We start from the raw sequence: 72,089 nt of genomic DNA on the forward strand, positions 1-72,089 counted from the left end.
AATAAACATTCCAAAATAAACTCAATTTAATCCTTTAAGGATCCCTACACATGTTCATTCTAATTCCAATTACGATAAACTCATCTCTTACCTCTAAGCGGGCTCACATGTGTAGTCTGACAGTGATAGCGACTTCTCTAGCGGTTTCCTAAGATTCTCCAAGTTTTTCCTATGATTGTTCTGCTAGGGTTTCCAAGCGTTAGAGAGAAAGAAAAGAAATTAGAGCCTTCATTGTACTGTCTACATGAGATGAACCTTTCTCCCTCCACAACCATTACTTTTCAAATTCCAACAGTGGAGATGTGCATAAATGAGTTCTAACATAGTGTCCAAATTTCACGAAGATCCAACAGTTAACGACTCCACAATATTAGTTTTAATGAGCAGGTTTGGGTGCATGCGGGAAAAAAAGAAAGCTCAATGCAAGGGACATTTCTCACATCATAGACATTATTTTACAAATTCCAACGATGAGAGAGTGTGAAAATGAGTTGTAAACCTGGTGATCAAATTTCACAATGATCCAATGGTTAACGAGTCTATGATTGTAGTTTTACTGAGATATGTTTGAGTGTATGCGAGAAAAAGAAAGGGTTTTAAGAGAGGGAGAAGAGAAAATGAATTTGAGAGAAAGAGAGAGTAGAGACATGGTGTAATATGTCTATTTATAGTCAGGGTGCTCTCAGTCTATTATTTACTCTATTATTTTTACTTATTTATTTTATAAAAAGAATTTCTATTTTATTCCCTATCAAATAAATAAATAAAACATTTTTTTTATTTTGCTTCAAACCATTATTTTAATTAATAAAATTATTTTTTCTTATTTATTAAATTATAAAAACCTCATTATTTTTCTAAAACTATATTTATTTTTAAATAAAATATCTTTTAATTTATTTTAAAAAAAGCGGGGTGTTACAAGAACGGTGCAACATACTTTAGGTTAGGGTTTTCATTTTGAAAGTTTAAGAAATGAAATGTAAGTGTTTTAGGTTACTTAGTCTCATATCATTGTTGGGGTTTGAATATGGGCCGTATTGTAGACTTGTAGTTACTAGGAGGAAGCATGCAGTGATCTTGGCCTTGGGCCTTTGTGACTAACTACAACTAATAATTATCTTTATATATGGCTAGGCTATGTCAGACAGGTTGGACTTCTATAGTTCCACATTTTCATATTTGAACCCTCCCAAACTAACATCTTCCAATCCAAATGTTGGACTCGAATGAACCCACTTACCCATCCGAAACCACCCAAATGCAGTTTTTTTTTCCAGTGCAACAAGTTCAGGTCAGCTCGGAAAATCTGCACATCCCTACCATTTATAACAAAAATGAATTAAAAAATTGTATAAAGTTAATATCAAATGTAAAAAATTTAGATTCAGAAATACAAGTGGCAATAATATTTTATTGATCAAGAGTATATGGACCAATTTCATATTTGAAAGTATACAAAAGTGGTACATTGAACACATTGCTAGGCAGTACATCATTTGTCACATGTTTGAAACTTAAATTAAAAACTACAAAATCAATTTATAACCAATTAAACAATCTGCTGATGATATGCCAGTAATCACACCAAGTCAAAATTTAGTTGACCTTGTAATTGAATGTTTTAATTGTCTCGAACTCTTCAAGCTTTCAACTCTCATTTTTCCAGTTTTAGATTCGAGCTCAATTAACTTGAGATTTTGCTCCTGCTAAATGAAAACATATTAGAGCATGTACAATCATATGGAAATATGTACATGGCTTTCCCTACATGCAAATATAAAATATATAAGTATCCATGCTAGTTTCATATGAACATACCATACATTAACATTTAGTAATTGCTTTTAAAGCAGAAAAACAAACTTTGTAACTCCAATGATCCATAATTTCTGAATTGTTATACAAATTAAGCTTAAGATATGTGAGTATGCATGTTACAATTTATTGAAAATGAACATACAAAGTAGAAAGTTTGCATGTGAAAAACATATAGGAATTTCTTCTCTTATTGCTTTTGGAGCCTTGAAAATTGTCAACAATCAACTGGAAAAAAAGAAAGATAAAAGAGTATGCTATGACTAGTTGTCACTTTATAAAGTAAAATTGACTAAAGTTCTATATTTCTACAAAATCTTCATCTGTGAACCAAGGCACCAAAAAGGAACCCACTTTATTGCTATAAATCAACATCATAATGTCCCATTAGAGTTTTCATTGAACCAATACTCAACTTTAGTAGTTCAAGAGCATAAAAGTAGAGAGAAAGAAAGAGTGGAACAAAAACTAGAAACATGAAAGTATATTCATTTAACAACTTAATCTCTCAACTTAAGTAAATGGACCAATAAGTACAAATACCATACAAAAAGGAACTAAATTACAAGTGACATATCATTGAAATACTCTCTAAATAGTAAAGCTAAACTGTGGTAACTGAGAGCATGTAGCCTCAACTGCATTGGCTGACCATGACTTCCAAAGGGGTTTTATGACAATAAACCTCAAAGCTTGGACAAGTAAATTTCCTAATGATGCTGCCAAATAACTAAGTGTAGTAGCTAGAACTTCTATCTAAAATCCTATGTGCTTGTAGAATAAAATAACACCTAAAAGTACCAAAAATACCAAAAGCCACAACTAAATAAATATAACATGGAAACATAATCATGCAAATACACAATCAAGGCCACACTTGGATTTCTAGGAACAAACTGAACATGCAGAGTAGGAGTATCACTTTTATGTGTTATTCTTACCAACAATCTAGTGCTTTCTTACTCTACAAAGACTTGAAACTTTTTCCCTAGAGATTCGGTAGTCTTTTTGCGCTTCCCAATGAAATTTAACCTTTGTTGAATCAAGTACACTACAATTTGTGCTTTGAGAAACCAATTTGGTCATTAAGTCTCCCACCCCTACTAAAACACAAGTGATTTTTTTAGTATTGCTAGTGAAGTAAGTATCGTATTTCATGATAAAAATATATATGGTAGGTGAAAGTGAATGTGACCAAACCTTTACAAAGTGATCTATCTTGTAAAGATTCAAAAGTCAGGTAGTGGAAAAAACACTAAAATCTAAGTAGACATAAAACACATTAATCACTTAATTTGCTATAGTGATTTTCAAGAACCAATCAAAGAGAAAAGTCTAAAATAGTGGTTAGAATGAAAATATTTTCCAAAGGTTGAGTACAACTAAATTGTGTTTTGAAAAATTATTGGTTCTGTTTTTTTGTCATAAAAAGGTAATAGTTCAATAACCCAAACTTGAAAAGATAAACATAAAGCTAGGAAAAGCTTCATATCTACTAACCTGAGTTAGCCTCAGTCTTATGTTAAAGATATTATCTTCCTTTGTAACTTTGGCAACCATCTCACACTTGTTTCCTTATAAATCATAAACTAACCAACTTTTTCATAATAACTAGTCCACTTCTAAAGTCATGTACTGATGTTATGTTACTATGCCTAGTTGTCAAGAGCAAATTTAAATTGAAACAAGTTTAAACCACCATATACCATCTTATACTACTTATAGTATTGCGTTAGCAAAGCAATAATCATCTATAAAAGTAAATGAAACTTTAGACATAGACAATTATCTAAGCAATAGCATGCAATGAAATTGTTTTCCCCCAAACTAGCAATACAAGAAAGATGAAAAAAATGCATCATGATTTGTGTTATAGTAAGAGGATACATGGAAGTCCTAGGGATTGGTTCATCGTAGCAAGGATTTTTTAAGTTGGAACAAAGAACAAATAATTGGAGAAGGAGCTTAACAAGCCATACTATTTATTCTTATGCGTTGAAACCAAAATACATAATATTAAAGAGCAAACAAAGAAAAGTCATTTTTTTGTTTGAAAAGCAGAACAAGATGATTAAACTGGCCATAAATTATCACATCTTCCATATCTAGAGATTTACAATTCATATGTTGCACAAATAGATAAGATCCTTAGTCATCGTCTCTGCAAACAAATAGTTTGTTTCAATTTTACTATTTTAAGTGGACATTTGAATTGATGATATGAGCCTAAATAGATTTATCATGACGATAAATATATACATATGCACTTAATATTTTTATTTGTCTATAAAATGGAATCATAAAGGATATATGCGCCATCGTATTGATATAATCGTATGGGACATTATGTCATACATGTTTCAATCATACTAATTCTAATATACAACATTTTCATTTGTTGTAAGATTAAGTTAATCCTAATCGCATGTGGATGAAAAGATAAAATTCATGAGAAAAGAAGAATTGAACTGACGGAAGCTTGCTTGAGAAGCTTCTATGGAGGCTGGATCTTTGAGCTTCAATGAGGTCCTTCAATGGTGATTTTCTACCATGGAGTTACAGCGGAAGATAAAGGAGACGAGGTGTCATCCACTAGGGAATAAGCCATGGAAGGAGGAGCTTCACCACCAAGAGAGTGCCTTGGATAAAAAGCTTAGAGAGGAAACTTTAATGGAGGAAAATAATGAGAGAGAGGGGAGGAGGAGGGGCACGAAATTGAAGGAGAAAAAGAGGGAGAGAAGTTGAACTTTGAAGTATGTCTCACAAGTTTCACATTTATCAAAATTACAACAAGTGTTGCACATGCTTCTATTTATAGCCTAGGTAGCTTCCTTGAGAAGCTTCTTTAGCTACATACACCCTCTAATAGCTAAGCTCACCTCCTTGAGAAGCCTCCTTGAGAAGCTAGAGCTTAGCTATACACACCCTTCTAATAGCTAAGCTCACCTCCTTGAGATGAGAAGCTAGAGTTTAGCTACACACACCCCTCTAATAGCTAAGCTCACCCCATGCCAAAATACAAGAAAATACAAAAACCCTGAAATACAAGGCTAAAACCCTATACTACTAGAATGGCCAAAATACAAGGCCCATAAGAAGGAAAACCTATTCTAATATTTACAAAGACAAGTGGGCCCAACCTTGGTCCATGGGCTCAAAAATCTACCCTAAGGTTCATGAGAACCCTAGGGCTTTCTTCAGTAGCTCTAGTCCAATCCTCTTAGAGCCTTCTGCTCATGGCTCTGGGGACTTGTCCCTTCCTAGGAAGGATTGCATCATCCCCTCCCCCTTGAAGAGGATTTGACCTCAAATCTGTTGGTTCCTCCTCCTCGACATCAGCTCCACTTATAAAAGAAATTAAGTCAGAAAAATTAAAAGTGGTGTTGACTCCATACTCTTCTGGGAGGTCCAACCTATAGGCATTGTTATTGATCCTCTCCTAGACCTGAAAAGGTCCATCACCTCTAGGACTAAGCTTCAATTTCCTCTTAGTAAGGAATCTATCCTTCCTAAGATGGAGCCAAACCCAATCTCTCTCATTAAGAACTAGCTCATTTCTTCCTCTATTGCCTTTAGTTGCATACACCTTTCTTTGGTTCTCTATTTGGTTCCTAACCCTCTCATGCAAGTTTTTTACAAACCCTGACCTAGATTCCCCTTCTTTATTTATAAAAGAAGTGTCAAGTGGAAGGGTAATTAGGTCTAAGGGTGTTAAAGGATTGAACCCATAGACAACCTTAAAAGGGGATTGCTTGGTGGTTCTATGAAACCCCCTGTTGTAGGAAAATTATACATGAGAAAGATACTCATCCCAAGACTTATGGTTGCCTTTTAGAAGAGCCCTTAAAAGGATGGATAGAGACCTATTCACTACCTTTATTTGCCCATCAGTTCGTGGATGGCAAGTGGTATAGAAAAGAAGCTTAGTTCCTAGCTTAGCCTATAAGGTTTTCCAGAAGTGGCTAAGGAACTTAGCATCTCTATCGGACACAATGGTCCTAGGCAAACCATGGAGTCTCACAAGTTCCCTGAAGAAGAGTTTTGACATGTGAGAAGCATCATCTACCTTGTGGCATGATATAAAGTGTGTCATCTTGCTAAACCTATCCACCACCACAAAGATAGAGTCTACACCTTTTTGGGTTCTAGGAAGCCCAAGGACAAAGTTCATACTAATGTCTATCCAGGGTGTAGATGGGATGGGTAAGGGTGTGTATAACCCATGAGGCATCACCCTAGACTTAGCTTGTAAACAAGCCACCCACCTAGTGCAATGCTTATGGACATCTTTCTTCACATGGGGCCAATAAAACTTTTCTTTGAGTAAGACAAGGGTCTTGTCTATCCCAAAGTGGCCCATGAGCCCACCCTCATGGCTCTCTTTCACAAGTAATCTCCTTATGGATCCTTGGGGTATGCAAAACTTTTCCTCTTTGAACAAATACCCCTCAGCCAAATAGAATCCATCTTAGGCCTTTTGCCTATAACTCTCATAAATGGGAGAAAAATGTTCATCTGAAGCATACAATTCCCTAATGTTATCAAATCCTAAAATTTGAGCTCTTAGGGAGCAAAACAATGTGTGCCTCCTAGATAAGGCATCAGCTACCACATTTGTTTTTCCCTTTTGTATTTGATAACATATGGAAATTGCTCTAGGTAGTCTACCCATTTTGCATGCCTTTTGTTTAACTTTCTTTACCCTCTAATGTATTTAAGTGATTCATGATCACTATGAAAGACAAATTCCTTGGAAACAAGATAATGTTCCCAAGTTTGGAGGGCTCTTATTAAGGCATAAAGCTCTTTATCATAGGTGGGGTAGTTGAGGGTGACACCATGGAGTTTTTAACTAAAATAAGCAATAGGGTTCCCACCTTGCAACAATACAGCTCCCACACCCACTCCAGAGGCATCACATTCTTGCTCATAAGTTTTAGAAAAGTCAGGAAGAGCTAGAACAGGTGCCTTGGTGAGCTTTTCTTTAAGAAAAGCAAAGGCTTGCTCTTCTCTTTCATCCGAAGTAAATGTCACATTCTTCTTCACGAAGTCATTGAGAAGTGAGACAAGTGTAGAGAAATTAGGAACAAACTTTATGTAGAAGCTTGCTAACCCAAGGAAGCTCCTAATATCTCCTACACTTTTTGGGGTGGGCCATTCTTGGATGGCCTTGATTTTTCCCAGGGTCCACTTGGACCCCATTTCTACCAACTACAAATCCTAAGAAAACTATATTATCTACACAAAAAGTACACTTTTCTATATTGGCATAGAGAGTGTTTTTCCGAAGAACAGAAAGAACTTGCCTTAGATGTCCTAAGTGATCATCTAGGCTCCTACTGTACATTAAAATATCATCAAAATAAACAACTACAAATTTACCTATGAAATCCCTTAAGACATGATGCATAAGCCTCATAAAGGTGCTTGGTGCATTAATGAGCCCAAAAGGCATCACTAGCCATTCATACAAACCAAACTTGGTCTTGAAAGCGGTTTTCCACTCATCACCCTCTTTCATCCTGATTTGGTGATAACTACTTTTAAGATCAATTTTTGAAAAGATGTTGGCACCATGCAACTCATCAAGAAAATCATCAAGTCTAGGAATGAGGTGCCTATACTTTACAGTAATGTTGCTGACGACCTTGCAATTTGTACATATTCTCCACTTACCATCCTTTTTGGGCACCAACAACACTGGCACAACACAAGGGCTTAGGCTCTCTTGGACCCATCCCTTCTCCAACAATTCCTTAACCTGAGACTCTATCTCCTTAGTCTCTTAAAGGTTAGTCCTATAGGTTGGCCTATTAAGAAGGCTTGCTCCTGGGACTAAGTCTATTTGGTGTTCTATTCCCCTGAGAGGAGGTAGCCCAGGGGGTATCTCTTTGGGAAATATATCACCAAATTCATGTAAGAGTTCTTGGACCTTTGGGGGTAAGGTCTCAAATGTAGGAATTGTGCCAGTGCTAAGGTGTTTGAGGATGCATCACAAACTTTGTTCCAAGGTGGGTGAGGGTTATCTCATTAGTTAGGCCATTATAGATGATCTTCCTATCATATTGTCATGGCCTACCTAAGAGAAGGTGTCCTGCCTCCATAGGAACTATATCATAAGTCATTTCATCCTTATATGTTCGAATGGAGAAGGGCACTTTCACTTGTTGATTGACTATCATCTCCCCTTGCTCATTAAGCCATTAAAGTTTGTATGGCTTTGGATGGGGGGTGATAGTAAGGCTCAACTTAGAGACTAATCTTGTGCTACAACAATTGCAACATGAACCACTACCTACAATGAGAGAGCATGTGTTATCAAAATTTTTACACCTTGTGTGAAAAATATTCTCTCTTTGAGATTGGGTTAAGTCACAAGATTGGCCTCCTAGAAGCCTTCTGACCATTAAAAGTTCCCCTTCTTCTTGGGGGTAGATTTCTTCACTAGATTCTTCCCCTTTTGCTTCTTCACTTTCACTAGAGGAAGGTGAAGTAATAGCCTCATCTTGCCTACTATAAATGTCTTGGCCCCTCATAATCATGGCTTTCTTGGTGGGGCATTGAGAAGCAATGTGTTCTCTTCCAAGACATTTAAAGCACTTAATAGAGCTAGTCTTCTCTTGCATACTAGCCTTAAGGGGTTGCTTTTTCTATTATCTTCTTGATGAGAATCCTAAAATTGCCCAGGATCACATCACTTCCCCTTATCATCTTTGGGCTTAGAAGGTGCAGCCCCTAAGATGCCTTGACCTTGGTCTTTCTTTGGCTAAGAGTAAGAGCCATATGATTTTGAAATAGGCTTCCTTTTAAGTTGTTGCTCTACCTTTATGCAAAGTTGGACTAGGTCATCTAGTTCCCTATATGGAAGGAGTTCAACCTTGCCCCTCACTTCCATATTAAGTCCACTGAGGAACCTGGCAATACTTGTTCTTTCCTCCTCCCTAAGCCCAACTCTCAAAAGGAGTAGTTCCATTTTTGCCGATAGTCTTCAACACTCATACTTCCTTGTCTAAGCCTTTGGAACTTGTCCATAAGCTCCCTTTCATAGTAGGAGGGGATGTGCCTCTTCCTAAGGACACTTTTCAAGTCATTCCAATACTCTACTAGAGGATCCCCATGAATCCTTCTTTCCCTAACAAGGAAAGTCCACCAATAGAGGGCATACCCTTGGAAGCTAAAGGTAGCCAAAGGAACCTTCCTTTCTTCACTTGTATGATGGCAAGCAAAGAGTTGCTCCACCTTAATTTTCCAATCTAAATAAGCCTCCACATTTTTCTTTCCATGGAAGTACGAGAGGTTAATGTTAGCCTTTTGAGGCTTTCTTTCCTTTTTCTCTCCTATGGGAGTGAGGTCTAGGATGTGACCTATGTCTTCCTATATAATAGTCACTAAGTTCTTCAGTAAGGCTCTTGCAAGAGTCATGACTACTAAAGGAGACATGTTTTTATTTTTTTTTAACTATTTTAGTATTTTTCTTCTTTCTTCTTCCCTTATTTGTTCCCTCTCATCTTAACTTATTTCTACCCTCTCTTTTCCTTTTTCCTTTCTTTCTAGTGTTTCTTTCCATAACTTGAGGGAACTCAACTCATCTAATATTTTAGATTAATGGTCCTTATGACTAGTACCCTCACCATTAACACTAGATGAATGATGACTCATGTTGGTTCCTAAGTTATGGTTCTTTCTTGTTGGGGGTTTACAAAAGGTAAAATCTAGGGTTCAAAAGAACTCAAGATAAGTGTGATAAGCAAGAAGAAAATATTATTCAATAACAAGATAAACTAGGCATGACTAGTAAAGAAGATAAGCTATGAAAGTAAGCAAGAAATTAAAGTGCAAAAACTGTAAACTAGGCGAATCCTAAGAGTGTTTGAATGACCTCATTTAAGGTTCTCAACAAAACACTTACTATCCTAAGGTAAAATTGCCTAAAATTATTGCACACAAATGGAAGTAAGGTGACTTATTGGAGGCTCCCGACTTTCTTCCAATTAAAGGCCTTTTTGTTACAAAAGATCAAAGCAAAGCAAATTGCCAATTACAAAATTACAAAAAAAAAGTCCTCAATTTTAGTGGCTATTATGTCTTTTTCACTCAATTTGGAGTGCTTCTTAGTTCAATAGCTCTTAAGGTGGTTGGCCCCTTGCTTCTTGACTCAAATTCTCCAATTGATGACACCAATCCTCCTTTCCAATTCCCTATATGGCAACTCACAAATATGGAAAAAAAGAGACAAGCAATAACCAAAGACCAAAAATGAAATGAAATTTAAACCAATAGAGTTTTAACAAGACAAATTTTCAAGGATTATTCAACAATTAAAGCAATGAAAATCACATAAAAGCAAGCTAGGACTCAAAGAGAAACCTACAATAGCTCTAGAGTAGAGTAAAAAAACTATAAAAAAAAAACACTCGAGAAACCTCTAGTTTTGGAACTTGTTTTCACACTAATTTTAAATTGAAATTTCAGAACTAATATTGGTATAAAATAGGCACCAATTATAGAACAAATTTTGAGCCAAAACAACAAGCACACTTCCCTTTCACTTTTTTTTCCTAGACACTAATTTTCCTGCCAACTTGTGTGATTTTTCTAATTTTTTCCTTTTATCCAAGTCACTTAGTTCTTTTTTTCTAATTTTTTTCCAAATGTCTAGAAAATTAAGTAAAAGTTTCATCTCAAAAACCGCAGTTACCAATTCCCAGTAATTTTTACAAGTTCATATGTTCAAGCTGCCAGCACTAGCAATTTCAGACTTCGAATTTTTAAGCATGGTATATTTATTGCCTTAGGCTTACTTTCAACCTTCCTATTTATGTTGAACTCACTAGTCTTGATTACCTCAGTTTTAGGATTTCAATATTTACTTAGGATCAAAATTTCAGCCAGCAATTCAATCACCAAAACTCAAATTCACAATAGACACAATCATAAGGAAACCTAAAAGTTCAAGAAAATGTTCACAATCAAAGACTCTCTAAGAATTTTGCATGAACATGTTAAGGACTAATTAACATGCAAGATTTGACTCAAATCAACTAATAGGCTAAAAGAATTTCATACACTCATGAACAAATGAGTTAGACAAAGAAACAAGAAAAATAAAATTCACCACAACATAAGGAATCTTATGTGACAAGTTTCATGACTAGAAATGACTTCTATGACAAAACTACAATAGGCGAAAAAGTCACTCTAGATTTTTCAGGTTTTCTTCTACTTTAATGTTTTTGTAATAATTTTATGGTTTAGGGTTCAGCCATTAAAAATAGCAAATCAAAACTGAAAGGAACTTAAACTCAACACAATTCATGGTTCAAGAACAAGAAATTTGAACCATAGAACATCAAATCTAGTTTCTATAGCAAGTTTAATCGGTGGAAATTCTAAAGAATCATGTTAACAACATTTAGCACAAGACATGTGAGGATATACATGGAGGAAAATGAAGAAACAACAATGGAGGAGAAGGTAAAGCTAAAAATTAATAGAGGTTTAAGGAGCACCTACTGGAAGCTCTTGTGCTCTGATACCACTTGATGGAAGCTTGCTTGATAAGCTTCTATGGAGGCTGGATCTTTGAGCTTCAATGAGTTCCTTCAATGGTGATTTTCCACCATGGAGTTGCAACGGAAGATAAAGGAGATGAGGCACCATCTAATAGGGAATAAGCCATGGAAGGAGGAGCTTCACCACTAGGAGAGTGCCTTGGATAAGAAGCTTAGAGAGGAAGCTTCAATGGAGGAAAAGAATGAGAGAGAGAGGGGGGCACGGAATTGAAGGAGAAAAAAAGGGAGAGAAGTTGAACTTTGAAGTGTGTCTCACAAGTTTCATATTCATCAAAGTTACAACAAGTGCTACACATGCTTCTATTTATAGCCTAGGTAGCTTCCTTGAGAAACTTTCTTGAGAAGCTTCTTTGAGAAGCTAGAGCTTAGCCACACCCCTCTAATAGCTAAGCACACCTCCTTGAGAAGCTTCCTTGAGAAACTTCCTTGAGAGGCTAGAGCTTAGCTATACACACCTTCTAATAGCTAAGCTCACCTCCTTGAGATAAGAAGTCAGAGCTTAGCTACACACACCCCTCTAATAGTTAAGCTCACCCCCATGCCAAAATACATGAAAATAGAAAAAAGTCCCTACTACAAAGACTACTCAAAATGCCCTGATATACAAGGCTAAAACCCTATACAACTAGAATGGCCAAAATATAAGGCCCAAAAGAAGAAAAACCTATTCTAATATTTACAAAGACAAGTGGACCCAACCTTGGCCCATGGGCTTAGAGATCTACCTTGAGGTTCATGAGAATCCTAGGGCCTTCTTCAGCAACTCTAGCCCAATCCTCTTGGAGCCTCCTGCTCATGGCTCTGGTGACTCGTCCCTTCCCAGGGAGGATTGCATCAAAGACTCAAATCATGGAAGCTTTCTTGAGAAGCTTCTATGGAGGCTTGATCTTTGAGCTTTAATGAGGTCCTTTAATGGTGATTTTCAACCTTGGAGATGTAGCGAAAGATAAAGGAAAAGAGGGGAAAAGAGGCGCCATGCACTAGGAAATAAGCCATGGAAGGAGGAGCTTCACCACCAAGAGAGTGCCTTGGATAAAAAGCTTAGAGAGGAAGCTTCAATGGAGGAAAATAATGAGAGAGAGAAGGGGGCACAAAATTGAAGGAGAAAAAAAGGGAGAGAAGTTGAACTTTGAAGTGTGTCTCACAAGTTTCACATTCATCAAAGTTATGACAAGTGTTATACATGTTTCTATTTATAGCCTAGGTCACTAACTAAATGAAAGCTTCCTTGAGAAGTTTCCTTGAGAAGCTAGAGTTTAGCTACACATCCCTCTAATAGCTAAGCTCACCTCCTTGAGAAGCTAGAGCTTAGCTGCACATATCCCTCTAATAGCTAAGCTCACCCCATGCCAAAATACATGAAAATACAAAAAAGTCCCTACTATAAAGACTACTCATAATGTTCTGAAATATAAGGCTATAACCTTATACTACTAGAATGGCCAAAATACAAGGCCAAAAAGAAGGAAAACCTATTCTATTATTAACAAAGAAGAGTGGACCCAACCTTGGCCCATGAGCTCAGAAATCTACCCTGAGGTTCATGAGAACCCTAAGGCCTTCTTTAGTCGCTCTAGCCCAATCCTCTTAGAGTCTTCTATTCAATATCCTTGGGGGGTAGGATTGCATCATCCCTTCCCCCTTGGGAAGGATTTGACCTCAAATCCAGAGGTTCTTGATACTCTAGGCTTATTCCCTTGACACCTGTAAAAAGAATAAAAGCATATATATTAGTGGTGTTAGGTATGTTAGAGAAGGGTAAGGTTTAAAAACCCCTTTCCTGGGCATTTTCCCATAAGGGAACATTGTTCCTCACCAACTCAATAAGTGGTGCTACAAGTATAGAAAAATATGGGACAAACCTTTTGTAAAAGTTTGTTAAGTCATGAAAGCCCCAAATTTTCCTTATACTTGGTGGAATGGGCCACACGGAAATGACCTTTATTCTCCTAGGGTCCATGGAAACCCCTTGATCACTATTTAAAAAATTAAGGAAATTAATGCAATAAAACATACATTTTTTTTGTATTTTCATGTTCATTATTCCTACAAAAAAAGTATGACAAACCTAAGGTGTCCCATATGAGCACCTAGGTTTGTATTGAAACCAAAAATAAGAACAAACCTACCTAATGAGTCCCTATGTACACAAATCATGAAGATGTTGGGTGCATGAGTGATTTTATAAAAGAGGGTTGCACCACTCAACGCATTCATCATATCACTTATTTTAGGGATTTGGTGCCAAATAATACCTATTTTGGACACCAATAAAGCACAAGGATTTAAGCTCTTACGAACTAAACCCTCATCCAACAACTCTTTTACTTGAGGAATAACCTCAATCCCAAGAGGTGTGGCAGTGCTACCAAGTGTCTTTTTACAAAGGAGAAGATGTGGAGATTGTTTAAGAGGGGAAAGTTTCTTAATGTTTGTCTTTATTGCAAAATGACTTTTCTTCTTAGCTTACCTCTTGGAGGAGACACTTACCTCCTTACACTCATCCTTAACCATTAAAGGTTGTTCTTCTTCTTGGGGGTAGATTTCTTCACTAGATACTTCCCCTTTTGCTTCTTCACTTTAACTAGAGGAAGATGAAGTAGTAGCCTCATCTTGGCTACTATAAATGTCTTGGCCCCTCATAATCATAGTTTTCTTAGTAAGGCATTGAGAAGTAATGTGTCTTCTTCTAAGACATTTAACGCACTTTATAGAGCTAGTCTTCTCTTGCATACTAGCCTTAGGGGGTTGCTTTTCTATTATCTTCCCCTTATCATCTTTGGGCTTAGAAGGTGCCACCCTTAAGATGCCTTGACCTTGGTCTTTATTTGGATAAGAGTGAGAGCCATAATATTTTGAAGTATCTCCTTTTAAGTTGTTCTACCCTTATTTTCCAATCTAAGTAAGCCCCTGCATTGTCCTTCCCATGAAAGTATAGGAGGTTAATGTTAGCCTCTTGAGGCTTTCTTTCATTTTCTCTCCTATGGGAGTGAGGTCTAAGATGTGACCTATTTCTTCCTTCATTATAGTCACGAAGTTCTTCACTTAGGCTCTTGTAAGAGTCATGACTACTATAGGAGACATGTTTTTCTTTTCTTAACTCTTTTAGTATTTTCCTTCTTTCTTCTTCTCTTATTTTTTCCCTCTCATCTTGATTTATTTCTACCCTCTCTTTTCCTTTTTGTTTTCTTTCTAGTTTTTCTTTCCATAACTTGAGGGAACTCAAATCATCTAAGATTCTAGATAGAGGGTCCTTATGACTAGTACCCTCACCATTAACACTAGATGAATGATGACTTATGTTAGTTCCTAAGTTATGGTTCTTTCTTGTTGGGGGTTTGCAAAAGGTCAAATCTAGGGTTCCAAAAGAACTCAAGATAAGCGTGATAAGCAAGAAGAAAGTATTATGCAATAACAAGATAAACTAGGCGTGACTAATAAAGAAAATAAGCTATGAAAGTAAGCAAGAAATTAAAGTGCAAGAAATGTAAACTAGGCGGATCCTAAGAGTGTTTGGATGACCACATTTAAGGTTCCCAACAAAACACTCACTATCCTAAGGGAAAATTGCATAAAATTATTACACACAAATGGAAGTTTGGTAACCTATTGGAGGCTCCCAAAATACTTCCAATGAAAGGCCTTTTTGTTACAAAATTTGAAAGCAATGAAGGTAAGTAAATTGTCAATTACAAAAAAGTCCTCGATTTTTGTGATTGTTCTCTCTTTGGTGTTTCACTCAATTTGGAGTGCTTCTTAGTTCAATAGCTCTTAAGGTGGTTGACCCTTTGCTTCTTGACCCAAATTCTTCAAGGGATGACACCAATCCTCTTTTCCAATTTCCTATATGGCAACTCACAAATAAGGAAACAAAGAGACATGCAATAACCAAAGACCAAAAAATGACATGAAAGCTAAACCAATAGAGTTTTAATATTTCAAAATTTCAAGGATTATTCAACAATTAAAGCAATGAAAAATACATAAAAGCAAGCTAGGACTCAAAGAGAAACCTAGAATGGCTCTAGAATAGAGTAAAAAAAGACTAAAAAAGAACTTAAGAAACCTCTAGTTTAGGCACTTGCTTTCACACTACTTTTCAATTGAAATTTTCGAACTAATATGGGTATAAAATAGGCACCAATTATAGAATAAATTTTGAGCCAAAACAACAAGCACACTTCCCTTTCACCTTTTTTTCTAAGACACTGATTTTCCTGCTAACTTGTGTGATTTTTCTTATTTTTTTCCTTTTATTCAAATCACTTGGCCCTTTTTTCTAATTTTTTTCCAGATGTCTAGAAAATTCAGTAAAAATTGCAGCACAAAATTTGCAGTGACCAATTCCCAGTAATTTTACAAGTTCGTATGTTCAAGCTGCTAGCACCAGCAATTTTAGACTTTAATTTTTTTAAGCATGGTATATTGATTGCTTTAGGCTTACTTTCAACCTTCTTATGTATGTTGAACTCGCTAGGCTTGATTACCATAGTTTTAGGAGTTCAATATTCACTTAGGATCAAAATTTCAGCCAACAATTCAATCACCAAAACTCAAATTCACAATAGACACGATCATAAGGAAACCTAAAAGTTCAAAAAAGGTTCGCAATCAAAGACTCTTTAAGAATTTTGCATGAACATGTTAAGGACTAATTAACATGCAAGATTTGACTCAAATCAACTAATAGGCTAAAAGAATTTCATACACTCATGAACAAATTAGTTAGACAAAGAAACAAGAAAAATAAAATTCAGCACAACATAAGGAATCTTATGTGACAAGTTTCATGACTAGACATGACTTCTATGACAAAACTACAATAGGTGAACAAGTCACTCTAGATTTTTCAGGTTTTCTTCTACTTTAATGTTTTTCTAAGAATTTTATGGTTTAGGTTTCACCACAAAAAATAGCAAAACAAAACTCAAAGGAACCTAAACTTAACGCAATTCATGGTTCAAGAACAAGAACAAGAAATTTCAACCATAGAAAATCAAATCTAACTTCTATAGCAAGTTCAATTGGTGGATATTCTAAAGAATCATGTTAACAACATTTAGAACAAGATATGCGAGGAGATACATGAAGAAAAATGAAGAAACAACAATGGAGGAGAAGGTAAAGCTGAAAATTAATGGAGGTTTAAGGAGCACCTACTTGAAGCTCTTGTGCTCTAATACCACTTGATGGATGCTTTGTTGAGAAGCTTCCTTAAGAAGCTAGAGCTTAGCTACACGCACCCCTCTAATAGCTAAGCTCACCTCCATGCCAAAATACAAGAAAAATACAAAAAAGTCCCTACTACAAAGACTACTTATAATGCCCTGAAATACAAGGCTAAAACCCTATACTACTAGAATGGCCAAAACACAAGGTCAAAAAGAAGAAAAACCTATTCTAATATTTACAAAGAAGAGTGGATCCAACCTTGGCCCATGAGTTCAAAAATCTACCCTGAGGTTCATGAGAATCCTAGGGCCTTATTTAGCCGTTCTAGCCCAATCCTCTTAGAATCTTCTATCCAATTCATGATTCAAGAACAAGAAAAGAAATTTGAACTTAGGGCTTTATCTTCTAGGAGAAAAGAAGAATTGAACCTTAAGATTTAGTGACAAATATTGCGAAGAGCCGTAATCTATCTCTATGAATATTGCAATGAATGGCTGATGATGGCTTCAATTGTCCATATGTGAGTATCGCAATGAGCCATGAGTTAATGTAAGTGATGGATGAAATCCAATTATATTTTAACAGAATAACTAAATATAGAATTAACTAGCAGTTTAAACACAATCCAAAGGTGAAAAGTAAAAACACAAAGACCAATCTACAACTTCAGCATTAGACATTGTACCTTGATTAACATAGAAGACCTCACCTTATGATCTTTCTCCATAGCTTCTAGAATAGGCATTTTCCCTTAGTAAACCAATCAAAATGGTTTGTTTTTAAAATTCTTGAAGGCTAAAGAATATGATATTATGAGAATATGACAATTCTTGGATCACTTTGACACATTTTAAGACTCTTAGCAAAACATTAAATAAAATAAGATAATGTAATTACCAATTAAGTCATGAAAAAACTAATTGCATTTTATAAATCAACTTATAATTATTAGGCTCAAGAAGAAAAGACTAAAATATGGTTTTGATCCCTAATAAATATTCAAATTTTATATTTATTTCCTATTAAATTTTTTCTTTGCATTGAGTCCCTAATTAAACAACAATTTTATTTTTGGTCCATGACATTTTTTTTAGTCCTTGATAAAGTAGAGAATTTTATGTTTACTTCCTAATAATTTTTTCATTTGTTATAGACTTTTGAAAAAGATAATAAAAAATGACAAAAAATTATCAGGGAGCAAACAAAAATTTTCTAATTTATTAGGGACTAAAACAAGTACGAAGGACCAAATGGGTAATTAAGTTATAAGAGTTTAAAGTAAAGGGCATTTTCGTAAATGACTATATAACTTGTTTATAAATAGAATTTTAGTTTAATTATTTGGTGACTAATTGAAGTGTCTAATTATATGATGTAGAATAATTAAAATAAGTTAGAGTTGTATCACCCTGAAAAATTACAGCTCAAACTGACAGAGGAAACTTTGTGTTGTGTCATTTGTGCATGTATGAATTTAATTTTAGTAGTTATACATTTTAACAATAGAATTTCGTGCTATGCATACATATATGTATGTAATTGATTTAGTAAAACTTGAGAGAGAAATAGAAACTGTCTAAGCTAGATTTCTATTTGTACAAGAATTGCATTGTGCATTGCGTCGTAATGTAATTTGTCTATGTGTGAGTGGACTTTGTGCAAGATTCACTCTGAGTACACATATTCCAATGGAGGTTAGCACACTAATCTAGGAAGTTAACACACTAATCTAAAAGATTAGGATAAGATTTACCAATTTTAGTAAAAGTAATTTTTACCATTTTTGGCAAAACTCTACTTTATCCTTTTATAGTTAGTTTTGGAAAAGTGCAAGAAACCATATAAGGCATGGCTGAGCTCATGGAAAGCACCTCAAGGGCTGTCCAAGCTGCCTTAAGAAGATAAGGATTAGGCCTTGTAATTCCATTGGTCCAAGCATTTCACCTACAATAAGTGTTGTCTTTTAAAAGCCAAAGCCTAGGTCAGTTCTCCCATTTTGCTGAAGCTTTTGGAGAGACAGGAGACCATATTTTTCTTCTTCTTCCAAGTTTTACCAAGTGTTCTTGAGCCCTTCTTCCATCAAACTTAGGTAAGTGACCTCCGTTTTCAACTCTAAGCTTGACTTTTCACTTCATTTTCTTCCTTCTAAATTTTGTGGAGCCTACAAGAGGTAAAGGGGTCTCTCCAACGCTTGAACCATATGCTTGTTGTTGAACTTCCTTGAACATGTTGCTTTGAAATTTTCAAGCTTGTTGTCATGTCCTAAATCTATGTGCTGAGTTGTTTTCCTTGAGTTTTTTATGCCAAAAATGAGTTCTTTGCATGTTAAAATATAAAGTTAGCCTAAAATTTCATCCAAATCAAAGTTTCTTAACAAAAGTTACAAATAAAACAAGTTTAAGGACCTTTAGTAAAATGGAAATTTTGTCATAAATTTGGACTGAGAGTTACAATAGTATGTACTATTTTTATTAAAGTTTTGAACTCAAAAATGATTTTTTTAAGGTTTGAAAATGTAAAGTAGCATATAAAATTTGTGAAAATCTGACTCCTAGAGCACCAAGAGCACTAAAATAAGTCAGGAGCAAAACTTTGAAAAACCGAACGACAGAGTGATTTTAGACAATAGATAGCTTAACTTTGGAATTCATGCCTATGTATAAATCAACTTAGAATTATTTATTTTTAGGAACTGCTGATTTATTTTCTATTATAAGTGTGATAGTTACACGCTTAGGATGCGAGAGTGTTGTTTATTTAGATAACCACATGCAATTGTTACGTAGATTGTATGTTTTAATTTTGTTTTACTATTTCTTGTTGTTTGTGATGTTCGAGGAGCTGAGAACTCACCCCTACAACCAACAATTTCCAGGTACTAATGATCCCTATTACGCTGAGGTTTCTGCGGACTCAATGTAGCTCGCAAGGAGAGCGGATATGGCCTTGCACGAAGGTTATAGAGGACCAAGGTGACCATTGGGACATGTCACCTAAGGAGATGGAGGAGTGATGGGAACTACTGAGATAGTTGGAACCAACGTCTGAGGAGGAGAGTGATGATTCTCCCAATGAAACATCTTAGTTTTGTACTTCTAGTGTAATAAGTGGTTTGCTTTGGTCCTAGTTTCTTTACTATTTCGATATATTTTGAGATATTTTCTCCACAGACATGCATTTTATTATAACAAGGATGAAAAATATATTTTGTTTATCATCACACTATTATGGATTGTATTTGTATATTTTTTTGTAACACTAAAGTTTTATTTTATTCATGTATGAAAACTTAATTACTCTATATTTGCATTTATTTTAATTTGATGTAACTATTTAGCTTCTAACTATCACATTTTGTTTTTAAAAAATTATAGTAAGATGTTTTTATTATTTATAAGTAGCGGTAAAAAAAAAGTGACATGTATTTCTAAAATAACTTAAATCAAAGCATTTTCAAACAATATTTTCAGTTTAAAATTTGAGGTGTTACACCAAAAATAAAATTTTTTGCTTTATTAGGCAGCAAAAATGAATAAAAATTTTATTATGGAGTAAATACAAAATTTAAATATTTATTAGAGATCACAAATATACTTCAGCCAAAAGGAAATAAAAATCATCATTTGTATTGACTTTATTTTAACTATCACCGGACCACCACATTATATTTTCTACATGTTGAATCAGACCAACAATTGTTTTCTCAATGTGAGCTATTTGGGCTTTCCTCATCATAGATATTGCCACTATCCACTAGTTCACTACCGCTACAATGTTCAGAAAAATAGTTCATGAATAATATTAAATCATATATTGACTTACTTACTACCTATGTAATAGAGCCAAAGAGAAAAGCTAATCAGAGCCAAAGAGAAAAGTAGAAAACTAGCACTTCCAAATGTTGAAATTAATATAAACATGAAATGACTCTATAACAACTAATGATATTGTTTTCTGACTTTGCTAATTAACTGAGTTCTTGTTGTTTGTTTGAAGATATGTTCTAGTTGGCATATAAAAGCATAAAAGGACTTTAGAAACAAAATATGTTCTAGGCAACAATAATACAAATCCGCAAGCTCAACTATGAGATGAGCATCAACAAACAAAGAAAAGATAACCATACTTTATCTACAAGTGTAGAAGGGAAAGAGAATATCACTTCTTCAAGCTTTCTGGCATACTCTTGTCTAATCTATAAAATCAAATCTATTGTACTAGTGTTTAATATCAGACACATTGGTAACAACAATGGCAGTAGCATTACTCCTTTGGATAGCCTAAAATTCCAAAGTCAGAAACAAGTTAGAAAATAGCACAAAACTTCCTTTTCCAATTATATTACAATAAAAATTAAGAATACATGCATAAAAAAATAAATAGTACTCAACTATTCAGACTTTGTGAGTTGTGATGAGCAACCAAAAAATTTTATTAGCTACAAGTTTATGATTCATTCACAGAGAATGAACTTCCATGCCCTGCTTCTTGGCTGATTTTGAAATCCCCTTCCACATTTATGGTCTCATGATTTCCATTTACTTATATCAAGCATATTAAGTTATGTAAAATTACTTCAACAGAAAGTTAATAGCTGAAAAATAATGAACTAGTTTGTTCACATTTTATAGATAAACACTAAACAGTAAAGCTAATTTAACCAGATTTATCCATATACAATGACTATTTAACCCTATCTAGCCATGCAATGGGCTAGAAATCTAACATTAAATTTCTAATCCAAATCAAAATTTTCAACTAAGTATTGACTATTTTCCATTTATTCAATCCTTTTCTATTTCTAAATCATAAATCCTCATTCAAGTAACAAACGACACATCATATGGCTATTATATTAGTGTCAACTAGCCTTTCTTTATACGACAACAAGATTCAACAATAACAAACATAATAGCTTTTAACATCATATGCATATTATATTAGTGATTCCCGAATGAAAAAAAAATAAAATGCATGCATAATTGCAAGAAATGATTCATTCATGATCCCGTACCCAAACAACATTACACAAATAAGTCACTTCACATTCAATGAAACATGAAATCTAAAATAACTAGAATCATAGAAGTCTAATGTAATGCACAAGCATAAGCATAAACTTGAGAGCTACCAATTACCAATAACAATTCATTAATCAATCAATTAATTAATTAAGCAGCCAATTGAATTATTGAAGAAGCAGAGAAAAGAGAAAACATCTCAAATTGGATTATTTAATCTTTGAAATCAATTTGTTCACCTTCGAATAAGTGAAGTTAAAGAGCAAATTGATACCTAATATGAAATTCAAAGTAATAGCTAATAAGTCTTGACAACAAGCGTCAAATTCACACAAGCTTTTCTGCATAAAAAAGTAAAAGGAATGAAGATCAACAAGTAAATTGCAACAAGTAATCTCCAAAATCAAATGAAACAGTTAATTTGTGAAATCAATTCATTCCACTTCGATTAGCAAAAGAGAAAGACCAAATCGAGTGGCTGAAAGGTTAACAAGTAAAATGCAAAATGTAATCTCTGAAACCTAATGAAATTATTAATCTATCTCCGAAATCAGTTCCCTCTCCTTAGAGTAGAAGAAGATCAAACGCGCGAGAGTGGAACGAAGAAAGGTGGAGCAACGAAACAGAGGATCCAAACATGGAGAACATTGGGGGAGAAAACTAGCGCAGAGTCGCCTTTGGAGTTGTTTGAGAACGGAGGTGAGGTTGGAGGATAGGGTTTTGGTGTGGTAGTGATGTCGATGAGAGTGGTGATGGAGTCCTGCCTGGCAAGTTGCGGTGGAGGGAGATGGCGTAAGTTGCAGTGGAAGCGGTGGTGTTTGGCGGAGGGAGGAGGAGTAGTGGCTTAGGTTGTGGAAGGTTCTGAAAAAGAAAGACAAGCATGAGTGAGAGAGATTGAGAGAGTGTGTGCAATATGGAGGATTTAAATTAGAATAAAAGGTTTTACCTACATATACTGTTTGTAGGTAGAAGTTTCGCCTACACTAAATTGTATATGTCACTCTAAGTGTGTGTGGGTATAGGTAAATTTTTTTGTAGTGATGGTATAATCAATTTTTCACACATAGGAATATTGGATAATAGGTTTCTTAAAAGACGTTGCTTCTTCACAAGCAATTGCCAGTGCCATCATTTTTTACTTATAATCAAAGTAACTATATTTTCTTTGAGATTTTCTCAATATAATGAGACCAATCCAAAGAAATTCCCTTTTCAACTCTAGTAATTTTAATTTCAAGAATTAAATTTACTTCACTAAGGTCTTTCATGTCAAAATTTTCAAAAGCATAGTTTTAACATTTTTCATAACATAAATTATAGATAAAAAAAATTCATCCAAGTATAGACAAATAATAGAGAAAACATTACTATCTAATTTATAATATATATATATATATATATATATATATATATATATATATATATATATATATATATATATATATATATATACTTATCATGTCAAAATTCTCAAAAGCTTATTTTTGACATTTTTTCACAACATAAATTTAGAATTAAAAACAAGTCATCCACATATAAACAAATAATAGTGCAAACATTATTATCTAATTTATAATATATATGCAATTATCACTTTCATTAATTTTAAAATCATGCGAGGTAACTAAATTATCAAATTTCTCATGTCATTGTTGAGGTGCTTGTTTCAAGCCTTACAAGGATTTATTTAATTTGCATACTTTATTTCAATGATCAGAAACAACAAACCATTATGTTGATCCATATATAAATTTATTCTTTTGATTCACCATTTAAAAAAGTAATTTTTACATGCATTTGATGTATAACCATATCATGCACAAAAGTAATAGAGAACAACACGTGAATAGATGTAAGTCTAGATATAAGTGGATACATATATCTATGTATTTTCTTTGCCTATATCCTTTAGCTATTAATCTTCCTTAAACTTGTCGTTTGTTCTATTTGGTTTTAGTTTATTTTAAGAATCCATTTACATCCTATTATTTTGTATCCCGAAGGTAACGCTACTAATTCCCATGTTTTATTAGTCCATTTTGACACCAATAGATGTCAAAGCCTCCTAAATAAAGGAGGATCCTCCTCAACGTTATAAGTATAAAATTAGGACTAAAATCCTTAGGTACATGTACTTTTTTACTTCTTTAAGGTTCATTAAAAAAAACATTACTTTTTTACTTCTTTAAGGTTCATTAAAAAAAAAAACATTAGTAGAATCATGTGTATAAACAGGTGTATTATAAGTAGAACCCCCACTATTTTTCAATTTAAACGGAAAACATTCTTCATTAAAAACAAGGTCATTCAATTCAATAACAATTTTCTAATTTAAATAAAAAAAAATCTATAAGCTTTACTATTAACTGCATAGCCAATGAAAACAAATTCATACGCTGTACTTATTAATTTTTTTCATTTAGGATCTGGAATCCTAATACAAGCAAAATTAACTCGAGTTTGAAGATAGAATAAATTTGGTTTCTTGTTTTTTAACAATTCATAAGGAGAAATTTTACTATTTTATTTAGGCACTCTATTGATCATGTAACATACATTTAGCAAAATTTCACTCCAAAAAAATGATATAGCACCAGAATGAAGAAAAGAAACGACAGATTTAACAAAAGTATTGTTTTTTCTTCAACTTTACCATTCATTTCAGGAGAATGTGATTGATTTTCACATGAGTTGTTACTTGATAATTGTAAAAACTCATTAAAAAATTCAGAATCATATTTTGTTCCTCTATCAATTGAAAATCTCTTTAATTATTTTCTTATTTACTCGATTTTCTACTTTAAAAACAAATAATTTAAACATATCAAAAGCACCACTCTTATTTTTCATAAAATATACAAATGTAAAATTAGATCAATCATCAATAAAAGTGATAAAGAATCACTTTCCATTTGTAATTAACACTCCATCAAATTCACACATATCATTATATATATTGAATCAAGAGTTTTAGTTTCTCTACTTACGGACTTAGTAGGAGCTATAGTAATTTTAGCTTAACAAGAAAATTCACATATTTCTAATCCATTTGTAGATAATTTTGGAATTAGTTCTAAATTACTCATATTTTTAGTTGTTAAAAAGTGGGTTATAGATCTACCTACAAAATTGATCGATTTGTAAGATTAGAGTTGTTCGTTATTTATATAGTTTATTTCGATATTATCTTTAATCAAGTTGAGGCTTTAACATATGTCTTATCTTTTTCATGATTATTCGTCTTGTGAGACTTTTAACATATCTCCTTATCTGGGAATAACCATAATTTAGGTGTCTTTTTCAACATCTTCCCTTGTGCTCAAAGAGATAAGGTTGGTCCTTAGTAAGATTCGGTTGTTGGGGCATAACGATTCCTAAGGCAATAGTTTTTAGCCAAATGTCCAGACTTACAACAACTATAACAATTAAACTTACCATGAGGTGTTTATTTTTGCCCATTCTAATTACTAATATTTTTATCTTTTGGATTCAAGACAACAAAAGTGGATTTGACATTAGCAAGAATTTTCTTTTTTTAATCATATCTTTGGAATTCCTTCTCAATATACAATTGAGTAATCAAACTTTTCAAATATCTTTTTTTTTTTTGCTTTATACCTGAGAATGTTTTAGGAAAACTTTCCAACTAGCAGACAATATTAGTTACCATAGCTACTTAAAATTGTTCAAGTCATACATTTAGAGATTATTTCAATTAAGCAATCTTTTGGAGTAATGTAGTGCTTGATAGACATGGTAGAAAATAAGTGTCTCGAAATTGTTGTAGAGGTTGAAAAATGATTGTGAAACACAAATAGTAAATTAAGGCCGGAGTCACATATTAGATTATTTTCTTTAAGATGTTTTACAACTTTACTTGAATTATGTAACAATATATAACATCATTCAACACTTGCATTACACTTTAAAAAAATCTCAAATGATCATATATGTTAATTCGCCATCTGGTAACAAAATATACCGAGATATATCACAAAAATAACAATTAAATTTAGACTTTAATTTTCATCTGCGATCAATATAATTTTTTTTTTATATTTTCAACTAATTAAAAATTTCTTTAGGTATAATTTTTAAAATAGTCATTATAAAAATCAATAATTGTATTATATATAACAATTTCTGATTAGATGAATAATTGCATTGTTAGTAAATTTAAATTAAATTCTTTAATTAATTTATATATATTGTTACTGAAAAATATTTTTTCACAAACACCTAATAAACATCATTCTATTTATTCATATTTTCCGTTGACAATTTTATAATATTCATATGATTTAACAACAAGTTAAATTTCCACTGAATTTTAGCATAAAAATATTTTATACTCTATAAATTAAACTTTAAAAATAATTGTAGAGTCCACTTAAAAAAAATTAGAGTCTGAATAACTAAAAATACAAAAGTATCCTTCATTTTCCTTTTTAATTTTGAATTTATTAAAACATTTAATATTGTATGTAGCTACTAGTCGACAGTGGATTCTCCGTGACTCAGATCAGATCCCGTCTGAGAAGAACTCTGATCATTGCTGGTGAGATCCTTCTTCTCTGTTCCTCCAATTCCTTCCCACAAAACCCTAATTTTAATTTTCCATCGCAATTCCCTCTCCCCTTGTTGTTGAAAACCCATTATTACTCTTTTTTCCTCTCAAAAACTTAGAACCAAAAGCGCAATGCTATCTGGGAGATTCTCGTTTTTCGGAGGCGGCGGGGATTCCGGCGCGGTGGTGGATAACACCAATTCGTCACCATCAAAGTGTGGCGAAGAACAACTCGCTGTTGTTCAACCCACACTGAAGCTCGAGACCGATAGGCAGGTTTACAGGCCCGGCGATCCTGTGATTGTGACCATCCAGATCTCAAATCCCGCAAAGGGGTACTCGTTTCTGATGGAAAGACTCGGTTTTGAGATCAGGGGCATCGAGAAATTGGACACTCAGTGGTTCGCCACGCAGAAGCCGATGCCCGGCTCGAAACAAAAGAGAGGTTCGTCGCTGCAACAACTATCGTATTGGAATTTTATAGTTTTCACTGTATTACTTCCAAGAGTTTAAATTTTGTGAACTTTCAGCCTAATTTACACCATCAACTAATTAGAAATCATAGTTATATGACCTTTTTGAAGTAATTATTGTAAAAGTCGATAAATTTATCATACATGACGATTTATGATTGGATGCTAGTGTGGAAACCTTTCATAGTTTGTATGACCTTTGAAGTAGTTATTGTAAAAGTCGATAAATTTATCATTCATAGTGGTTTATGATTGGATGGCAGTGTGGAAACCTTTCATAGTCTGTATAACCTTTGAAGTAGTTATTGTAAAAGTCGATAAAATTTACTATTCATGGTGATTTATGATTGGATGACTGTGTATAAACCTTATATATCGTCGTGCATGCACTATTTACTCTTATTATTATTATCAAGGTAAAATACATTTTTGGTTTCTCAAAATATCTTAAAATTTAGTTTTAGTACCTGCAAAATTTTTATACGTTTTAGTACTTGCCAAAAGTGATGTGGTTTTCTTTTAGTCCTTCTTCAGGGATTAAAACCACGTGCTTTTATTAAAATGTAGAGACTAAAAATTGTATTAAATTTTTACAGGGAGTAAAACCGAATTTCAAGATATTTTGGGTGACCAAAGACATATTTTATGCTATTACTACTACTACTACTACTATAATATTGTTATTTATTATTTCAGGTGAGCATGCTTTTCTGGAGTGCTCAACACCGGTCCTAGTTGCAAACCAGATTGTTAATGCTGGAGCCAGCAAATCATGTATGCTAAGTTCTAAATTAAAGGATTCTGATTTTTTGGTTAACCTTCTTCCTGTTGGTTAGCTCATATATTTTCTCTTAGTATACTGAGTATGCTTGTGGAATTTTGAAATTCAAATTATTATGTTTATGTTAGTGGCTGAACATAAATGGATATTCCCCATTAGGCATTTTTAGGGGTTGTAAAAACTGTTCCATCTACCTTTTCTTGGGGAGTGCAATACAACACTGAAGTTATTTTGCTTTGCTTTTGGTTAGAGATAGCCTGTAGTTTGGTTTCACCCTATAATTTTTATTATAATTAGACCAAAACTTAAGATATTGTGATGACATATTTGTGTGTTCAAAGTTACTCTTCTCTTCCTTTCTTCAATTGTGAAGTTGGTTTTAATGGGTTATAAGACAGGACAACATCTGATGCTATTCCCCCACAAAACTTCCATGCCTTTAAAAGTGCTGATTGCAGCTAGTTAATAATATTATTATCATACATATAAAAATGAGTGAGGAATTGGGGATGGTGGGTCCAAATATACAAAATATGAGAGGGTGGGGGGTGGAATATAAATTTTTTATTTACATGTAATTTTTTCAAAGTGCGGCTGCAACTGGCAGGAGTTATGATCTTTGGTTTTGAGTTGCTGATGTAACTATGAGTTAAATGTTTATACTTGGTTTGTTTCACAATTATAAATAGAGATTTTGAAGTTTGAATTTTACCAAAATGAAGTACGTGGTAGATTTGTTGGAGTCAGGACTTGGGAGATATGAACTGAAATATGCGAACATGATTTTGTGGCCTGGTAAATTAGCAGACAATAGGTGGGACTTTTTGATCTTGGGCTATTTTGGGACTAATTTCATTAATGAAATCATGTTAATCTTATCTGGGAGAGGTCTTTCTCACGTTATTAAGACTTAGCTGGGGTAATTGATATGAAAAGATGTTAACCATTGATGTGACACAGAAACTGATGGATAGATGTGTTGAAATTGGACAAGTGAGCAATTTGATCCAGAACTATTGATTAGAGTTAAATAATCAATTCTCTATTTTTTGTGGGGGTTTTTTAAAATGTTCATTCTAATTTTATTCTCTAAGACAACAAAAAAGTAAAATAATTTTTTCCAGTTTGCCAGTATACTTGCTTGGTGATTGCTAATTTGAATGCTTTAGAAGTGATCTCTATATTTTATTTTGATTTAAGAAGGCTGATTATGTTGAGAGTTAATTGCAGATGTGGTGCGAACGCAGCTGCCTAGCATTATTCCACCATCTTACAAGGGTTCAAGCATTCGCTATCTGTACTATATTAAAAGTGCATTAACCGGAGAGTGGATAATATATGAAAATGGGCAATCTCGTGCGGAGATCAAAAATGATGTCACAGATTTGGTTGGTTGTGCAGTGACTTGCTCTGATTTATGCTGAAAAGTATTTGCTTCATGTTATTTTCATGCTATGTTTTTGGAGATGTAATACAAAAGACAGTCATGAACCTTTACCTAGCAACTTGAGCTCTTGGGAGAGTTGGTTCATGACATGGTATTAGAGCCCCTGTGACTTAAGGCCCATTTGTTTGAACTTTCCCTGTTTATTTTTTGAAGTCCTTTTTAAATTAAAAAAATGTTTAAAGAACTTGTAATAATTATGCAAGGTTTATTTTTTTTGGAAAAAAGAAGTCAATAAAAGCCGTTTTAGTACTTTTCTCAAAAGCTAAAAGAAGTTAGCTTCTTAACAAAAGGTCCTAAAAATAGCTATAACATGTAATCATTTTTTCCCCTTTTATTTTTTAAACTAAGTGGTATAGAGTTCAATCATTGTTGCTCCTGTTTTAACAAATGTAGAATTATTGCATGAGGTTGGTAGAACTGTGCAGTATCTGAGCTTCAACTCCAAAGGGCTGTTGCATGAGCCATGAGGGCACTTGTTAGATATGTAATGTAAAAAACCATTCTTGTGCCTTCATCTAACACTGTAAACTTTTAGGAGAGTTGTATTATGACAAGCTATAATGGTGATATATCTTTGTTTTTGTTTGTCTTGTTCTCAAAATGTGCTATGCTTTTTATTTTTATTTAAGTAATCTTTTAACTTATATTAGGGAGCTAATAATTGAAGAAAGGGTAGCTAAATCTTCTTGTTTGAAATGCTTGGTTTGCAATCTTTTTAAGGAATTCTGTGGCAGTAATGTGGCATCTTAAGGCACATGCATCTAAGCTGAGTGAAACAGTTGTCTAGAGAAGGTGATCATGCTAATTGCTTATTTCTGTTTTACTGGTAATAAGAAGGCTGGTAAGTGGTAGAAAAGCAGGAAAAATTCTCTTAGGTGATGAATAAGTAGTTTTAAGAGCACTTTCATAGAGTTTTGTGGGGTCCTACTTTTGTATTATCGACTTATAGTAATTTCTAGGGCTGTTCCTTATTTGTCTGGTATACTTGGTTTACTATGGATGTCTATATTTTCAAGTGAGCTGAATACTAAATGTCCTTATTCATCCTTATGAATGTTATAGTCATTCATTCTTATCTTTCTCTATTTAAAAGGCCATATCGGCACAGGGCACATACTTATTTATTATCATTGAGGATAGAATAAGAATTCAATCATGCACAATAGTGCACTGTAGAGGAGAGGCCTGAGTCTGTTTCAGGGTGCCCATTGTGTTTTGTTGTGCCTGTGATTGTTGCTGCTATGTTGGAAATGTCATGGCCATTGAAGGTATTATATTGAAACAGGAAAAAAAATCCATAGTACCCCCCATGTTCTGTGCTTTCCTATCGTTCATTTTACTTTTTCATGATTTTCCCTCTACTTTTGGCATTGGAAAACATTTATGGGGTTTGAAACCCTGCATTTTCAGCAGAGAGCACTTACAAGATGACCTTTGTTTCAAACCAAGCTTGGTGTTTTTCCTTTACACCCATTGCTGATCCATGGGTCTCTGTTCACCAACGTCTCCTTTCCTGCCCTCTTTGTTCCAACTGCTTACCACGGCTCATCCATGAGTCTCTGTTTATGCAAGATTCTGTTCAATTTTTTTAGTTTCTGTGTTGTGTTCGTCAGACTCACAGACCCTCTTTGTTCAATTTTTGCTTGTGTTGTGTTCTTCACAGTTACACACAAACACACACACACACACACACACACACACTGTTTTGTCCTTTTTTACACCATCTTCCTTTTTGATGATGATTGTGTTTAGTTATTACTTTTGATTAGTAATTATGACTGTCTTTAATTTTAGATAATTCTTTAGTTTTGAGCTCTTATGTGTGTGTATTATAAATTATTTGTCTTATACGTATAACCTTTGGTATAGTGGCTCTCACTTTCTTTTATCCTGCTTTAATGTTTTTGGGGTTGGCTTATCTGTGTCATTATCTGGGTTGGATAACAATGATGTGTACTTTCATTATTGGAGATTTTTATTTCAACCTTTTAACATGTACTGGTTTGCCTATTTATAGAATTTTAAGTTTGTTAACTTCCATTTCTGCAGGAAGTTCGTATTCCATTACAATTATGGATAAACCAGAAAAGTAGTGCCTTTCCAATGGATGATGGTTAGTTTGGTTGTTAACTTTCTTTCTATTTTATGTCTGTTGTAAACCTGTTGTAATGGTTTCTGGCTTCTTCCATAGAGGCCTACATAGATTTTTTGGTTATAAAGGACTAAAGGAGTATGTGAAGATGTTCTTTTGTACAAAGTAAAATGCTTTCCGTTTAAAAGAAAAAAATACTTATTCTTTTAAAATTTTGAATGCTGATGTGGAACAAATATAGCTTATGCTATAGATGGATATATGGAAGATTTAGGTCCTGTTCGGAATGGTTTCTCATTTTTAGTTTTGAAATTTTTAAAAATCAAAATCAGTTTTAGTTTTGAGTTTCAGTTTATTCTTTGTTTTTAGTTTTTAAAAAGATGTTACTAAATAAAATGAGTCAACTATCTTATCTCGCTCTATTATGAAATAATGGCTGTGGCATAGGTAGTGGCGTGGTAGTGGCGTTAGTGACGATGGTGGTGGGGTGGAATAATGGCAGCGACGATGGTGGCAGTGGCGGTGAGGGTAGTAGCAGGGGAATGGTGATGAATATGCTTTAAAACCCAGACTGATTCGGTCGGTTAGACCATTTGACCATGACTTGAAGGTCAGGTCCGGTCAAGTTGCCTATCAGATCAATCATGCATTGAACCCGTTGCAACCTGGTACGATCTGGCTGGGTGTGCGGTTAAACTGGTGACCCACTATCCCAGGCTGAGTCATGCCCAAAGGAGGAAACACGTTGGGTCATGCGGGTCAATTAAAGTTGGGTATAAAATTTTTAATGTTTTTTAATAAAGACTAGGTCATGTGGGTCAATTAGTGACCCACTGGTTCGACCGTTGATCTAGTGACCAAATGCCTTGACTGTGTCAATCATTGTTTCGATTTTTTAAAATTATGGGTGGTGGTGAGGTGGAATAGTGGTAACGGCAGCGACAATGATGATGGAGGCAGTAGAATGGTGGCGGTAGTAGAGGTGGAATGGTGGTGGTGGCAGTTGTGCTGGCGGTGGTACGATAGCAATGGTGGAATGGTGGTGGTGGTGGCGACAACGGTGGAGGGATGGAATAGTGGTAGTGGCGGGCGCGCAATAACGACGATGGAGGCGGCAAAATGGTTGTGGCGACAATGGTGGTGGTGGCGGAGGCGGCAAAGGCAAGGTGCGGTGGTGGTGGAATGGAGGCAATAGTGGTGGAGGTGGCGGTGATGGAATGGTGGTGGCGGTGGCGGTGGAGGCAGCAACGGCAGGGTGTGATGGGGGTGGTGGCAGTGGCTGGTTGTGGTGGAATGGTGGCAGTAGAGGCGGCAGTGGTGGTGGCGGGGACAGCGGAGGTGGTGGTACAGTGATGGTGGTTAGAATGTATTTTTTAAAACTAAAAACCAAATTCACAAAATCTTTTTTTTTATTTATTTTGATAATGAATATAAAATTGTTTTGAAATTGAGTTAAAAACCCATTTAGCTCTATTTTTGCCAAACATATTTTGTTTTGAAAATTGCACTTGAAAACTGAAAATTAGAAACTTCTAGCCACCCCAAGCGGGGCTTTAGTTTTTCTTATAGGCTTTGCAGCTCTTTTTTGCTGCTTTTTAGCCTTAGATTCTGAAATTTGTTGCTTATGTTTACATGATGACCTAAGAAGTTATTATGTGAAACCAATGAAATTATAAATATATGTTGTATCAAGTTGTCCTTCTCTTTGGTCTGAGTCCATGACATTGTCATTTATTCAAATTCAACCTGACAATTTGCAACACAAAAAGAATGATCAGTCTGGTAAGCAAACTTTGATAGAACCTGATATCATTGGGGAATTTACTTGTTTATTAAAATTGATTGCATATATCACCATTAAGTTTCTTATTCTTTTGCACCTATACATTTTTATTTCATATAGCATCAAAAAGTTTTAGTCATCTTAATTTTTGTTGAACATTATAAGTAATATATCCATGTGTTTATATGTTTTCAGATATTGTTCCCTTAACTACTGTACAATTGGATATATTTTGGAAAGAGATGGATGGAGATGCTGATTGGGTATGCTATTGGTGATATTTTGTAATTGGGTAAACTAAACTTATCTGTGTTTTGGCCTATATTCGATTGCTATCTATTGTTTTAAGAATGCCTTTATTTGTTTTTAATTTTAAAATCTTCTTTCTTTGCAAAATGTGAAATCGCTTGAAAATTACATTTTAAAATGGATTTAGAATTGTAGATGGGATTTTGGTTGAAATCTCACAATGATCTTTCATTCTAAAGTAATATGAAATCTGCTAATTTTTAGAAGTTTAGATGCTGTCCTTTCCCAGTTTCCCATCTTCTATTTATACATGTTATATACCCTTCATTATTGTAGCTAACAAACTGTTGATTATAATTTATAACTAACTAAACTAGCTAATGGGTTTTCTAACAATATTCAACTGTCAAGGGGATCTAGCTCTGTTGATTGAGCAGGGTGCGTGAGTTATTGTAAACCCCTTGACACTATCTTCGATCCTCACAGATAAAAAAAATACTCAACTAAATAATGGGTTAACTAATAATACTCCCCCTCTATACAATATGATAGCTGCAAACAAAGTTCCATTGGGGGTCCTACTGATTGAAGCATGATGATCAAGTCAACCCTACCACAGTAGCCCTTAAATAGCCTCAAAATGCTGCACCAGGCTGATCAGCCACCAATATGCTTCTCCTTCAAATTGTTGGTATCTCCGTGCATTCATTCTTGAATTCTTCAAGAACTTGCTTCTTCACCATTTGGATTAGTCACCTACTTCTATGGTGGAATATAAGTCGAAGGGCTAAGAAGGAGCTGTAAATGGGTTATCTAACAGAGCTCAACTAACTAATGACTTATCTACATAATATCATGTAAAATAATGGTATTCGCTCTCATTGCAAAAATAAGATGAATTTCACTCTTATTTAAACTGAATATAGATGGATTTCCAGCCATGATCCTTGGAAGAAATCCCATAAAATTAGGGATTTGTGCTTCTTATAAATCAGGGAATTAAACTAAATATAGCTGGATTTCCAGCCATGATCATAGGCAGATATCCCATAAAATCAGGGATGTCTGCTTCTAGTAAATAAGGAAAATCTGTTACTGTTTATTAGGAAATAGACTAAAAACAGAATTATCCTAAAATAACAACTATTCCTAAGTAATTGCAATAGTATCGTCTCCTTTTATACATACCATATAAATAAGATTCAAGATTCAGAATATCATGACATACATCATATGCAGCACAACAAAATGAAAAACTTGGTGGAAATGAAATTGTTACATGACAAAAGCACCCCTACCTTATTTTATTTTATCATCATTAAGAACTGCCTGCACCAATGGAGGAAAAGATGATAGAAAATCAGTTGAAGTGGTTTGGATATGTGCAAAGAGCATTGGAGGTACTGCTGGTGAGGAGAGTAGATTGCATGTTTTTAGCCCAGTGAAAAGAAGTAGAGGGAAACCGAGAAGGACATTGGAGGAAATTGTGAAGAGGAATCTTGTGGTAAATAATATTCCTGAGAATTTGGTCTCTAACTGAGCCCAATGGAATCGTGGAATTCATGTTGCTGACCCCACTTGTTAAGTTTATGGCTTTTATTGTTGTTGTATCATTAAAAGCTGCTTAAAGTTTGAACAGACCCAACCTGTGATTTTTTTTTATTTGGAAATTTTAAATGATTGTGTCCTCTCCATATCTGCTCCATATCTTACCACCGTTGAAAAATTAATTTTTATAGGAGATGTCATGTTAGACAAGTGGCCTCAGATATCTTAAGAAGGGGGGGTTGAATTAAGATATTCCAAACTACTTCCCTAATTAAAAATCTATTTCACTTTCTATTCAAGTTATAAATTCCCTTAACAATGAACTTCTTAAATATTGATTCAAATAAAACAATTTGAATATGAATATAAAGCAATAATAAACAAAGGAGTTTAAGGGAAAAGAAAGTGCAAACTCAGATTTATACTGGTTCGGCCACACTCTTGTGCCTACGTCCAGTCCCCAAGCAACCCGCTTGAGAGTTCCACTATCTTGTAAATTCCTTTTACAAGTTCTAAACACACAAGGACAATCCTTCCTTTGTGTTTAGAATTCTTTTACAACAAGAGACCCTCGGTCTCTTAATCCCTTAGAGATTTAGAAGAAGAAGAAGAATGAATCTCTCTAGAAAGAGATAGATTTTACAGATTGAGCACTCAAATAATTCCTTAATGAATTGCAATTGAATTGGTCAAGGAATTCTTAAGAGGATAAAATGATTTTGCTCTTTGAGAGGATAAACACTTGTTGTTCTGAAAAACTCTGAGCAAATTCGTGTTATAAGTCACATATATATAGACCATTGGTGGTCATGAAAAAAACCTTTGAGAAGTTGTGACTCTTAGAAAGATTTTTTCTGAAAATCTTGTCTGGTAATCGATTACAGGATTTGTGTAATCGATTACAACTTTTAAAATTTGAATTAAAACGTTTATTAACTGCTGGTAATCGATTACCAAAATTGTGTAATCGATTACACAGTCTAAAATTTGAATTCAAATTTTTAGTAGCTGTTGTAAAGCATATTTGGCCATTGGTAATCGATTACATCCTCTGGTAATCGATTACATCCTCTGGTAATCGATTACATCCTCTGGTAATCGATTACCAGAGAGTAAGTCCTTTGAAAAACACTTTTTAATTTAAATTACTTGGCCAAACCTTTTGCTAATTCAATTAGGAATTCCCTTCCTAATATACTAGTGATCTTCTTGATGTTGTGACTTGTATTCTTGAAGTATTGTCTTGAATTTAAACTTGAAAAGCCCATTTGCATTAATTGCATCATATCATCATGATCATCATCAAAACACCAAAGGCATTTGCATCTACATGTCAGACATGTTTGGATCTATGTTGGACACTTTTGTGGTGGACATGCCTCTGATACACAGACATAGCACCAAAATGATGTGACCTGGCTTCACAAGGGGCTAATTAGAAGCTAACTTACTGAGTAATGATGAATAGCTAACTTGTAGCCTTATCACCAGATAATCAACATAGTTACATAATTACAATTGACCAAGTGCAAAGTATAAAATACGGATAGAAACTTGAGATATTTTTAAACCCTATACAAATATAATAACCTGCCACATAACTTCTAAGGGCTTGCCGGCTTGGGGGCATTGTTATTTCCATTTGTACATGTTAAAGACACTTTTAATGTGAGGAGAGTTTAAAGTGAGGTGTGCCTTTCCTTGAAACTCCTAACCTTGTTCAAGGTCTTTAATTAGCTTGGTTCTGATATTCAGTTAATCTGTTGATTTCATAAAGATATTGATCCATTTAAGAAAAAATTGGTTTTAGAAGATTTTGGTGATGCAGAACTTCCTGGTTAGTTTTGATCTTAAGAACACTTGCTGTAGGTGTTTTTATTTATCTTGAAATTGTATTTTTGTATTTTATGTGTTTAAGGGCTAATCTTATTTTATTCTTTCATTTTGCTGCTTTGCATTTGGAATGTGGTTTGTTTGCATTTTTGTGTAAGAGTAGGCAGTAGGCATGTTCATAACACTTGGAGAAGCTGTTGACTACTTTAATAGTTTTCGGAAGGAAAATTGTTTGTAGGGGCAGGGTGTCTTTACCCGCTTTTGTTTTGGTATTCTTCTTTTCCCTGTTGTATTTGATTTGATATCATCCTTAGTTATACTCTATTCAACCCCCCTCTTGGGAATCTAAATCTATTTCTTATTCTCCCCATTCCATTGTCCAATGAATTCAATGCTGGTTAAACAGTACAAAGATTTTGGCATTTCACTTATTCCATGCTGTTCTTTTTCTTGTATTCTAGATATAAAATGAAATCAATTTTTTACAGATTAGAGCAAATGATATGTATGATGGAGTTGAGGATGGCTATGACAGCTCAAGAGATGACATCTCATCAGTTTCTTCTTATAACCCCATGAGAGAGAGTCTACACAGAGGCTTTGGAAGTTCACTGTCATTGCGATCTTCTTCTGCAAGATCATTGTCCAGGGATGCTTCTACTTTAGAAGGTTTCCGAACAAGTTTATCTTCAAATATGGCACTTCCTAGGCTGTCTGTTGCTGAAGTGTTGTCTGATTCTGGTGCTGGTGGGCATATTAAACTATACCTTGTTGTCAGTTTATGTGTGAAACTGCTCATTTTTTCTTGTAGAAATATATTTCTGAAACAGTATCTAGTTGTGTTGGTTTATTAGTGTCTGATTGATAGGAGTCATCTTTTACTTTTTGCTTTGAAATCAAGTATTTGCTATGCTAATTCATTTAGAAAACAGATGTCTTGTCAACCCAGAAGTCATTTGCGATTGTCTCCCCAAATGAGCAACAGAAGCTGCGAAAGACATTTTCTGCAGAAGATGATGTGGGAGTATCCTCTTCACCTGAAGCTGGGGCTGTAGAATCTTTATCATGTAAATTGATGCATTTTCTTCTCTTCTAAAATGATTTTATGTGCTTCAGACGCATTGGATATTGTACTCCAAAATTTCAAAAAAGTTTACATTCCATGTAAGCTAATTTTATGCAGACATTTTCTGCAGCAGAAGGCTTTATTAGAGGAAGGTCTTATAATATCCGACTTGATGATCAAGTTTTGCTTAAATTTTCCCCTAGAAATTCCGACTCAACTTATTACTTCAGTGATATGGTAAGGATAATCAAGAAGAGTTTGATACATGGTGTACATTAGAGGTCTATTCACCAGCAATTTTCTTGTTACAGATAGGTGGCACTCTCACTTTCTTTCATGAAGGAGCTAGGAGATGCCTTGAGGTGATTGCCCTTGTCGTCTGTTGAGAGTTAAACTAATAGTTAACAAATCATTTATTGCGGTTGATACTCTGGAAGTGAATTTATTATGGTAGTTATTATAATTTTTCAGATCTCAATAACATTGGAAACTTCGGAAACTATAAATCGGCGATTTGTCCACCCTTCTAGAAGGAATTCACCTACAATCACAAAGGTATTTTCTATTGCTTTTAGCTCTCGCTACTCCTTTTAAACTGTTACTGATTGGTTGAATAAAAAACCTAGCACCCATTAAATCCATTTAGTTTAAGGCCTTTTTTATTGGTTCTCCTAAAGTTTGCTTTGGTCTTAATATACCTCTTTTCATCAGACTATCTTTGATTTTATTCACTTCTCACTAGAGCCTCCATTGGTCTAAACCTTTCCTGACCACCTTGGTGATTTTGTATCATCTTCTCTTTGATAGATGCTGTTCCGACTTTCTCCTAAGTACATTTGTTCCTACTGATATCGTTCTTGTATGTCTATTGATCTACCTCAACATTCTTATCTGCTACTCTTATTTGTTTTTGTTCCTTTTGGCGCTTTACTTCCCAGCCTTTGCTACCATAGAGCATTGCTAGTCTTGTGGCTGTTGATACTTGATAGAGTTTTGCTTCAAGTTTTATAGGTACTGTGGCCACAAATTACACTTGAAGCATTTCCCTGTTTCATCCTATACTTGGTTTGTATATCTAGTGCAGTGTTTCAATATAGCCACACTAAGCTATGCAGCAATTGATATATAGCCTTAAAAACCCCTTGTCACAAATATCTATAATGTTATTTAGAATTAATGATGTAGATTTGGTTTACTGGTGAGTGGTGCCTTTTGATTAACCAAATGCATGATTATTCAAGGGCCAATCTCTGATTTACCTTTTTAAAGAATTGCTTTTAAAGTGTCTGTCTGCAATACTCTAGAGAGAAAAAGAAATGGGATCATTATCTAACTAGAGAAAATTGATGAGCATATATGTATTTCAATATATTATATTGAATTCTGATTCTGACAATTGTGGTCTCAACTGTGCTTTTAGGTTCAGAGTGATCATCATGAGGTTGTTGCAGATTTGGTGCAGACAAGCTTTCTTTTTTCTATCCCCATGGATGGTCCAATGTCCTTCTCAACTCAACATGTATCTGTGCAGTGGGTTCTCCGCTTTGAATTTTTCACAACTCCAAAGCATGTAGATTGGAAAAAGTATGAGTTCCACCCTTGACCACCTCTTCTACCCTTATTCAGCTCCGCCTGCTTTTTGGTTGATCTTACATGAGAGCAACTCATTCTACACTCCACACATGCCATCTTTGGCTGCACCCTACCCATTTTCTAATTGATAACCCAACGATTGTTTACTTTTTAAGTTTTTTTTTTCAATTTTTTATTCTTAGACTTTATCCATGACATACATGCACCTTCTTTTGCTGGGACCAACCCCCCCCTCATACACACACACACACACATATATATCTATTGAAGGCATGGCCAAAGATCAGCCTTTAGTTTTCATTGACATTTATCCTACACAACACAAACCCTAATTCTTGTGATATTATATTGAATAATATCTTTGAATTTGGTTTTTAACCAAGTCCAATGATGTCATGTGATCCATGTAGTGGACCTTGCCTAGTGGCACAAGCTATTGTTGTACTACAAATGAAGAAAATAGGTTTCATGGAATCCTTAAGTGGCATTGGTCATTTAAATTTGTACGATTTTTTGAACCACAGGTATGAGCATCCTCTTCTAATTGAGGGAAGGGAAAAAACGGAATGGGTTCTTCCAATTACTGTACATGCTCCACCACCAAGAGGAGCTCCTGCTTCTGGCACAAGAAGTGAGAAACTTTTCTCTTTGGATCCTATGTGGGTACACAATTGAAGGTATTATGAATCTTTGATTTACATATTGAATTAGCTCCACTAACTGTACATGTTAATTAGTGTTGAATATATGAAAACATCATATCGATACTTAGTGTATCTTAGATTATCCTTTGGTTTCACTATTTTCCATTATCTCTCAGGATTGGTTACTATTTTTTCTAATCTCCTGATTAGTTTCCTTAATTAAATAGGATCATGATTAGTATAAATGAAGGTTAATATTCCATCTTATACACATAAGTACTTTTTAAAACATTACATAGAATTAAGTCAACATAAATCTCTTAATATTTAGTCTCTGTTCTTTTCTTTTCCACCCACTTCCTAAAACCCTACAGTTCCAATAATTAGCACCGTTATTATGTCAATTGTTGATCAATTCTTGAGTTCCAATTCCCCAATCCATTAAACATCATCCTATATACTTTCTTTTGTTTTTTATTTGGTTATCACTTGATTGCCATTGTGATTGATATTTAATCCGAACTGGTTTTGATTTTGATTTGTTTTCTGCAGTTAAATTAAACTGAAGCTGAAATGTATGGAACCGACCATTGTAGCCTTTTGAAAACCCGAAGCTTCAGTTCCTTAATGTACAAAATATTCACAAAATAGCAGCCATTGAAATGTCAGAATGATCATTTGTGGCGTATCAGAATTCGGTCAATTTGTCGTAATCGGTTAACTGAAATTTGGCAGAGGTCTTTTGAGTACACAGTATTTCTTCTCATTTCATGTTTTCTTGGTGCCGGGTGATTTATGATTCATAGTTCATCCAGTTAATTGATTTTGTTTTATTTTTTATTACTCAAAAAGGGTTTTTAGTAGATTGTATGAATCTGTTCTGTTTTGGCTACTAAATCATTAATTAGAGAGAGTTGTATAAGTTGGTATCTTAGATTTGATGATTTCAGTCTCTTGGACGTCTTGGATCAACTATGTTAACTTTGTACACTTATTAATTTCTTTTACATTTTTTTGCATTCTTTTGTGATGTTAATGTAATCAATACTACTCAATAATCCTCCTCTAGAAACCGTCAATACTACTCGAGTAGATTATGTTTAGAGGGTTATAGCCTATACCGGATAAAAAGGGATTCAAATTTTTCATAATGAGATGCACTTTACATACTAAAATATAGAATTTAAACTGCTGATGAAAATAAATGATATTGTTGAATTAGAATCGCCTATAAAATACAAGCACTTGTATAATAAACAAATAATAATATATAGGGATTCGCTCCCTTGATTTTTGTCTTAATATTTTCCTTTAGGAAACTTGGAAAAGTATGACTAGATGACCAGATGAAATTAAAAAAAATGACAAATCACTTAATGTGATCTTGGGAATTATGAAAGACCAGGTAAAAAAAATGTTTTGGGAATAATGATTGAAAATCATTAAGTAGGACCAAAATGAGTTTTTGTTGTTGTGAAGTTTAAGTGACTGGAATGAATAGTTTTTGTGAAGAAATTGCAGATAATTCATCTTCAAATTCAGATGTTTTCTATTTACACCATTCAAATCTCATATGTACCATTCAATTTTTTATTTATTCCAACATTGTCGTTTTTTTTTTTACTTCTTCTTGTCTTCTGTTTTCATTTTCTTCTTACACCAGTTAATTTCTTCTTCTTACTTCGTTGAGCTCCTCCTTCCCTTGACTTGTGGTAGTTTGTTACATACATTATCGTAGTGGTTTGTTACATGCATTGCCTTTGTCATGGTGTTGCGGTGGCAATGACGGTCCAAAGGTAAGTTTTTTTTGTGAAATACCAATCCGTATAACTTATATGGATTGTCAATCTGTATAGCTCATACGGATTTTCAATTCGTATAACCTATATGTATCTAATTTCATTAGTTTTTCTTAGTTTGCCATTAATTTTTTTTCTTTTTAATGTTTTATTAAAATAGACGAAGATGAGTGGATATATGAGAGCATTATGTCTGAAGAAGTTAATATGAATGAAGACACGAGAGAGGAACTTGTTGTGGTTGAAAATATTGATTGTTCTAATGTCTTCAATACTTCTCAGGTATTGATATGATTCTCTATTTGGTTAAAGTAAGTAAATGAATGTCCTAACAAGACTAAACACATATTGTCTTTTTTTGTAGGTGTTTCCTACCCGTGAGGATGTCTTGCAATGGGTTCGTACTGTTGTGTATGATATTGGTTTTGTGACTGTGATAATGAGGTCTGACATATCAACCGGAAAGAGAGAAAGAACCTCGTTTGTTTTAATTGGTTGTGAGAGGAGTGAAAAGTATAGGGTATACAAGAAAAAATTAGTACCGACGGTGACTAGCACTAAAAAACGTGGTTGTCCTTTTAAGCTGCGAGCGAAATCAATCCCAGGAGGTGAAGAGTGGATGGTCAACTTAATATGTGAGACTCATAATCATGCATTGGCTAAGTTATTGAGTGGACATCCATATGTTAGTCCACCAACTGAGGATGAGAAGATTATTTTTGGTGATATGACAAAGCCAATGGTAAAATCAAAAAATATTTTTCTCACTTTGAAGGAGTACAATGCCAACAATTGTGCAACAATAAAGCAAGTCTACAATGCAGGATATGCATATCGTTCTTCTATAAAATGCAATAATACTGAAATGCAACAATTAATGAAGCTACTTGAACGCGACATGTATATTCATTGACATAGACTGAATGATGAAGATGTTGTACATGATATATTTTGGACACATCCGGATGCAGTAAAATTAAGCAATGCATGCCATTTGGTATTCCTCATAGATAGTACTTACAAAATAAACAGATACAGACTGCCTTTACTTGACATTGTTGGTGTGATACCTATTGGGATGACATTTTCAGTTGCATTTGCCTATTTGGAGGGCAAACATATAAATAAAATGTTGTTTAAGCTCTTGAACGATTTAGAGGTATTTTTATGAGAAGTGATGTAACCCCTTAAGTAATTGTTACTGACAGAGATTCAACATTGATGAATACAGTGAAAACTATGTTTGCTGAGTAAACTAACTTGTTGTGTCTGTTTTACATTGATAAGAATGTTAAGACAAAATGTAAAATGTAAGTGGGTAAAAAAAATGCATGGGACTATGTGATGGAAGTATGAAAGAGTCTTGTGGATTGTCCTACTAAGATAGAGTATGATGACTACCTTATGAAATTTGAAATTGCTTGCTCACCATGACCAATGTTTGTTGACTATGTGAATGACACATGGTTGATTCTGATGGAAGCTTGCTTATGGAGCTTCTATGGAAGCTGGATCTTTGAGCTTCAATGAGGTCCTTCAATGATGATTTTCCACCATGGAGATGCAGCGGAAGACAAAGGAGAAGAGGTGAGAGGAGGCGCCATCCACTAGGGAATAAGCCATGGAAGAAGGAGCTTCACCACCAAGATGAGCCTTGGATAAGAAGCTTGGAGAGGATGCTTCAATGGAGGAAAAGAAAGAGGGAGAGAAAGAGAGAGGGGGGAGCACGAAATTGAAGGAAGAAAAAGGGAGAGAAGTTGAACTTTGAGTTGTGTCTCACAAGACTCTCATTCATCAAATTTACAACAAGTGTTACACATGTTTCTATTTATAGACTAGGTAGCTTCCTTGAGAAGCTTTCTTGAGAAAACTTCCTTGAGAAGCTTCTTTGAGAAAACTTCCTTGAGAAGTTAGAGCTTAGCTACACACACTCCTCTAATAACTAAGCTCACCTCCTTGAGAAGCTTCCTTGAAAAGATTCCTAAAGAAGCTAGAGCTTAGCTACACACACCTCTCTAATAGCTGAGCTCACCTCCTTGAGATGAGAAGCTAGAACTTAGCTACACACCCCCTATAATAGCTAAGCTCACCCCCATGACAAAATACATGAAAATACAAAAAAAGTCCCTACTACAAAGACTACTCAAAATACAAGGCTAAAACCCTATACTACTAGAATGGCCAAAATACAAGGCCTAAACGAAGGAAAAAACCTATTCTAATATTTACAAAGATAAGCGGGCTCATACTTAGCCCATGGGCTCAAAATCTACCCTAAGGCTCATGAGAACCCTAAGGCCTTCCCTTGGATCTCTGGTCCAATCTACTTGGAGTCTTTTATCCAATGCCCTTGCGGGATAGGATTGCATCAGATTCCCCATAGACAAAGATTTGTAAAAGCATGGACAAATAAGGTGATGAATGTAGGAAACACAATAACTAACAGGTATGAAAATTGCTAATCTATATTGGTTTTTATAAGAACACATTAATGGATGAAAATAATTCTTTGCCTTTTTAAATGCAAGGTTAAGTCTACACATTGGACCTTAAAGAGACTATTCTAGAATAGCCTTGGAGACCTATGTAGTGTTTGAGATGCCATGAACAACATGATCGCTTTGCAACATAGTGAAATAAATACATCTTTTTAGAGAAGCACACATGTGGTTGGACATGTTTTTAAAGTTACCTTATACAAGCTGGCATGGTATTAAGATATGTGTTAAACCAGATTGCTGCTGAGTTAAAGCAAGTGAATTATGCTAGCATTGAAAGTTCTCATCGTGGATGCATTATGAGAATTACTCATGGTTGTCCCATGTGCATGTGAGCTAGCTAGATATGTTGTTGGTAGCATACCACTTGACACAGTCCATATGTTTTGGTGGAGGTTAAGTTTTTCAGACCAAAGTTTATCTGCGCTCGAAGTTCGCATAACCCAAGAGATGAAAGCCATATTCAAACGGTTTGAAGATCTCGATATATGTGGCAAAGTGACTCTAAGGAGTAAACTTCGAGAACTTGAATACCCTGATCTAACTTCGATGTGTGCTCCTCTTGAAAAGGTGAAAACAAAAGGTGGTCAAAAGAAACGGATGACCAAACAACAAAGATCAATGAAGCCTAATCCATCTTACTTTGAGTTTGTGGATGCATTACATTCGGTGCAAGATAACTCCTCCACACTGAAACGGTCTGGATCATCATATGAACAAACAAAACTGAAGAGGAACATGTCAATGTTGGATCAATTTCATCCATGCATTCAAGATTTCATTGAAGACATTGTTGATGTCAAGGCTGATGATAATTGTCGATATCGTGTAATTACTGTCATATTAGGTTTGGATGAAGATTCATGGTCTTTGTTTCGTAATCATTTGCTCAAAGAACTTGTAATAAGAGAACTTAAGCAAAAGCAGACAAAAGTCCCCTGTCCTGTGTCAAATGAACATGTAATAAGAGAACTTAAGCTTGTACCAGCCACTAAACCTTCAATTTTAGGTGCAAGTCTTCCTAATTTCTTGACCTTCCTTCCATGAGATGCCAACTTCAACTCAGTATGTTCCTGCAAATAATTATAATTAATTAGATAAATTAAAATCACAAATAAAATTTAAATATGTTACAATTAGAGAAATAACTACCTTTCCTTCCCACACTTTGGCTGCCACATGATCAATATATGATGTCAACACTAATGTATCTTGGGACCTGCTTGGAAAACCTTGTGAATCAGCAACTACATCCTCCATGAGGCAAATTTACTGTATGGGGTTCCTTTTAAAAACAATTTACAAAAGAGGGTCCGTTTCAAAACAAATTCTGGTGGGGGTCTGTTATTTACGTGCAATCCGCCATTCCTACTAGCGGCAAGCTTGTATCGCTATTGGCAGCAGCGGGACGTAGGCAGTATCGCCATTGGCATCAGCGATACACTTGTATCGTCATTGGTAGCAGCAGAACAAAAGTTGAGTCACTACACCCATGCCGCTATTCAAACTGGCGAGACATGTTGACTAAGCATGTCGCCATTAGGACTGGCAGGACATGCCAACGTGGGCAGTCCCGCCATTGGTGCCTGCGGAACACGTAGGGGTGGTACCCATGTGGGTTTGCACTGTTTCAGTCTGAAAAAGATGGGTAGGCTTGCAGTAGGGGGTTGCAGTGTGCAGATGGGTAGGCTTAGGGTTTGCAGTTCTGAAAAGCTTGCATGTGAACGTTAAAAATTTGAACGTTGGGTAAGTTTTCAGCTATAAAAAAATTGCTTGAACCTTGATTGTTTACGCTTGCATTTCATTTCTCCTTACTGAGTTCTCTTTGTGTTTTTTCTTGAGTGTGAGCTTGTGCTTTGCTGTGTGCTTCTTGCTTTGTGCTCCTTGGTTCAAATTTGGTGCGTGGCTTCCTTCCTTCAAGTGCTCTTACCCTTACTTGGTAAGTGTTTTGAAAGTAAATAAAATTTATATATTCTGTTAATAAATATTATAAGTTTAAGTTAGTTAGTATTATCAAATATTCTAAGTTAGTTAGTATGTAAATAGTAGGTTAGTTAGTATTAATAAAAATTCTAAGTTTAAATTAGTTAGTATCAGTAGGTATTGTATTGGTATTTTTTACGTATTAATAGATATACCAATGTTAGGTTAGAATGAAAATTTTATTTAGTTATTGTATGTATTGTTAGGTATTATATGTGTGATATATATATATGAAAATAATATTTGGTTAGTTAGAATCAAAAGGTCCAACGCCTTAAAACGGTTTTCTTTGCTTTTATCGGTTAACATGGACCGTTCAAAAGCATAAAATCAACACATAACTTTACCGCTTTTGCAAGAATTACGTAGGTCTGAGTTCCTCATCACAAATCGAGGATACATGGAAGCAAAAGCCCCGCTTTTGTCGACTATCCCTTTTTAAAAAAAAACAAGAGATCGTTAATGGTCCAATGCCTTAACGTTTCTGTTCTTTCAAAAGAATCAAAAGATCGTTTAGTGGTCCAACGCCTTAAACGACTTTTGTTCGGTTAAAATCAATCTTGCAAAAACAAATAAAAATAACTTAACCAACGTTTAGTTCTGAAAGAACTACGTAGGTCTGATTTCCTCATCGCAATTGAGAAATATGTAGGAGCGAGGGAAACACCCTTGTCGACCACAAAAAGATAAAAAATACAAAAAGGCCCATAAAAAGCTAAAAAAAACATAAAAAGGGAAAATACATAATTTTGAAGTCATGTCTTGCACACTCGATTAAAGGCTGCAATCCCTTGTGACGGACGCGTGGGGTGCTAATATCTTCCCCGTGTGTAAAAACAACTCTCGAACCTTTCACACTTAAAGTTCGTAGACCACACGTTCTGGTTTTTCCGATGTTTTCCTCGAATAAATGTTGGTGGCGACTCCGCGCGTTTTCCTCCCTTGGAAGACGCATCTTGTGAGTCCCGCGTCGCCCTCCCACCGAAGGGTAGGTTGCGACACGCGTCATCAAGAGACACCGAAATTGGTCCACCATTATAGCTCAAACTCCTCTTTTCTAACATCTTGAAAAATCGAGAATAGCAAAAAACACAATTTGTAAAAAAAAAAAGACAAAAAACACACATTTAATTTGCAATTTAGCGAAGAAGAGAAAGAGGTTACCCCTCAACGGCGGAATGGACGTCGTCATTTTTTGAACATTCACCTCTTGCGAGCTTTGTTCCGTTATAACCAACGATGCAAAGCCAAATTGAAATGTTGTTATTGTTGCTAGAAATGGATAGACTTTTAGAACCTAATAGACAATAATCAGTGCATGCAATTGAGAACAACCAAAAGAGAGTTTAAAGGAAAGGAGAAAAAGAAAAAGTAAGGCCACCTCACATTTCTTAAAGCATAACCTATGTTTGAAACTTCAAATTTTACACTCTAATTAGAAGAAAACTTTGATGCAATTCTTTGAGTGCTTTTAAAACTGTTATCCAATTAGAATTACAGCTTATCTCGATAACCTATATTAATCTTTAATACAATTTTTAACTTCAATTAGTGCGTTCATAATGTCTTAATCTTCTGTTATAGACATAGTCAAACCAAATATGGATTGAATTTTGTATCATCTAGAAATTATGTGTTCCTAGAACAAATATGGGCTCAAATGTATGAACCTTGTATTGTTATTATCAATAATCTTGATTCTTGACAATATAAACTACCAGAACAGGGCAGACAGACACCATAAAATTCACAGAGTTAATAATTTATCATCAAACACTACAGTATCAACGTATCACAAATTTTCTTTACAAAAATAATGCTACTGCAATCAATAATGAATGTATTAATAACAATTTAACAGATGATGGGAAAGGAGATAAAGGATTGAATGTTTGATTATGGTATGTTAAGTCAATACTTTATACATATATTTTGTCTCACTTTTACGATGCCCCCATAAAACTAGAAAAGCCATACCTTAAGAGTAAAATGATCCACATAGTTCTGGAGCTCTATACCACCTTGTAGCAACATAATTTTACAGACGCATGCATTAAAAAAGCAAGGAACTTCAGTCCCCAAGAGTATGTAATTTTTTATGTAATTTTTAATATAATTATTATATAAATTAACAAATTTATCATATATAATGTTTTTAATAGAATGACAATGTAAAAAATATCTATACTATTAGTACATGTCTAATTCATTCATAATTAAAACAACTTATCAAAATAATTAAAATACTTTTTATTAATATTTTGTTAAAAAAATGAACACACACTAAAAAATTTTAAAAGTTTTTTTTAAAATAAGAAGTTTTTGTACCATACCCGAAGGACATCACCGTGACTCTGGAAAGAAATCCAATTTACTTTTTAATGTTGGTCATGGTATCATTGATTCTATAAAAGAAATCGTATCAAAGGACAAAATACAAACATTGGAAATATTATAAAAAAAATTGGGAAGTGGAAATATTATAGTTAATATAAGCAGTTGATTTTATTAAAATATGATACTTAATATAATAAAGAAATATTAAAAGTTATAATAATTTTTTTATATAATGCATATATAAATTGGGGTGAATAAGAATGGTTAGAAAAAGCTAGTTGGCTAGCATCAAATATCAATAGAGAACACTTTGATTACTACTATGGGCTCCTTTTCAAATTTGATCACTACAGCTAAGCTATCTATACATGTCTTGGGTTTCAAATGAATTTTAGTGTCACAATGTATGCAGATAATTCCATGTTGAAGATACTATGTATGTTACTTGATAAAGAATAAAGAGCACTAGACCATGGAACTTGTCACTCTAACCAATTATGGGGAATTTGATATATTGTTAAAAAAAATGGTGCAAGGCCTGAAACAAAAAATGGTGTCAAGAGTTGGGAAAGTATTTAATTTAACCAAAATAATAACAATAATAAACTTATCTAGCAAGTACAAACTATCATGAATCATCAATCCAAAAGCTCAAGCTATTGGGTGAAGACCCGTGAATGGTTTTTATATAATATATTTCTAACATACTCCTTAATGCAAGAGGCCAAGTAAGTGACTTAAATATCTACAAGGCATTCAAACCAAAAATATGACATAACTAACCTTTGACCCTAATCCATCCATGTTGTATTTGTGACAAAAGAGTGATAACATTTATATTTTAATTTAGAAGATAAATTCAGGTTATGTGAAAAATACCTACCTCAGCTATCCTTCTTACACTATCTTGAATCTGTTGCAGAGGCCTTGCAAGCTCTGTTCTCAGTTGTATCTACTCAGTTGACTTATCTCCTGCTATGAAACAACTTGCAAGGGCAGCAACTTAGGTAGGTATTCAAAAATAATGAACTGCAAACTATATAGAAAGCACAATAGGGAAACAAATATTGATTCACCATTAAACATTAATTCGATGACAAGGAGTTCATCGCCTGTGTCAATCAAGCAGGCTGCTCGTCCCCTCAACTGAACTACACCATCAGCATCAGTATGACCAAGCTTCTTTAAGACTCATGAGCAATTCTTAAGTTCTTCATGAAATTTTTGTAGCTGAAAATTTAACAATTTTATTTGATAACCATTGAACCCGTCAAAATAACAAAGAAATCATGCAACAAAAGATTTCAATAAATTAAATAAAGGACTACTGGGTACAGTTATCCACAATAGCGCACTCAGAATTTGTCATGAATAAAATTACTACATTAACAATCCACTAAGTGTTAAGTTGTTGAATTACATGGAGTCACATGGACATTCCACAAAAATACAATGCATAGCTGACACTGACCAAACTCATATTCAGTTCCAAACTTCCAAGACTTGATTTGGCTTAATAATCGAATCTAGCAAAGAAAGTGAATACCTGGGAATCCCACATTTAATTTGATCCATATCTTGATGCTAACTTGTAACAAAATATTAAGGTAACACTCAAACCAAAGGGAAAGCAACATTGCATTTAGAACATAAAGAATAGGGACAATATAGTTCATTTTAACAAACCTTATGCATAGGATGAGCAAACAATTTTTTCTCAAGTTCCTCAACTTGATTCAATAGTTCAACTATTTCTGAGTCTCGTACGTCCATGTTGGGGTAAATATTATTTTAGAGAATACACACCATAAATAATGTTCTGATTCTGTCAAGGATCACTCAAGCTCAATAGTATGCTGATTTGTTCTCTAAAATAATCGAAAAATAGTGTGCCTATTAAAATCTGACTAGCGGTTAGTAGGTTACCAAAAAGAAAGAGTTTTTTTATTTTATTTTATTTTAACTAACAGAAATAATGTGGTTAAAGATCCTACCTTTTAAAAAACAGAAGAGTCAAATAAAGAAGTTACAATGTAAATGCAATGAAGAAGAAAATATGACACAGAAAGGTCATTCACAGTTATGAAATGTAAATACAACAAAAATATGTTGAAGATTAATCTAGAAAAGTGTAGATGTATAATTGGTGGTCCATTATCTAGAGAGTTCTACACCTATGGAGATGTTATAGTGTGTAGAAACTTCTTGATGGATGTAGAAAAATATCTTATTATCTAAAGTCATAGAAGCACCTAGAATATTATAGAGATGGATGGTAGATGATAGATGAGTCTAGAAGTCTCTAGGACTAAGTAGTATAGAAGTGTGTAGAAATTACCTATGTAACCTATATAAAGGCATAAGTTGTAGCAAGCCATGTAATGTAAGAAAAGAAGCTAATAAGTACAATTCAAGTTAAGGTGTCAATTTTCTGAAAACTCATCATCTTCCTACTCCCATCATTTCTATCATACATTTCTACCATATCCTTCCATAGAAAAAAGGCATAACCACGTCCCATATCCTAACAGTGGTATCAGAGCAGTGTTGATCCTATGGCTTTTGCTACATCACCTAGCCCACCAACCTTCAACTATAACCAAACCTTAGTTCCCATATTTAATGGGGAAGCATATGATTATTGGAGCATCCAAATGCAAACTCTATTCATCTCACAAGACTTGTGGGATGTTATAGAGAATGACTATCCAGTCCCAGAAAGCCAAGAAGAATTGGCTACATGGACAGCAGCAAAGCAAAAGGAGTACAAGCAAAACAAGCAACGTGATGCTAAGGCTCTGCTATTCATCCAACAAGGAGTTAGTAGAGAGATCTTTCCAAGAATCATGCAAGCAAAAAATGCAAAGGAGGCGTGGGGACTCTGAAAAATGAATTTAAAGGCACAGACAAGGTAATTTCTATTAAACTTCAATCTTTGTGGAAGGATTTTGATACATTAATAATGCGGGAAGATGAATCTATACAATCTTTCTTCTCTCGTGTCTCTAATATCTTCAATCAAATTAGAAGTTACGGGGACATGATTGAAGACAAGAAAATAATACTAAAAATATTAAGAAGTCTTCCCGTAAAATATGATCATATTGTGGCTGCCATAGAAGAATCAAAAGATTTATCTAAACTCACTCTAGTAGAATTAATGGGCTCTTTAGAAGCTCATGAAGCTAGAATGAAAATATTTGAGCAGCCACTAGAGCAAGCATTCCAATCTAAAATTAATATCTCTAAAAATGATGGAGATAAGAAAAATAATCATGGTAAATTTCCTTGAAAAAAGAGGAGGAGCATTTACTAATCGTGGTAAAAGGAGCGGAAAGAAATGGAGTAATAATGCTTCAAGCTCCTATTGCAAATTATACAAGAAAAATAATCATGATACAAATGATTATCGGTACAAATGCAAAAAGTGCAAAAGGCACCTACACTACGAAAAAGATTGTTTTTACCGACAAAAAGAAGAAGCAAATTTTCTAGAAAATAAAGAATCCCTTGATCATACTTTGTACTCCGCTTTATCTTCTCAAGAATCAAGGGATGTATGGTATGTTGATAGTGGTTGTTCAAACCACATGACAAAAAACAAAAGTTGCTTTGTGAAACTAGATGAGACAATAAAATCCAAAGTTATATTTGGTGATGGAAATGTTCAAACAGTTGAAGGAAAAGGCACCATTGTTGTTAAAACTCAAAATGGTAGCCAAAAATATATCCATGATGTTTTTTTATGTGTCAGGTCTTACTCAAAATCTTCTGAGTGTTGGTCAACTTATTCATAAAAATTATAAAGTCATCTTTGATGATGATAAATGTAATATCATTGATAAAAGAAAGGGCCAAATTATTTCTATCAAAATGACTCCTAATAAAGTATTTCCTCGATTTATGCCATTTGGGCAAAACAATGCATTGAAATGTGAGAATATGGATGAGTCCATACTGTGGCACTTGAGGTACGGTCATCTAAACTTTAATGGCCTCAAATTATTAAAACAAAAAAATATGGTGCTTGGGCTTCCTTTTATTTCATCTAACCTTAAAGTTTGTGAAGGCAACATTTATGACAAGATGCATAGGTTACCATTTCCAAAAACATCTTGGAGAGCTAAAGCTCCACTTCAATTGGTGCATGCAGATATCTGGGGACCATCAAGTACCCCCAGCTTTGGTGGAAGAAGATATTTTCTCCTCTTTGTTGATGGCTACACTCGAATGATGTGGGTGTACTTCATCCAACAAAAATCCGATGCATTCTCTTGCTTCAAGGAGTTCAAGGCCCTAGTGGAAAAGCAAAGTGGGCATTCCCTCAAAGTCTTGAGAACAGATTGTGGGGGAGAATTCAATGGGCACATATTCATCAATTTTTGCAATGATCATGGCATCAAGAAGGAGCTGACTGTTCGTCACACTCCACAACAGAATGGTGTCGCTGAAAGGAAAAACAGAACCATTGTGGAAATGGCTCGATCGATGCTACAGCACAAGAACCTGCCAAAGAATCTATGGGCGGAAGCTGTTAGCACAGTAGTATACATCCTCAACCGTTCTCCAACTATAGCAGTCTTAAATATGACGCCATATGAAGCATGGTTCAACAGAAAACCAACAGTTGATCATTTTAAAGTTTTTTGATGTGTTGCTTATTTACACATTCCAAAGGAGAACCGAGAAAAGCTCGATGAAAAAGGAGAAAAGTGCATCTTTGTTGGCTATAGTGACCAATCTAAAGGTTACCGATTATTCAAACCAGATTCAAAGCAGCTGATCATTTCAAGAGATGTCATCTTCGACGAAGGAGCAAGTTGGCAATGGAGTACTGAAGTCAATGAGATGCAAGAAGTAACCAATCCAAGCCCGTGCATACTGCCACCATCACCAACACAGCATGACCAATAGCACCAGCAAGAAGAAGTAGAAGAAGTCCCACAACAACAACTTTAAAGATCAGGAAGGTCACACAAACCAAATCCAAAGTACGTAAATGTTGGATTTTTTGCCTGTGAACCTCAAAAGTTTGAGGAAGCATCGAAAGAAGAAGTTTGGAGAAAATCCATGGACGAGGAAATCAAAATGATAGAGAAAAATCATACATGGGAGCTCATGCAAAAATCAGAAGACAAGGAGATCATTGGCCTGAAATGGGTTTACAAAATTAAATATAATCAGGATGGAACAACCCAGAAACACAAAGCACGACTTGTCGCTAAAGGCTATTCACAAATGCCAGAAGTTGATTTCAATGAGACATTTGCTCCCGTTGTGTGCATGGAAACAATTAGAACTGTACTAGCCTTAGCTGCACAGTTGAAGCTACAAGTCTACCAGCTAGATGTAAAATCAGCTTTCTTGAATGGAGAGATTGAAGAAGAAGTCTACGTGGAGCAACCACAAGGATACAAATTTCAAGGAGAAGAAGACAAAGTATATCGCTTGAAAAAGGCGCTTTATGGTCTCAAACAAGCTCTTCGAGCATGGAACAGCAAAATAGACAAATACCTCGTCGAGCATAAATTCCTCAAAAGTCCAAGTGAGCCGTCACTATATGTGAAGATGCAAGGTAATCATTTCTTGATTTTGTGTCTATACGTAGATGATTTAATCTACACCAACAACAACTCACAGATGATGGAAGAATTCAAAAAGGCTACGATGCAAGAGTATGAAATGACCGATCTTGGGCTCATGAGATATTTTCTCGGCATGCAAGTCAAGCAAAGACCTGGACAAATATTTATCTCGCAAGAAAAATATGCGGATGACTTACTAAAGAAGTTCAACATGCAAGATTACAAACCACTTGCCACACCTATGGCGATGAACGAGAAGCTTTCAAAAGATGATGGGCAAAACATAGTTGATGCAACAGTTTATAGAAGCCTAGTCGGTTCGCTAATATACTTAACCAACTCAAGGCCAGACATCGTACATGCAGTTAGCATCGTATCTAGATTCATGAGTAACCCAAGCAAAGCACACTTTGTAGCAGCCAAGAGAATCCTAAGATATTTCAAAGGCACAAAGGATTTTGGCATTTTGTACGAGGCATATAGAGACTTTAACTTGGCAGGTTATACAGATAGCGACTGGGCAGGAAGCACAGATGATAAAAAAGCACAAGTGGATATGTGTTTCTTCTAGGCAACAAAGCAATATCATGGGCGTCAAAGAAGCAAACGACAATTGCTCTATCATCAGCAGAAGCAGAAGCAGAAGCAGAATACATGGATGCAACAAGCGTTGCGTGTGAAGCGACATGGCTCAGAAAAATTCTGCAAGATGTACAACAAGACTCCAAGACTCCAATAGTTATTCATTGTGATAATATGTCAGCTATTGCAATGACTAAGAATCCAAGATTCCACAGTCGTACAAAGCACATTGAAATTAGATACCACTTCATCAGAGAGCTCGTGGAACGTGGAGAAATCAAAATGGAGTTCTGCAAGATTGAAGAACAATTAGCATACATCTTCACCAAGCCAATTGCAACAGAGAAGTTCATCAAATTCAGAGACATGTTTGAAGTTCAAGACTTTTCTAGATTAAGGGGGAGTGTTGAAGATTAATCTAGAAAAGTGTAGATGTATAATTGGTGGTCCATTATCTAGAGAGTTCTACACCTATGGAGATGTTGTAGTGTGTAGAAACTTCTTGATGGATGTAGAAATATCTTATTATCTAAAGTCATAGAAGCACCTAGAACATTATAGAGATGGATGGTAGATGATAGATGAGTCTAGAAGACTCTAGGACTAAGTAGTATAGAAGTGTGTAGAAATCACCTATGTAACATATATAAAGGCATAAGTTGTAGCAAGCCATGTAATGTAAGAAAAAAAGCTAATAAGCACAATTCAAGTTAAGGTGTCAATTTTCTGAAAACTCATCTTCTTCCTACTCCTATCATTTCTATCATACATTTCTACCATATCCTTCCATAGAAAAAAGGCATAACCATGTCCCATATCCTAACAAAATAAACTTGCAATGAAAAGACAGAATGTCGGCAAACAATAAATTAACAAAAGATTTGGTCTTATAATTTATGTAAAATGCACGAATCTATTAGCAGGTGAATCACTAAAGAATCTAGTGCAGTGAAGCCCTAATTTTGACGTCTAATGTTGAATAATTTTATTTACCTAACTCTTTGTTTATAATATACCATGAACATGTGACATGTGTGGAAAATAATTACCTTTACATGGTTAAGCTTTGGAAGACCTTGGGGAAAATGATGTAAGGCAGCAACTTTCTTATTGGAAAAAACTTTTGGGTTTCTTGGTAGGCACTAAGGATTGAGCATGTCCCGCTTTTGGGAGTAATTTCAAAAAGGTTTTCATTAAGAATAGTGAGAGGATTGGAAAATTAATTTTCGTGCATCAATTTCAAAAAGGTAATTTCAAGGTTTCTTCTATTGAAAAAAATAATCTTCATGCATCAATTTTCAAGGGAGCGGGAAGAACCTAAAAAATGATAAGGAAAATTACATCACTATTTTGCAAGAATATATTAGAACTAAAAAAATAAAAACAATGCCTTGTCAAGTTGAAAAATCTTCATGCAATATCATACCCGAGGTGCCGGTGCACCCATTTCTTGAAATGCCATTGGATTTTGTAAAAATTGACAACTTCATTGATTTCCTCTTTCATAGACTCAATGCTAGCAAAGTTTTTCAATGGTATTGGTGGTTTCTTTGCCCTCTACAGAACAATTACAAGTCTCAGTTTTTTCCTAGATGAGAGTATTATCTAGTATAAAAATTGAAAATAAACAATTCTAGAGTTTTAACCTTCATATGTTCAAATTGGGTCATTTTTTCTCCTGCTTGACCCCGTTTGGTTACGCTACGTGGAGTGGTGGATCAGATTAGAAAAGGGAACAAGGAATGTGGTGGAAAAAGCAAAGTGAACGTTGATGTTGGGGGTCGAGGGAGGAGAGGGGGTGGGAGAGGAATGGGTTTGGGTTAAGGAATGTAAGGATGAGAGGAGAGGAAAGGACGCGAGGGGCGAGAATGAAAAATTGAAAACGAAAAATATGAGGAGATGAATGGACGCGAGGAGAGGAACAGACTCCGAGTGCATGAAATCGAGAAATGGGAAATTCATTATGCATATACCATCCTAGTAACCAACGACAAACCAAATGAACACCATTTATCAATCTCAGACAACAGTATAAAATGAATATACATAGCTGGACAATAGTATGGCTTGGAACTTGGGTGTATAATAATTCATGAGGCTGGCTATACCAGAGCAAATTTGGGGACAAAAGTGATTTGGATCAAGTACTTGATCAAGTTTAAAAACAAAATGAACTTGACACAATGGTATAAAATTCTAAAACTATATACAACTTGGGAATAGATATTTCTTGAATGAGAATATATTACAACAACCTGAAACCCCCTCCCTCCTTAACAAAAAGTTAACACAATAAAACAAAATACACATAACTAAGTTCATTATTTTCCTTGTGGTTCATATCAATATCTAGAAGCTAAATGATGAACTCCGGCTACTAGTTGTAACATTAAGAAAATAACATCCCAAACAAATAGTACCAAATTTCACAAGCTTCAAGGGCTACTTCATCATTTGTATCCTTGTCGACTTGTTACATGTATTCAATCACATTTCGTAAATGTGGCTGTAGTGAGTTAACCATTACAATAGATAAGAAAGAGCATATAGAAATAACATTAATTTTTAAGAAAGCTCATCAGCAAGAGATTTGGTTCTTACTGGTATAAGTAGTTCGAAAATTAGAAATGCAAATTGATATTATAAAATGCAAGATATTTTGATATTACTGTTTCCAAATGAATTTTACTTACTCAAATAAGTAAACACCTAGATATAGTGTGACAAAGAATAAAATAGATCAACCACCTCAAAGTGCAACATTCCCAAAACAATAAGCGTATTCAATTAACTTTAAAAGCTCCAATGAACCACAAGAAGCACACCTCCAAGAAAGATGGGCAGACTTCAATTAGCTAAACAAATAATGCACAAACCTGGTCATCAATAGAAACTAGGATGGTTTCAATTGATTCCAACATTAATAAGAAATAGTAATAACTTATTTGAGCAGGCAGTTAATCAAATTCCTTGTGAAATATCAGAAATTAAAAGATAGAATACACACCGAGCAGAGGACAAGATCAAAAGACCAAATCCTTCAACTACTAGCAATTCAAACTAGCAAGAATAAGGTTGGTTTGGAAAAGTAACATTAAGTAATTCAGTAATAAACCAATATTAGGAAACATTTCATTTGAGACTTTGAGTTATACATCAAATCCATGCACATAATGCATTAAGAACTCACCAACTTTCGTACTTCAGCACCAGGGTCATTAGCGAGAATAAATAGACCTTAAAGATATTGATCCATGGATACGTATAAGGCCTGTACAAAACCATTGAGACTATTACTATCAATTCCAAACTTCAATAATACTTTAATAACCAGAGAGATCTGAGATGATAGAATTAGAGTCTCATGATACACTTACAGAAGGCATTAACATAATGTATTGATTTAGAGAACTCAGTGATAGCTTTCTCAATGAAGCATGAAGAGATTGGAAAAACTGAGACAAATAAAATAAACAGTCGAGGATACAGTTACACGAAATGAACAAGAACAATTATAAAAAGAAAATGTTGATGTTACCCGAAACAATCTGGGAAGAAATATGTTAATAGGGTGTTCTACTAACCCTGGTGCATCAGAGTCAAGATATTGGGGAATATCCTCATAGATCTACATGCACAGTAAAACATGAAGTGTTAAAAAGGTATTACTAGAAAAAAGATTAAGAGCCATCGCCTCTATTACCCAGATTTTCAATTTTTGGTTCAAATGAGATAGGTGTCACTGCTAAATTCATCGGCCAAATGCATTAAACCCTAACTCGTTGAGATTAGAAGCGCTTATTAAAGAGAAGGAAGAGAGAGAAAGAGACTAGATACCTTGAAATTCCACTACACGACTACAAAAATGTTGTACCAAATTCTTATCCCCAAGAGAATTGGAATCAAAACCACAAAAGATGAATGGAACCGATTCTGGTGACAGACAGAGAGAGAAAAAGAAAGAGGTGGGTGTTTTTAATCAACGGGGAATACCATGGCGGTGAGAATGTCGACAGCCTTCATGGCAACCTCTTATGTTGATGGAGAGGTGGCCTTGGTTCTTCTCGCGACACCACAATGACACAATGTACCCTATAGGGGGGAGTCGAAGAGAGACAAGTCAAAGAGTGAGAGTGCGAGAGAGTGGGGGAGAAATGAAATATTTAAAAGTGAAAAATATTCTAAGACGGTTTTTACAAAAATGATACTATAAACAACTTCTAAAAAGCTATTGCATTTATTTTAAAAAAATGATATTGTGTTTCTTTCTAAGATGGTTTTTGATCAACTAACATAAATTAGTATTGTAAACAATAATTTTTGTAGTAGTGATAGGTAGAAAATGGTAAATCAAAAAATAAATCCTGAACAAAAGAACATGAGATCAAATCGGAGCCAAAATCACAATGACAAAGGATTAAGGAATAACCAAAAGGATTGTAGGGAGAGAAAGAGAGAGAAAAGGAGAGGGAGAGAACCTTGCACTTGAGAATCTGCACGGCAAAGAACTCGACCTCAAACGGAAATTACTATAAACAACTTCATAAATTATGCACCTACAATTATAAAGTTCCTAACTTACTAATGTAAGTCACTAAAAACAATTTAGACCTCCTGTCATCTTATTGCCACTGGAAGAAGAAACTACAGTTAGAGCAAACCATTGAAAACTTTTGAATCAAGAGCAAAAGTAAAATAGAACAAAAATGATCGCCAAAATTTCCTTTTGTTAATAGCAAACCAACACATTCCACATGCACCAAAAGCTCAACTCTCACAAAAACTAAAATCCTCCAAACAAAACAAAACAACATCTCCCGTGACAATATCACTACCATGGTACTAATTTGAAAACTAAAACCCACAAAAATAAAAAGCAACTCCATACACAAGTCTCCAATCCATAAAATTTCAAGTATTCCTAAGAAGCACACAATTAAAACTTCAACTTTTTTTAGACATTGATTCAAAACTAAAAACAAACAATAAATCATTTCACCAATTCACACAGTTTCAACCAACTCACCCAACCCTAACAGTTGGCGCCTACGGTTGTAACATCCCATTTTTCGTAAACTAATTTAAAAAGAATTGTTATTTATAAATAAATAGAGTTTTAAAAAAAATGATCATGTTTTTATAAATAAATAAATTATGAGAAATAATGGTTTGAAGAAAAAAAATATTTGATTTATTCATTTAATAGAGAATAAAATAGAGTTCCTGATACAATCCTACCCCGCAAGGGCATTGGGTAGAAGACTCCAAGTAGATTTGGCTAGAGATCCAAGGGAAGGCCCTAGGGTTCTCATGAGCCTTAGGGTAGATTTCGAGCCCATGGGCTAAGTATGAGCCTGCTTATCTTTGTAAATATTAGAATAGGTTTTTCCTTCTTCTGGGCCTTGTATTTTGGCCATTCTAGTAGTATAGGGTTTTAGCCTTGTATTTTGGGGCATTTTGAGTAGTCTTTGTAGTAAGGACTTTGTAATAAGCTCTAGCTTCTCATCTCAAGGAGGTGAACTTAGCTATTAGAGAGGTATGTGTAGCTAAGCTCTAGCTTCTTTAGGAATCTTCTTAAGGAAGCTTCTCAAGGAGGTGAGCTTAGTTATGAGAGGGGTATGTGTAGCTAAGCTCTAGCTTCTCAAGGAAGTTTTCTCAAAGAAGCTTCTCAAGGAAGTTTTCTCAAGAAAGCTTCTCAAGGAAGCTACCTAGTCTATAAATAGAAACATGTGTAACACTTGTTGTAACTTTGATGAATGAGAGTCTTGTGAGACATAACTCAAAGTTCAACTTCTCTCCCTTTTTCTTCCTTCAATTTCGTGCTCCCCCCTCTCTCCTTCTCTCCCTCTTTCTTTTCCTCCATTGAAGCATCCTCTCCAAGCTTCTTATCCAAGGCTCATCTTGGTGGTGAAACTCTTTCTTCCATGGCTTATTCCCTAGTGGATGGTGCCTCCCCTCTCCTATTCTCCTTTTCCTTCCGCTGCATCTCCATGGTGAAAAATCACCATTGAAGGACCTCATTGAAGCTCAAAGATCCATCCTCCATAGAAGCTCCACAAGCAAGCTTCCATCAAGTGGTAATCATAGAACAAGAGCTTCAAGTAGGTGCTCCTTAAACCTCCATTAATTTTTTGCTTTACCTTCTCTTCCATTGTTGTTTCTTCATTTTTTCTCCATGTATCTCCTCACATGTCTTGTGCTAAATGTTTTTAACATGATTCTTTAGAGTTTCCACCGATTAAACTTGTTATAGAAGCTAGATTTGATTTTCTATGGTTCAAATTTCTTGTTCTTGTTCTTGAACCATGAATTGTGTTGAGTTTAGGTTCCTTTGAGTTTTGTCTTGTTATTTTTTGTGGCTGAAACCCAAACCATAAAATTCTTACAAAAATATTAAAGTAGAAGAAAACCTCAAAAACCTAGAGTGACTTGTTCACCTATTGTAGTTTTGTCATAGAAGTCATGTCTAGTCATGAAACTTGTCACATAAGATTTCTTATGTTGTGCTGAATTTTATTTTCTTGTTTCTTTGTCTAACTCATTTGTTCATGAGTGTATGAAATTCTTTTAGCCTATTATTTGATTTGAGTCAAATCTTTCATGTTAATTAGTCCTTAACATGTTCATGCAAAATTCTTAGAGAGTCTTTGATTGTGAACCTTTTCTTGAACTTTTAGGTTTCCTTATGATTGTGTCTATTGTGAATTTGAGTTTTGGTGATTGAATTGCTGGCTGAAATGTTGATCCTAAGTGAATATTGAACTCCTAAAACTGTGGTAAACAATACTAGTGAGTTCAACATACATAGGAAGGTTGAAAGTAAGCCCAAGGCAATCAATATACCATGCTTAAAAATAAATAAAAAATCGCTGGTGCTGGCAGCTTGGACATACAAACTTGTAAAAATTAATGAGAATTGGTTACTCCGAATTTTGAGCTGAAATTTTTACTGAATTTTACAGGCATCTGGAAGAAAGTTATAAAAAAATAACAAAGTGATTTGGAGAAAAGGAAAAAAATATAAAAATCATACAAGTTGGCAGAAAAAAAAATCAATATCCAGAAAAAAAAAGTGCAAGGGAAGTGTACTTATTGTTTTGGCTCAAAATTTATTCTATAATTGGTGCCTATGTTACACCAATCTTAGTTCCGAAATTTCAATTAAAAATTACTGTGAAAACAAGTGCCAAAGGTAGAGGTTTGTTGAGTCTTTTTTTTATAGTTTTTTTTACTCTACTCTAGAGCCATTCTAAGTTTCTCTTTGAGTCCTAGCTTGCTTCTATGTCCTTTTCATTGCTTTAATTGTTGAGTAATCCTTGAAAAATTGTCTTGTTAAAACTCCATTGGTTTAGCTTTCATTTCATTTTTTTTTTGGTCTTTGGTTATTGCTTGTCTCTTTGCTTCCTTGTTTGTGGGTTGTCATATAGGGAATTGGAAGGAGGATTGGTGTCATCCCTTGAAGAATTTGAGTCAAGAAGAAAGGGGCCAACCACCTTAAGAGCTATTGGACTAAGAAGCACTCCAAATTGAGTGAATCACCAAAGAGAGAACAACCACCAAAATTGAGGACCGTTTTGTAATTTTGTAATTGGCAATTTACTTACCTTCATTGCTTTCAAGTTTTGTAACAAAAAAGCCTTTCATTGGAAGTGTGTTGGGAGCCTCCAATAGGTTACCAAACTTCCATTTGTGTAATAATTTTTGGCAATTTTTCCTTAGGATAGTGAGTGTTTTGTTCGGAACCTTGAATGTGGTCATCCAAACACACTTAGGATTCGCCTAGTTTACATTTCTTGCTTACTTTCATAGCTTATTTCCTTTACCTTCCATTGTCAAACCGCCTAGATAGCTTTCATTTTACCAATTAGTTTTTTACCTTATCTTTCACACCTCTTTTAGTGTTTATTTTGGTTAGTTTCAACCATATTTTCTTTTACCTTTTGTTTTGAAACCTCCAACAAGAAAGAACCACAACTTAGAAACCAACATGAGTCATCATTCATCTAGTGTTAATGGCGAGGGTACTAGTCATAAAGACCCTTTATCTAGAATCTTAGATGAGTTGAGTTCCCTCAAGTTATGGAAAGAAAAACAAGAGAGAAAAGAAAAAGGAAATAAAAGAGTGGAAGAAATATGTCAAGATGAAAGAAAGAAAATAAGAGAGGAAGAAAGAAGAAAAATAATGAAAGAAATGAAAAGAGAAAAACATGCCTCCTATAGTAGTCATAACTCTTGCAAAAGCCTAAGTGAAGAACTTCGTGACTATTACGAAGGAAGGCATAGGTCACATCTTAGACCTCACTCCCATAGAAGAGAAAAGGAAAGTAAGCCTCAAGAGGCTAACATTAAACTCTCATACTTCCATGGGAAGGACAATGTAGAGGCTAACTTAGATTGAGAAATAAGGGTAGAGCAACAACTTAAAAAGAAGTCTACTTCAAAATCTTATGGCTCTCACTCTTATCCAATGAAAGACCAAGGTCAAGGCATCTTAGGGGTGACACCTTCTAAGCCCAAAGATGATAAGGGGAAGGAAATAGAAAAGCAAGCCCCTAAGGCTAGTATGCAAGAGAAAACTTGCTCTATAAAGTGCTTTAAATGTCTTGGAAGAGGACACATTACTTCTCAATGCCCCACCACAAAAACCATGATTATGAGGGGCCAAGACATTTATAGTAGCCAAGATGAGGCTACTACTTCACGTTCCTCTAGTGAAAGTGACGAAGCAAAAGGGGAAGAATCTAGTGAAGAAATCTACCCCCAAGAAGATGGACAACCATTAGTGGTTAAAGAAAAGTGTAAGGAGGTAAGTGTCTCCTCCAAGAGGTTAGCTAAGAAGGAAACTCATTTTAAAATAAAGACAAACATTAAAGAAACTTTCCCTCTTAGACAACCTCCACATTTTCTCTTTTGTAAAAAGACACTTGCTAGCATTGCCACACCTCTTGGGCTTGAGTTTATTCCTCAAGTAAAGAAGTTGTTGGATGAGGGTTTGGTTCGCAAGAGCTTAAATCCTTGTGCTTTGTTGGTGCCCAAAATAGGTATTATTAGGCACCAAGTCCCTAAAATAGGTGGTATGATGAATGTTTTGAGTGGTGCAACCCTCTTTTGTAAAATCACTCGTACACCTAACATCTTCATGATTTGTGTACATAGGGACCCATTAGTTAGGTTTGTTCTTATTTTTAGTTTCAATACAAACTTAGGTACTCATATGGAACACCTTAGGTTTGTCATACTTTTTGGTAGGAATAATCAATATGAAAATACAGAAAAAGGTATGTTTTATTGCGTTACTTTTCTTAATTTTTTAAATAGTGATCAAGGGGTTCCCATGAACCCTAAAAGAATAAAGGTCATTCCTGAGTGGCCCACTCCACCAAGTATAAGAAAAATTTGGGGCTTCCATGACTTAACAAACTTTTACAAAATGTTTGTCCCATATTTTTCTATACTTGTTGATGCAATCCTACCCCGCAAGGGCATTGGGTAGAAGACTCCAAGTAGATTTGGCTAGAGATCCAAGGGAAGGCCCTAGGGTTCTCATGAGCCTTAGGGAAGATTTCGAGCCCATGGGCTAAGTATGAGCCTGCTTATCTTTGTAAATATTAGAATAGGTTTTTCCTTCTTCTGGGCCTTGTATTTTGGCCATTCAAGTAGTATAGGGTTTTAGCCTTGTATTTCGGGGCATTTTGAGTAGTCTTTGTAAGAAGGACTTTTTTTTTTGTATTTTCATGTTTTTTGTCATGGAGGTGAGCTTAGCTATTATAGGGGGTGTGTAGCTAAGCTCTAGCTTCTCATCTCAAGGAGGTGAGCTTAGCTATTAGAGAGGTATGTGTAGCTAAGCTCTAGCTTCTTTAGGAATCTTCTTGATGGAAGCTTGCTTGTGGAGCTTCTATGGAGGATGAATCTTTGAGCTTCAATGAGGTTCTTCAATGGTGATTTTTCACCATGGAGATGCAGCGGAAGGCAATGGAGAATTGGAGAGGGGAGGCACCATCCACTAGGGAATAAGCCATGGAAGAAGGAGCTTCACCACCAAGATGAGCCTTGGATAAGAAGCTTGGAGAGGATGCTTCAATGGAGGAAAAGAAAGAGGGAGAGAAGGAGAGAGGGGGGAGCACGAAATTGAAGGAAGAAAAAGGGATAGAAGTTGAACTTTGAGTTATGTCTCACAAGACTCTCATTCATCAAAGTTACAACAAGTGTTACACATGCTTCTATTTATAGACTAGGTAGCTTCCTTGAGAAGCTTTCTTGAGAAAACTTCCTTGAGAAGCTTCTTTGAGAAAACTTCCTTGAGAAAACTTCCTTGAGAAGCTAGAGCTTAGCTACACCCACCCCTCTCATAACTAAGCTCACCTCCTTGAGAAGCTTCCTTAAGAAAATTCCTAAAGAAGCTAGAGCTTAGCTACACATACCTCTCTAATAGCTAAGCTCACCTCCTTGAGATGAGAAGCTAGAGCTTAGCTACACATATCTCTCTAATAGCTAAGCTCACCTCCTTGAGATGAGAAGCTAGAGCTTTGCTACACACCCCCTATAATAGCTAAGCTCATCTCCATGACAAAAAACATGAAAATACAAAGAGACATGACTCAAGGAAGTCACTGAATCTACACAACAAGCATTTAAAAGTCTAGAAATTCAAGTTGGCAAGCTAGCAGAAGAAGTGACTAAATTTGTGACCAAAAGAGAAGAAAAATTTGTAGAGGCTGAAGCTCAAGAGGAAAGCCCAGTAAAAGAGCATGATTCATGAGAAAAAGATGAAGAAAAAAGTGAGGAGAAAGCACAACAATGGGAGAAGTACTCACAAGTAGAAATTCAACAAGAAAGTATTCTCTAAGTCAATACCCCTCCTCATCAACTGATTGTCAAGGAAGAAAGGCATGGAGAACATAAGAAAGCCTTAAGTGTCATTTTTTCCTTGATCACCAGCACTTCTCCTACAATGATGTGGAAGATGCTTCTAGAATACATAAGTTTCATGGAGTCTCTAGCAAAGAGGCGAAAATGCAAGGAAGATGTGTTCTTTGTGACCTTTATGCCACCTTGAAGGCATTTGACTCATCAAGCTAATAACATTAAAAAAGCGCTTACTGGGAGGCAACCCATGATTTCTTACCCTATCTCTCTTTTAGTTAGTTGCAATTTGATTTTTTTAGGATAGTTATGTTATTTCTTTTCTTTACTTTTGATTTTGTGCATTTTAATTTCAGCAATTTAATTCTAGTACTTTAAATTCAGTCATTTAATAAAAATTGCATGATATTTATGAAGTCATTGTCAAAGCTTTTTCTGAAGGACTCAAACACTTGAAATGTTGCATACCATTTTTGAGAAAATGTTGGTTCCATGAATGCAAGCGCCAGTCAAGTAGTGGAGTACGAATCACAACAAAGAGGGAAAAGGTTAGCCTGGTTGAAAGAAATCATGGTGCGGTAAGCCAACAACTTTCTCTTGTCTCGGTGAGTTGTGTGAAACCTACTTGTGAGAGAACATCTATTTTTAATTTCTTGATTTTGCATCATTCTTAGACTATTAGATTAATTACATGAGGTGGAAATGATCAAGACCATGTTTCTTCTTATTTTCAGCCACTTAGCCAAAAACCCAACCTTTAATGATAATTTATCCCTTGCACCTTAAGTGAGCCAAAAATATAAATCATGTCTTTTTTGTAAAATCCCTAAGCCTACTTCAATTATCTCTTACCTTGTTTTAGGGTTTAAGAGAGCATAAAGATTTTAGTCATGATATGCCCCTAATTTAGGGGAGGGTTAAGGTAAAAATTGTCTCAGGAAGGTAAAACAGCACACAATAAAGCACTCTTAAAAAAGCTTGTAAGCCCAAAGTTTCTTTCCTAAAAAAAAGGAGATAAATCCAAAAAAAAAAGAAAGAAGAAATAAAAAAGAAGAGATAGGAAAGAATAATAAAGGCAGAAAATAAATTGGTGCCATTGTTGGATCGAGTGGCCTCAGAATAATTAAGAAGAGGGGTTGAATTAATTATTCCTAAACCTTTAGTAGTTAAAAATTACTCTTCTAAGGCTTTTACTAAATTGTTAAGAGAATGAGGAGTAGAAGAGAAACTTAACAGAAAGTAAAAGCGGAAATTAAATGCACAGTGGAAAGTAAAAGAGTAGGGAAGAAGGAAACAAACACACAAGAGTTTTTATACTGGTTCGGCAACAACCCGTGCCTACATCCAGTCCCCAAGTGACCTGCGGTCCTTGAGATTTCTTTCAACCTTGTAAAAATCCTTTTATAAGCAAAGATCCACAAGGGATGCACCCTCCCTTGTTCTCTTTGAACCTAGTGGATGTACCCTCCACTAGAACTGATCCACAAGAGATGTACCCTCTCTTGTTCTCAGTCAAACCCAAGTAGATGTACCCTCTACTTGTACCACAAAGGATGTACCCTCCAATGTGTTAAGACAAAGATCTCAGGTGGTTAAACCTTTGATACTTTGTGAATAGGGATACAAAAGAATTCTCAGGCGGTTAGTCCTTTGAACACTTTTGTATTAGGGAAAGGGAAGAATCAAAAGAATTCTCAGGCTGTGTCGTTTTGAATTCTTTGACAAGGGAGAAGGGAGACACAAAAGAATTCAGGCGATTAGTCCTTTGTTCTTTTGGAAAAGGGAGAAGAGACACAAAAAGAATTCAGGCGGTTAGTCCTTGGCAAATTCTTTTTGGCAAAGGGAGAAGGCAATGAAAAGATGAATAACACAAGTTTTCAAGGTTTAGAAAACCAGAAAAACTTTGGAAAGCTTTTGGCACAAAGAAGAAGAAGAAGAAGAAGTTCAAAGAGATTCTGGGCTTGTAAAAGATTGATTGAATAAGTGTATTGAAAAGCAAATCAAAGCCTTGCTTTTATAGACTCTTCATGTCTGGCCAAGAGGACCATTTAGAAGATTTATAACTTTTAGAAAAACTTAAAACCAATTTGAAAAAGTCAAAAACCTTTTGAAGAGTTACATCTTTTGATTTATTCAAAAACAATCACTGGTAATCGATTACCAAATCAGTGTAATCGATTACACAAAGCTTTTAGGTGAAAGGATGTGACTCTTCACATTTGAATTTGAATTTCAACGTTCAAAGGTATTGGTAATCGATTACCAAAACATTGTAATTGATTACAACTTTTTGAAATTAACTGGAATGTTGTAAATTCAATTTGAAAACTTTTTCAAAACAATTTTGCTACTGGTAATCTATTACAGCAATCTGGTAATCGATTACCAGAGAGTTTGGTAAACATGTTTTTGTGAAAAATTCATGTGCTACTTAGTTTTTTAAAAATATTTTTCATACTTATCTTGATTAAGTCTTCTCTTGATTCTTGAGTCTTGAATCTTGAATCTTGATCTTGATTCTTGAAGCTTAATCCTTGAATCTTGAAGCTTGATCCTTGAATCTTGATTCTTGAATTCATCCTTCTTCTTGAATCTTGAAGTGTTCTTCAACTTTTCCTCTTGAGTCTTGAATTGTTCTTGATTCCTTCTTGAACATCTTGAACTCATCCTTTGATTGACCTTTGAGCTTTTTGTCATCACCTTTGTCATTATCTTTTGTTATCATCTTTGTTATCATCAAAACATCTTTGAATCATTCTTGATTCACCATGAAGCTTTGCTTCTACAGCCATAAGTGTTGTTAGAACACTAAATTGAGGCTAAAAAATAAATAAGCCTAGGCAGAATAAGTGGAAGATTTTCTAGGATTAATCCTCTCTTATAACCCTAATTATTGAAATCCTAGAAAAACCATAATTTTTTTATTAGTCCAGACCACATTACAAGCCAGTAAAAGTCCTTAGTGATCCACCAAGTGTAAGTAGGATAGCTTTAACTAAGATGAAGTGCAAAATTGGGAACATTAATTGCTGGTCGTAGAATTTTAAGCACTCACACAAGACACTTCTGTGCAGAGAGAAACACTAAAGCCTTGTGAGGAAAAGTGAGGCAAGCCGACCTGATTGATTTTTACTACTAACCAATTCTATCTCAATGTTTGTTTGTGCTTCCATTGCAAGATCATGACAAATGTAAGAAGGTCCAACTAAGTTTTTAATTTGAGGGATTTTGATAACTGCTAAATATGAGCTATTTTTTATAGTAAAAATATATTGAAATATCTTTAAAAATATGGATTTAGCAGTTACTTTTAGCTTAAATGATAGGAATTGATATTTTTATTATTTATGGCTTGCAGATATGAAAAGGATAGATAAAAAAGAGAAAAAGATCGAGAAAATATCAAAAAGGAAGATTTTTTGCATCAGGCTCAAGTCCACTGCAACAACTATAAAAAAGGAGTCAAACCAAGCAGAAAAGACGACCCCGACACACCTCCATAACCCCGGAGACTTAGAGCTCTCTAATGAATACATCTTAAGCTTGAGTATCTCAAATAGGGGAAATCCTCCCTTTCTTTCTTTCTCCCCCTCTCATTGTAAAGCCCTCATGGTCATGAGCGACTAAATCCCTAGTTAGGGCCTGGCAGGCCTAGAAGCCAAGCGATGTATGATGTACTCACTATTTATCAATGCAATACTAGGTTTTTCTTACCCTATTATCTTTTCTGTTTATCTTTTCATGCATTATTCATCTTTTCATTCTTTTAGGGGTTAGGTGCTCGGAAGAGGGTAGCTTCTAAATAAGATTTAAAGAAAATATGCATGCATTAGTTTTGGGGGTTAGATGCTCGAAAAAGGGTAACTTTTAACAGAACAAAAAAGAAAGAAAGTCATTGTTAGACACAAAATGATAATTTTATGCCCATGCATTTTATATGTTGAATCTTTTCAAAGGAATTTGGGAGATAGATAAATAAAATAGGCTTGTCATCATGAGGAATCAAGGGCAAGTAAATGAATAGATGTGGGTAGGATAAAATCACCTGAATTGGTAAAGAAAAATCATAAAATCATACATCCTAGGCAGATAAGGCAGACTATGTACCAACATTATCACATTCTCATAACTTATCTTTTATTCATTTCACTCCATTACCTTCTATTCGAACTCTGACACTTCTCTCATTGTGAAATTTCTATCGAAGTCCTGACAGCCCCTAACTTTGGCAAAGACTACTCGCTTGCTTTAAAAGTTATCTTTTATTTTTTTTTCTTATCTTTCTTTATCTTCTTCTTCATCTTTTATTTTTCTTATCTTTTACTTTTCTTATCTTATTTTTTTATCTTCTATTTTTTTATCTTTATCATCTTTTAATCTAAATATTTTATCTTCTCTATCTTTTATCTCTTATCTTTCCTTTTAAATCTTTATCTTATCTTTTATCTTTATGCATCTTTTATTTTAAATTTCTTATCTCTTGCTTGTAAATTGGATTTGCATTAATCTAAGTACAAACAAAGTCCCTGTGGATTCGACACTCGGACTTCCGAGATTTTATTACTTGGACATTTGGTACACTTGCCAACGAGTTAACAAGTTTTTGGCGCCGTTTCCGGGAACTTTGTTTTTCGTACTTGATTATTTGTGGGCCATTTCATACACGTTTCTTATACATGAAAAGTCACAATCTCTAGATGTGTTCAAAACATTTAAAGTTGAAGTTGAAAATCAACTCAACAAAAGAATAAAGTGTGTCAGATCTGATCGTGGTGGTGAATACTATGACAGATATGACGGTTCAGGTGAACAACTTTTGGGGCCTTTTGCCAGGTACCTAGAGGAATATGGAATCATCCCACAGTACACCATGTTGGGGTCACCTAGCATGAATGGTGTGGCATAAAGACAAAACAAAACTAAGGATATGGTAAGAAGCATGATTTGTCATTCTAACTTACCAGAGTCACTCTGGGGAGAGGCACTAAAGAGTCCAGCTTACATTTAAAATAGAGTTTCAATCAAGGCAGCTGCCAAAACACCTTATGAGCTTTGGGTTGGGCAAAAGCCTAGTCTAAAACATTTTCATGTATAGGGATGTCTAGCTAAGGCAAGGCCTTATAAGTCAAATGAAAGTAAATTGGACTCTCGAACAGTGAACATCTACTTTATTGGTTATTCTAAAAGATATAGGGGCTATAAATTTTATGATCCCAAATTAAAGACAATTTTTGAGATGGGAACCACCACATTCTTTGAGGATATTGAGTTTGGGGGTAGAATAAGGTTAGAGACTATGTCTTAGAGGAAGAATCAGTAACAATTTCAGAACTGATTCATATAGTTGCTTTTGATAAAACAAATTCAGAACCTCTACAAGATATTGTTATTGAATCCCCCACTCAAGAAAATTTTTTCATTCGTGAAGAACAAATTCAAGATCCTCAAGAACCTATGCTTCATGAGCCAGTACCTTTGTGGAGATCTACAAGAGAAAAGAGAAGTGCTATTTCAAATGATTATATGGTATTTCTCAAGGAACATGAGGAAAATAATGGTATGATGGAAGATGACCCAATCAACTTCCATCAAGCCATGCAAGATTCCAACTCAGAAAAGTGGATTAAAACAATGAATGAGGAGTATAAGTCCATGCAAGATAACAAGGTTTGGGAACTTGTCCCATTACTAGAAGGTGTGAAACTCATTGGTTGCAAATGGATATTTAAGACCAAGTTGGATTCCAAAGGTAATATGGAGAGGTATAAGGCTCGTCTTGTGGCAAAGGGCTATACCCAAAAGGAAGGGATTGACTTTAAAGAGTCTTTCTCTCTAGTTTCATCGAAAGACTCTTTTAGGACAATCATGGCTCTTGTTGCACATTATGATTTGGAGCTTCATCAAATGGATGTCAAGACGACATTTCTCAATGGCAACATAGATGAGACAATTGATATGGTGTAACCAGAAAACTTTGTGTCAAGAGACCCAAAGAATATGGTTTGCAAATTGACAAAATCCATTCATGAGCTAAAACAGACATCTCGTCAATGGTACCACAAATTTCATCAAGTAATTATCTCATTTGGTTTCAAGATGAATCTTGTTTATGATTGTGTGTATCACAAATTCAGTGGGAGTAAGCATATTTTCCTGGTCTTATATGTTGATGACATACTACTTGCTACTAATGATATAGGCATGTTACACAAAACTAAGAGATTTCTATCAAGAAACTTCGAAATGAAAGATCTTGGTGACACCTCCTTTGTATTAGGAATTCAGATACACCGAGATTGATCTCGGGGTATTCTAGGATTATCACAAAGGAGCTATATCGAAAAGGTACTTAAAAGGTTTGGCATGCAAGAATGTAAATTCGGGGATACTTTAGTTTCTAAGGGAGACAAGTTCAGTCTCAAATAGTGCCCAAAAGGAAATTTGGAAATTCAGGAAATGCAATAGATTCCCTATGCATCAGCTGTAGGGAGTTTGATGTATGCCCAAGTATGTATGCGTCCGGATATAGCATACATAGTTGGAGGTATTAGGTAGATATTTAAGCAATCCATAAATGAATCATTGGAAAGCAGCCAAAAGAGTTATGAGGTATTTGAAGAGAATAAAGTCTTATATGCTCACATATAAGAGGTCAGATCAGTTGGAGATCACTGGGTATTCTGACTTAGATTTTGCAGGATGCCTAGATAGTTTGAGATCCACTTTAGGTTACATTTTCATGTTAGCCGGTGGTGTGGTTTCTTGGCGCAATGCCAAGCAAAC

The 72,089-nt window shown here is 34.7% G+C and overlaps 2 protein-coding genes, 2 long non-coding RNA genes and 1 other non-coding gene across 7 annotated transcripts; 3 read left to right on the forward strand and 2 right to left on the reverse strand.

Annotated features, from left to right (window-relative positions):
• The first annotated feature begins 17,644 nt into the window (after positions 1-17,644).
• On the forward strand, positions 17,645-17,801 carry MIR10424A (microRNA MIR10424a). The gene has a single exon (NR_161694.1). It is a non-coding gene; the product is annotated as a microRNA MIR10424a (primary transcript).
• A 2,367-nt stretch (positions 17,802-20,168) lies between these two features.
• On the reverse strand, positions 20,169-22,512 carry LOC100790642 (uncharacterized). 2 transcript variants are annotated; one of them, XR_415118.4, is made up of 2 exons: positions 20,954-22,512; positions 20,169-20,842 (listed from the first exon to the last, which is right to left on the reverse strand). It is a non-coding gene; the product is annotated as an uncharacterized lncRNA (long non-coding RNA). The 2 variants fall into 2 exon arrangements; XR_001389166.3 differs by having other exon boundaries at positions 20,564-20,842; positions 21,858-22,512.
• Positions 22,513-26,048: 3,536 nt separating this feature from the next.
• On the forward strand, positions 26,049-40,678 carry LOC100812423 (uncharacterized). The gene is made up of 14 exons (XM_006583438.4): positions 26,049-26,141; positions 26,270-26,595; positions 27,320-27,397; positions 28,635-28,792; positions 30,901-30,964; positions 32,922-32,989; positions 36,845-37,103; positions 37,289-37,423; positions 37,553-37,659; positions 37,734-37,784; positions 37,894-37,977; positions 38,843-39,006; positions 39,540-39,692; positions 40,212-40,678. The coding sequence occupies exons 2-13, from the start codon at positions 26,283-26,285 to the stop codon at positions 39,688-39,690; spliced, it is 1,632 nt and encodes a 543-aa protein (XP_006583501.1). The 5' UTR covers positions 26,049-26,141; positions 26,270-26,282; the 3' UTR covers positions 39,691-39,692; positions 40,212-40,678.
• A 144-nt stretch (positions 40,679-40,822) lies between these two features.
• On the forward strand, positions 40,823-42,636 carry LOC121175111 (uncharacterized). The gene is made up of 2 exons (XM_041017009.1): positions 40,823-41,740; positions 41,823-42,636. Exons 1-2 carry the CDS (start codon positions 41,648-41,650, stop codon positions 42,369-42,371), a joined length of 642 nt encoding a protein of 213 aa, XP_040872943.1. The 5' UTR covers positions 40,823-41,647; the 3' UTR covers positions 42,372-42,636.
• A 4,179-nt stretch (positions 42,637-46,815) lies between these two features.
• On the reverse strand, positions 46,816-50,137 carry LOC106799353 (uncharacterized). Of its 2 annotated transcripts, XR_005892188.1 has the most exons (4): positions 49,963-50,137; positions 47,917-49,506; positions 47,104-47,236; positions 46,816-47,003 (listed from the first exon to the last, which is right to left on the reverse strand). It is a non-coding gene; the product is annotated as an uncharacterized lncRNA (long non-coding RNA). The 2 variants fall into 2 exon arrangements; XR_001389040.3 differs by having other exon boundaries at positions 47,104-49,506.
• Positions 50,138-72,089: the final 21,952 nt, after the last annotated feature.

This window comes from Glycine max, chromosome 7 (genome assembly GCF_000004515.6).
Source record: "Glycine max cultivar Williams 82 chromosome 7, Glycine_max_v4.0, whole genome shotgun sequence".
NCBI lineage: Eukaryota > Viridiplantae > Streptophyta > Magnoliopsida > Fabales > Fabaceae > Glycine > Glycine max.

Bases quoted from the DNA above. Each gene is read 5' to 3' on its own strand.
- LOC100812423 (XM_006583438.4), top strand. From the start codon at position 26,283: ATGCTATCTGGGAGATTCTCGTTTTTCGGAGGCGGCGGGGATTCCGGC. The intron at 28,793-30,900 runs GTTGGTTGTGCA...CCATTTCTGCAG, and splicing joins AAAATGATGTCACAGATTTG to GAAGTTCGTATTCCATTACA. The intron at 37,978-38,842 runs GTATTTTCTATT...CTGTGCTTTTAG, and splicing joins ATTCACCTACAATCACAAAG to GTTCAGAGTGATCATCATGA.
- LOC121175111 (XM_041017009.1), top strand. From the start codon at position 41,648: ATGTCTGAAGAAGTTAATATGAATGAAGACACGAGAGAGGAACTTGTT. The intron at 41,741-41,822 runs GTATTGATATGA...CTTTTTTTGTAG, and splicing joins ATGTCTTCAATACTTCTCAG to GTGTTTCCTACCCGTGAGGA.